General features: G+C 39.6%; 1 protein-coding gene across 1 annotated transcript; it reads right to left on the reverse strand.

Annotated features, from left to right (window-relative positions):
- Positions 1–25,867: 25,867 nt before the first annotated feature.
- LOC140014155 (uncharacterized) lies at positions 25,868–57,333 on the reverse strand. The gene is made up of 4 exons (XM_072064566.1): positions 56,719–57,333; positions 55,393–56,610; positions 26,269–27,346; positions 25,868–26,169 (listed from the first exon to the last, which is right to left on the reverse strand). Exons 1-4 carry the CDS (start codon positions 57,331–57,333, stop codon positions 25,868–25,870), a joined length of 3,213 nt encoding a protein of 1,070 aa, XP_071920667.1.
- Positions 57,334–72,089: the final 14,756 nt, after the last annotated feature.

The following is a 72,089-nucleotide window of genomic DNA, read 5'->3' on the forward strand; positions in this document are numbered from 1 at the left end:
TGTAATAAGACTAGAAAATATTCCTTGGAAATAAAATCCAATTAAATAATTTATTAAGCCATAAATTAAGCATAAAATAATAGTTTTTACGAGTCCTCACATCCTCTCCCCCTTAAGAAAATTTCGTCCTCGAAATTTACCTTGGTTGATGAACAAGTCTGGGTACTTCTCTCTGATTGTCTCTTCAACTTCTTATGTTGCCTCCTCTACTCCATGGTTCTTCCATAGAACTTTCACTAGTGGTATCTGCTTGTTCCTCAATTCCTTCACTTTTCGATCCAGAAGTTTTACCGGTCTCTCCTCATAGGTCAGGGTTTCATCGATCTCAATATTCTCCGGTTGTAAAACATGAGAGGGGTCTGGATGATATTTCTTAAGCATGGACACATGAAACACGTTATGAATACGAGATAAGCTCGGTGGTAATTCCAGCTTATAGGCTACATTCCCAACTCGTTGAATAATCTTATATGGCCCTACAAACCTTGGTTGTAGTTTCTTCCCTTTTCTGGACATCAAGCTTGCTTTTAAGGGCGTAATCTTGAGAAATACCATATCTCCAACAGTGAACTCCAAATCCTTTCTCTGATTGTCGGCATAACCTTTTTGTCTATTCTGAGCTGTTTGAATTCTTTGCCGTATCTATCTTACTTTTTCATTAGTCTTCTCAATCCAAGATACAGTTGTCGGGTCTAAAATTTTCCGTTCACCTACTTCATCCCAACAAATTGGAGATATACACTTCCGACCATAAAGTGCTTTGTATGGAGCCATTTGAATAGAAGAGTGAAAACTATTATTGTAGGCAAATTCCACTAAAGTCAAAAACTTACTCCAATTCTCTCCAAAATCCAGTACACATGTCCTCAAGAGTCTGAATTGTTCTTTCAGATTGTCCATCAGTCTGGGGATGATAGGTGGTACTAAAGTTTAACTTAGTCCCCAACACTTCTTGCATCTTTTGCCAAAATCTCGAAACAAATCTTGGATCCCTATCTGACACAATACTCACAGGTATACCATGTAGTCTGATGATCTCATCCAAGTACAACCTGGCCAACTTCTCCAATGGATACTTCATGTTAATCGGTAGAAAATGAGCTGATTTAGTCAATCTATCCACTATCACCCAAATGGCATCATGGCCTCTCTGTGTCCTTGGTAAGCCTGATACAAAATCCATGGTGATATTTTTCCATTTCCACTCAGGTATTTCTAGAGGTTACAAAAGTCCTGAGGGTTTTTGATGTTCGGCTTTAACCTGTTGACAAACCAAGCATGTCTGGACAAATTGGGCAATTTCCTTTTTCATATTTTTCCACCAATATAGACTTTTCAAGTCTTGGTACATTTTATTCCCTCCTGGATGTACTGTAAACTTTGATCGGTGTGCCTCTTCTAGAATTTCCTTTCTAAGCCCTTCATCCTTTGGCATAACCACCCGATTTCGAAATCTCAATATCCCATCTGATCCCAAAGTGAAATCGGTCTGGTCTGCCATCTTAACTTTCTCCACCAACTTTTGCACTTCAGGGTCCTTTTCCTGAGATTCCTTAATACGTTCCAATAAAGTGGAGGTTATCACAATGTTCCCCAAAATTACTTTCCTTGGTTTTAATCGAGGATTCCAATAGCTAACTTCCTCCAACAGCTGAAATTCCTTAACCATCAATCCAGCCATCTGTACCTGACGGCTCAAAGCATCGGCCACTACATTGGCCTTTCCAGGGTGGTACTTAATCGTACAATCATAATCTTCCAGAAATTCTATCCATCTACGTTGCCTCAAATTCAGCTCCTTCTGCGAAAATAAGTATTTAAGGCTTTTGTGATCTGTAAAAACCTCAAATGTCACTCCATACAAATAGTGTCTCCATTTCTTCAAAGCAAAGACCACAGCCGCTAACTCCAAATCATGGGTTGGATAATTTCCTTCATGCGGTTTCAATTTTCTAGAGGCATAAGCTATCACTTTATCATTTTGCATCAAAACACATCCCAAACCTTCCTTAGAAGCATCGGTGTAAACTATAAAACTATCCCGTCCATTAGGTAGAGTTAGAACAGGCGCTCTAGTTAACCGTCTTTTCAACTCCTGAAAACTTCCTTCACACTTAGGACTCCAAATAAATTTTCCATTTTTCTTGGTCAACTCAGTCATAGGTCCAGCAATTTTCGAAAAATCCTGGATGAATCTCCGGTAATACCCTGCCAATCCTATAAAACTCCGAACTTCCGTTGGGTTTTCCGGTCGTTTCCATTTTGAAACAGCTTCCACCTTAGCTGGATCCACTTTAATCGCATCCTTAGAAATTATATGCCCTAGGAAAGTCACTTCTTTTAGCCAGAATTCACACTTGCTAAACTTAGCATATAACTGATGTTCCCTCAAGATTTGTAAAACAATCCTGAAATGCTTCTCATGATCCTTCGTATTCTTAGAATACACCAAAATATCATCAATGAAGATCACCACAAATTGATCCAAGTAAGGCTTAAAAACCCTATGCATTAAATCCATGAAAGCGGCCGGTGCATTGGTTAACCCAAAAGGCATCACTGCAAACTCAAAGTGCCCATACCTCGAGTTAAAAGCAGTCTTAGGTATGTCCTTCTCCAAAATCCTCAATTGATAGTAATCTTGCCTTAGATCCAACTTTGAAAACACTACCGCCCCTTGCAGTTGGTCAAACAGTTCATCAATGTGGGGTAGTGGGTATTTATTCTTAACCGTAACATCATTTAAACCTCGATAATCTATACATAACCTCAAACTCCCATCTTTCTTCTTTACAAACAAAACTGGGGCTCCCCACGGGGAATCACTCTCCCGTATAAAACCCCGTTCCAACAAATCCTGTAATTGTAAATTCAACTCCTTTAATTCAGCTGGAGCCATCCTATACGGTGTCCTTGATATAGGTGCGGTTCCCGGAGTTACATCAATTTTAAAAGCTATTTCCCGTTCCGGGGGTACAGACTCCAATTCTTCAGGAAAAACATCAGAAAATTCTTTCACTACCGGTGTGTCCTCCAGATTCACCTTATCGCTAGGGGTATTAATAAGAAAAGCCAAATATCCTTCAGCTCCCTTATTTAACAATTTTCTAGCCCGAATTCCCGAAATAAGTGCAGACGAGGCTAACTTACCCCTCACATCCAATTTCAGGGTTGCTTCCCCTGGAATACACAATTCTACAATTTTCGTCCTACAATTCAGTTGGGCATTATAACGGGCTAACCAATCCATCCCTAGGATCACATCATATCCTTTAATCGCTAGGCCTGCCAGCAATTTTCTTTCCTTCACGCAGATTTCACTATTCTTATACACCAGATTAGCAATTAGACTTTTGTCCCCAGTGGGTGTTTTAACCTCCAAGTCATATGGTAACTTAATTGGCTTCAAGTCTATTCCACTCATGAAATCAGGGTTTACAAAAGAGTGTGTTGCACCCGGATCAATTAAAACCCTAGCTAGGCGGTGAAAGATTGGAATTGTACCTTCAACCACCTCGGTCGCCTCTGGAACTTGTGGATAGTCCAATGCGTAGACCCTAGCCGGTACTTTCGGTCGACTTCCTCCGGCACTGGTCTGCTTAGAGGTTGATTTTTCAGGCCTCTGCAGGCTTCCCCCTGTCTTCGACGATTTCGGACAATTTGCGATTTGATGCTCAGTGCTCCCACACAGTAAGCATTTTCCCAACTTCCTCCAGCAATCGTTCTCAGAGTGGTTGGATTTACCACAATACCCACATGTAACTTGAGGGGTCACAGTCGATCCAACAGATGGTGCCCCCCTAACTTGAGTCGTCCCGCTACGACCTCCCCTAGACAGAGCTCCCCTAGAAGCTCCAGCAGTTCTCGTTCCTCCTTCCCCTCTTCCCTTTTTAGAAGGGTGTACAAACTTACTGGTCTGCCCAGTAGTGCGACTAGGGAAATTCCTTTTTCTGTTGTGAAAATCCCTCACTTGAGATCTTGCATTCTCAACCCTTTGCGCTTTCTCTAAAGCCTCAGTAAAAGTAGAGATTTGGGCTGCAGCGAAGCCCTCCTGAAGTTCCACATTAAGCCCCTGTACAATCCTTCTAATCCTCCTCCGTTCATTGGCTACTAACTCAGGAGCGTATTTGGAAAGTTTAGTGAACTTCCCTTCATACTCTGCTACAGTAAGGGTTCCTTGTTTCAACTTAATAAATTCGTCCTCCCTTTTCTCTTGGATTAAGGGCGGAAGAAACTTCTCATTAAACTCCCTTGTGAAATTCTCCCAAGTCCAAGGGGTTCGAGCCCTTTCCCATTTTCCTTTTATCAAATCCCACCAAGCACGGGCAATTCCCTCAAATTGGAAAGCAGCAAAGTTCACTCGCCTATCCTCAGTGTAGTCTAGAGCGGCGAATATATTAGTCATCCTTTCTAACCAATTTTCTGCTATTTCGGGGTCAGGTTCACCCATAAACTTGGGCGGGTTAAACTTTAAGAATCTTTCCAGGGCTCTATCCTCCCCTCTATCCTGGCCCCCAGGTTGGTTAAATGGTCCAGGACCCTGTCTCTCCGCTAGACGTTCTAGGATATCAATCATCCTATTGATGGCAGTAGCCACTTGGTTACCCTCAACATTTCCCTGTCCCTGGGTCGGTCCAGTTGCCGATCCCTGGTCATCCCCCTGAGGTTGGGCCTGTCTAGACGCTCGCCCACGACCTCGACCACTTCTTAGTCCTTCCATTAGCCTAAATGTGCCTAGTGCAAGAAATAGATTAACTTAAGCAGAAAAGAAGAAATATATCAAAATTAGAACCAACCAAGAAAGCATTGGAATTAACAATAATTTACATTCATAAACACGTCAAGTTCGTACAATTAGCAAGTTAGGGACAATTCACAAAATATAGCACACAGGTGCTCAAAAGTATACTTTTAGTCACAGAAGACTAAAGTAAGTACAAGTGCCCAAAAGTAGGCCACACAAGCATGCAAAATACAATGGCCTCAGCACTCGCGTCACCCTAACTAGTCCTAACTGTACTGGTCAAAAGTCAAAAGGGGTCAACAACTAAGATCCTAGTCCGCAGCGGGGCTATCAGGAGGAACCTCCTCCTCGGGATCCTCCTCCTCATCGTCAGGAATCACCTCAGTAGCGTCCTCAACCAAACTAGTAGCATCAACCAGGATCTCGAAAGCCCGAGTACGGACATCCCGTCCTAACCTAATGAGTCGAGCCCTAGTATCCCGAAGCTCCTCATTAACCACTGCAGATGTGGCTACCTCACCCTCCAGCACCTCCTCAAGCTCGGCAATCCGCTCACCCTGAGTGCCAACCATCTGCCTAAGCTCGTCTATCTCAGCCTGTAAATCACGGTTGGCATCCACCAACTGACGACGCTCGTCGTCCAGAGCAAGCACTATATGGTTCGGGTAGGCGAAAGTCAACCTACACGAACATCGAGGGTATCTATCATAAGGTGAGTAGCGTGCTCGAGCTCCTCCCGCTAGAGCTCTGTAGAAGATAGTCCTAAAAGGCTCGTAATGACCATTCGCATGGCCATTCCCATTAGCTGCCTGGGCTCCGTTTCCATCAGCCATCCCTGTAAAATAAGAATAATAATACTTTTCAGGTTAGAAACTTAAATCACTACTCAGTTCCAATATCCTGCAATGCATGCCTAACTTAATTGTTGGTTCATCCCATTCGTCACTTGAGGTAGGACTAACTTAGTTGCTAGCTCGCCTCAAGTATCGCTTAGGGTAGGATTAAGTCATCCCCTATCGAGTCTTAAAGGTAGAGTATCTAATATGTCTCCCATATAGACCTCTAACCTAGTGCTCTGATACCAACTGTGGCGCCCCACATCTCCCTAAGGCGGACCAAAGGGTATCCGCGGATGCCTGCCCAGCTCTCGCCAGGACTCAAGCAATTTCATTCAATTTAAATCCGAACTAAACACATCGAAGAGAACAACATGAATACAAATCATGCGGAAGCGTTCGAGCATAAAATCATCCATTACTCCACCCATAGATAGGGCGTTCAAGATACAACTTAAATCCAAAATATACGTCAGGCCCAAAAGTTACACTTTAATTCCAAAAGTACAATCCCAACAAAGGACATAGCCACTAACAATAGAAAACCTTAAAACAAAAGTACAGCGAAGGTTTTCTCCAAACTTCTCCAAGATTCGGTCCTGTTAAGGAAAACAAAACTATAGGGTGAGCAAAACGCTCGTGAGGCCAAGAACACACATGCAAGCACTTTGTCAAATAACAATCCCAAAATTTAATAAATAAACCATGTTGTTTCAATAATCGACCATTCAAGCAGGAAAAGTAATCTGAAACAATTCAAGGATATAGTAGCTCTCAGGAGCTAAGTTCCACTTGCTCTGCCGATGTCATGCGTATATCTTCCCGCGTTGACCCTCCTGTCAACCGGGTCGGTATTTCCATTTCCGTAGATCACCACTTACTTCCCTCCGTCCACCGTACACCTCAAGGGCCCACAAGTCTATTATAAGGCGATACTCCACGAGTATGCCAAGCAGGACCTCTCATTAGGTCGAGCTTATATATATTTCATGGCTCGCCCCAGTCCCCGACCAAGCCCTTTGCCGGCTCGAGTCCAAGGTCGGCCTATGAGTTTGGGCGTCCCCCATTTATTTAAAAGTCGAGGAGGTTCACTCCATCGACGTATGTATTCATAACATACCATTGCATTTCAGTCATTCATTCAATACATTACAATCATCCAATACATTTCAATAATTCATTTGAAATTAGAACAAGTGCGATAAAGTACGCACCCGCCCTTATTTTCTTAAAATTCCAACAATTACCACAAATAAACATGTATCAAAATTCACACACTTGACACTCACCGAGCAATTCAATAAAAATTATTTTCTGGGAGTTCAAGCGTCCACTGTGAGATCCTCTTCAATGTCTCCTTGTGCGCCTGGCAATTAATAGTGGATAATCACACAATTAACCCACTTATCAAGAAGATTGTACACTAGTACAATCTAAGGATTATTTCGCAAAAGGAACCTCAATTACACGTAAATCGAGGTTCAACTTGCCTTTTATTATGTACAATATTATTTGAGTTTTTATCATGAAAATCGAGGGCAAAACGTTTAAGAATATCAAAAGGATAAAGAGTTCTTGAAAAACTCTATTTCTTTGAAATTGGAAAATTTTCAGTTTTATTATGAATCTTTGAAAAATCGTAACTCGCTCGGCATAAGTCGAGAATTGGAAAACTTTATACTGTTGGAAACCTATTAGAAAGTACTATAAGTTCCTAGAAGACACTTTTCCATGAATCGAAGTGAAAAGTGTTCAAAAATGAGCTTGAAGATGCAGGGTTGGTTTACAAGGCAGAATTAAGTTGGATTTTGGCCAACTTTGAAAATTAGGCACGATTCACACGTTGCAAACCATCCTCTGAAATTTGTCACTCAAGTAGTGTTGCAAGTGAGGTGTATAACAAAACAAGCGGATCAAGAATCGGAGTTTCGAGTACCGAGATACGGTAGCCCGAAGTTAGGGAAGTTCAAGACTGGAGAAGAATTTCCAGATTTGAACCTCCGACACGAGGAATTTAATTGGGTATCGAAACGAACTTGGATTGGTACCAAAATTGGCAGTATTTCACTCCCATATGAAAGGTACCGCTCTATCAAATTTCAGGGAAAAATACCTTCGGAAAGATAGTTAATTAGTCAACCAAAGTTCGGGAAAAATTGTAAGGCAATCTGCCTTTAAACTTTCATTACCCATTTCAAAACGTTTAATCAAGCAAACTATCCAATCATGGTTCATTTGTGAAATAAAGGCCTAAGAAGCCTCCATAATGCCTTTGGTAAGTGTTTAGTATCAAGAACATCAATTAACAAGTTCACTCCAAGATCTTGTTCCAAACCAGTCCAAACATTAGGGTTTTTCCAAAACAGGGCAGTCCTTTTGTCTTGGTCACAATTCAGTCAATTTAACTCGGAATCGAGCATGGCTTACGCCGTTGGAAAATACATTCATACGGCTAAAATATCACAGAGGAAATTGTTTCCAAATTCGGCACCCATCTGGTTCAAAATCGGGCATCAAGTTGCTGCCTGAACACTTCATTCCAGATGAACAGAGCAACAGGACAGTGAACTTAAAACATTTGGTTCGGCTTGCTCACAAAGAATCAGAGCGTGCATTATATACCGAATTAAATCCAGGAATGTCTAGTTTCCAACGCCACCAACGGCACATGATTTCGACATCCGAGGACAGGGTTATATCCGAATTACTACCACTGGTCAGAGTCATACGCGAACAGTTTTCCAGATTTGCTAGTTTCTTAAAAAAATTCATTAGCTCAATCAAACCTCAATATTTTCCAATGAAATTTTTCACACATCTAATACGTCCTATAGACATCCAATTCAAGCCGTTAGACCATTAAAAATTGGCCTCAAAATGGCCGAACATGGCAGGGGCAAAATCGGAAGTTTTTGCTTCTTACACCCAATGAAGTTTCTACTAATTACCCACCACTAATGCATCATTTTAACCACTAAACCAACAATATAACCACCATCAATCATCAAATCAGAAACAACAACCCAAGTGTGGGAATTTAAAGAGCCCACAATCACATTTTTACACCATACACAAGCTAACCAAATGCATGCATGAACTTAACAAGGTAAGATAGCTTCCAAACTTCAAGTTTCCAAGAGTGGATCATCACTTACTTTGGTTGGGTGTTCAAGCAGAATTTTCGGCCCTCTATTGCTCCAGAAAAACCGTGATTTCCAGCCCTTGTTTGCAGCTCAAAAGGCTCCTCAAGTATCAAGCTAAGTGTGGTGCAAGTTTGGTTGAATTTGGAGATGATTTGGGGTGGTTTTGAGTGAGATTTGTGAGCTGAAAATTTGAAGTAATGGAGTTAGAGAGAGGAGGGTGTTGGCTGGCTGTCTTGAGAGGAAGAGAGAGAGTGATCAGACTTTTCTTAAGCTTCCAAGGGAAGATACTAACTTGTGGCCACAAATCACCCATTAGTCAACTCTCATTAGGGCTCGTTTGGCACGTTTTTGGCTCGATTTTTTCTCGCGCGTTTGGTTCACTAGTGAACTAAACCTCTAATGCATATATATTCATGTAAATATTCTTCACTCTTAATTGTCCCGAAATAAGGGTCTAAAGTCCCTCAAATGAAGTCGCGCGTGTGAAAACGCGTACCGTCAAATTTAACGTTATAACGCGAAACTTTCGAGAAATTCTTATAACGATTGCACTATTAACTATCACTTGAGTTTTTATTCATAAGATTACCTATTTTAGGACCTTAATACAAGTCTCCAATATTCCAAACTTATTGTGCTACTACGCGGATAAAATCTCCAAGTACTATTCACTATTTTTACCAAACGCGCTCCGGGAAATTAATTTTCGAAACGAATCATTTTAAAAATATAACGAAGTTATATTACCATGTATTTAGGTCTAATAGGACTAGAAAATATTCCTTGGAAATGAAATCCAATTAAATAATTTATTAAGCCATAAATTAAGCATAAAATAATAGTTTTTACGTGTCCTCACAGTCATCCCCTTTGAGCTATCAGAACAATAATTTTCGTTTGGTAGCCCCTGAGGATTGCAAATCCTACACTGGGGCAAATTCATTTTGAAAAAGAGATGATCAGAAAGAAATGGCAAACCCCACACTGGGGCAAATTTATGTTGAAAGAAAGATGAAAAGGAAAATAGAACCCACATTGGGGCAAATTTAGTTTTTGAAGAAAAATGTAAAAGTAAAAAAATGCAATGAAAAGCACAAAGAGAAGAATTCAATCAAACTGGGGCAAATTTTCCTTAGTTTTGTTCAAAATTTGGAGATGATCTCAAAATGATGCAATTTCAGGTTATTTCACACCTCTCATCAAATTTGCTTTCGAGCCTCAACTTTTCTTGAAAACACCCCACCTGACCCCATTACAAAAGCCCAAAGTCCTGGCTTTCGTCACTTGTTGTATTTCTATTGGGAAGTTTGCTAATCAACTGCTAAGTGATGTCCATGGTGCCTTCGCTTAAGTCTATAAGGGAAGCGCATTTTACTGATGTCAGCATTTTTTCAACTTACACTCCTGAGGCGATCATGGTTGAGCTCTTTCATTGCTTCCTTAGGTGAAAACCCGAAAGGGCACCTCAAAAGAAAGAAAAAAAACAGAGAAAAAGAAAAGAAAAAAAGGAAAAACAAAACAAAAACAAAAAGGGTGGGGGCAACCTTGGTGAAAACCCGAAAGGGCGCCAAGGTAAGGTTTTGCAGTAAGCAAGCACGACGAGGAACGGCTGGCGACCTGGTTCATGTGAATTTCTCCTCATTTTTGTCATACTTCTGCCAATACTGAATCCCAGAACAAGGATACCCAGAGATTCGAATATGACATCCGTTGGCCAAAGCTGTGTCATTTTGTAAAACATTCTTTTACAAATACATTCTTAGGAAACTCATTTTTTCCAAATTACTTGCATTCATGGCATTTTTGTAGAATTTAAGCACAAATGGTTAGGTGTGCATTCTTGTGCATATTCATTTTTACATGACATGTGAATTTTCTTGCATACCTCATTCTTTATCATTGAATTGCGGTGAATGACAATCCCCGTGGTTTATTGCAAAAAGTATGCTTGGATTCAGTCATCTTTTGGGAACAGTTGAAATTCAGCCAAGCCAGCTATACAGACTTCACAATATGGCAAAGCACATACCTGGTCAGTTTGAAAATCGGAAAAACCTCAGGGTGAGAAATTCAACTCAATTGGCTGCCGCAGCAAAAGTTGATAAAGGCGTCGAAAGACTCATGTTTACACGATTCTCGAAGGAAAACGGATCAAATGGTGGTGGCAATTCCTTTGTTTTTTCTCTTTCACAGGAAAAATTGCATGCACAGATGAAAGTAATCACACCTCGCACTGGAATTGGTGTCGGGAAGAGTCCTCCGGTGAACAAAGGCAGATTTGAAAATGTTGCAAGCAAATTTGATTAAAAGGTGCAACAACATGGCGATACAGAATCAACTATGGGCTCAATTTGCAAAAATTCATCACACTGGGGGCAAAATTAATTTTTTGGAAAGATTCTCAAAAGTCAAAAAGAAAAGCAAAAAGAAAAGAAAAATCATCAATCAAAAATCAAAAATCAAATCAAGTTTCATCACGGCAGGCTCGGGTTTAATCCCACTGTCCGATTGTCAAAGCATTTCATTTTTCAGCTACTGGAGCATGGGTTTGTCCCGCCAGTAAGCATTTCATTTTTTATCGCTACTGGAGCGTGGGTTTGTCCCGCCAGTAAGCGTTTCATTTTACATCGCTACTGGAGCGTGGGTTTGTCCCGCCAGTAAGCATTTCATTTACATCGCTACTGGAGCGAGGGTTAGTCCCGCCAGTAAGCATTTCATTTACATCGCTACTGGAGCGAGGGTTAGTCCCGCCAGTAAGCGTTTCATTTATGTCACGTTGGAGCTGGGTTTTATCCCGCCAACCTCGGCAGAACTGGGTTCTATCCCGCTGACCGCTTATATCGCGTTGGAGCTGGGTTTTATCCCGCTAACCTCGGCAGAATTGGGTTCTATCCCGCTGACCGCTTATATCGCGTTGGAGCTGGGTTTTATCCCGCCAATCTCGGCAGAACTGGGTTCTATCCCGTTGACCGCTTATATCACGTTGGAGCTGGGTTTTATCCCGCCAACCTCGGTAGAGCTGGGTTCTATCCCACTGACCAATTCATTACACTAGGGCAAATTTTTGGATAATTTTCCAGGCAAGTCTTATACAGTTCTTTCGTACATACCAGCATTTCATTTACATTTCGTTTACTTAGCCACTAGCCGTGGGTCAATCCCACTAGTGAGTATTTCTTTTTTTTTCTGCCGCTAGCCGTGGGTCAGTCCCACTAGCGAGCATTTCCTTCTATTCTGCCACTAGCCGTGGGTCAGTCCCACTAGTGAGCACTCCATGATTTTAAAAATTTTGTTCGGGCCAGTCCCATAATTTTCATTTTGTTCGGGCCAGTCCCACGATTTTAAACCTTGTTCGGGTCAGTCCCGCTTTTAAATTTCATGTTCGGGTCAGTCCCGATTTTTATTTTCCTGTCTCGGGTCAGTCCCGATTTTAAATTTCTCGTCCGAATCAGTCTCATCAAAAGAGGTCAGTTCTCGTTTCAAAAGCGTTCGTCGTTCGAGTCATTCACAGCAGAATAACGCAGGTAAGTATTTGGTGTCTACTTCTTTGTCTCAAGTTTTTTCAAAACTCAGACAAAGAGGGATAAACTGTAAACACCAAATTTTTTTAGCATAATTTACTATTTATTTCTTAGTTTTTATTTGTCGTGTTAAGTTTTATTCACTTTTTTAGTTTTTATTTTTAAGTTTCTAACATAAAATTTGAAAAAAGAAGAAAATTGCTCACAAAATATCTTTATTTCTTTTAAATTCAATCTTTTAGCATTTTATTTATTTTTGTTTTAATTAATCTTAAAAAAAAAAAAAAGGAATACGCGGTATGCAAGCTACGTTTTGTCGCAGCTTGCAAGGGAGGATCGGGCAGCCCCTTGGATGCAAATACAGAAGAAGTTGCTAAGGGTTTAAGGTTGGAAGTTCCTGGTATAAAAAGAAAGAGATGCAAGAGAGAGAAGGGGGGAGGATTGACGGCTAAAAAAAAAAACTGAGTTTTGAGAGAGTTGAGACCGAGAGAGAGCAGGGAGGGAAAAAGAAAAGAAAGGGCAAGGTGGTGGCTGGAGGAAACAGATATTGAAAGAGAGATTTCGGAAAGAGTAGCGGCTGAACTGAGAAAATTCTGAGGAAGTGACGGCTAGAAACCAGGAAGAAAGGAGAAAAAGGCTAGGCAAGGCTGTGAGCTTGAGAGAGGAAAAGAAAGGAAGATTGCTGGAGGAGGTTGCGGACTGCTGAAGAAAGGCAAAACCAGAAGGGTTTCAACCGTAAGAACGAAAAGGGATTTAGGATTGGAAGGAAGCAATCGCGTCATCATCGTAGCTTTCTCCACTGACGTTTTGGCCGACTCATCCGAATTTTCTTTTCCCCACCCTCGATTGAGGTATTGTATTCTCCTTTTAAGGTTGAAAGCTTTCATCTTTAGTCGTTTGTTTGCATTTCTTGTTTGTTACTGGTTCTATTTTTTTGCTTCAAAATGACTGGTTGGGCATCGACAAATATGGAGTTTGAGTAATGAGTCGGTATCCTGCATGTGTGTGTCTTTGGCCGGGAAAATTTGCAGAAAGCTTCAAACTTTGGTTGGCAGTTTGTTTTAGATTAAGTTTTTTTGAGGTAGAAATCTAGGTTTTTTTGTTTGAGTTTATAGTTTCTGATCATGTGAAGAATAAGAACAAAGCTAGAAAAATAGCATGCATTTCCTGCGATTCGGATTTCGGACTTTCCATTCGTCGAATTGCCCTGTTGTCTTATGGATTGGTATGTCTTTCTTTTGTGCTGTTTCTTTTGGTAGTAATACATGTGAGTTGCATGTTTTTGTTGGGATGGGGACGGACACAATATATTGGCATGTGAGCAATGGATTTGGCATCCATGAAGAGTTTTTGAATAAACTTTAGCAGGTCGTAAGTTCATCCGTGTGTTTCCTTTTGCTGTTTTCCTTGCCTGTAACAACCCAGTCCACCAAGAGGCTTTCATTACCTACTTGATGAGATAAATTGGACAAAAGGTGTTGGGTTTGCATGTTTGGGGGAGCTGAAATGCTTGAATCATATGCGGATGCTTAATGAAAAAGTGAATTCCAGGTTGCTAAGCCACTGTCACACGAATGTTTTGTCCAGATTTTTTTGTACCAATTTCTGCTATGTTTTCTTGTTTGTTTGGATGACAGAGTCGAGAGTGTTTGTTGTTTAGTTTAAAAACTATGATCTTGGTTGAAAATTGTTGAGCAAGTTGTGTTCAGATTTTCGTTTTGGTCACCAAGAGCTTAAGAGCAAAGAGTTGCGGAAGCAACCTTGGCTGGAATTTACAGAATGCATGAGTTTCGTCGTGACCTTTTGCACCAGTTTCTTTTCTATGTTTCTTGTTTGTTTGGATGTCAAAGTCATGTCTTGTTTGTTTAGTTCAAAGTTTGGATGTTAGATCAAGAAAACTTCGGTTAAAGTATGCGTTTGAAGTCTGATTTTGGTAAAAATGCAGCAGTTTTGCTTGGTTTTAGAGTTGCCGTTTGAAAAATTTTTACTGCAGTTTCTTTCCCTTCTTTTGTTATTGATCAAAACCAGATTTGCCATCTTAATCCCGCAAACAAAATTTCATGTTTTGATTTGGGTCAATAATTTCTGGTTTGATGAACTTGTTTGTATGATGAAATGGATGTAGTTGTTGCTGGAAATTGCCGCAAGCTTGAGAAAAGGCAACAGGTTTTTGTAGTTGTAGAAAATTTTGTTTCTTACGTAGCTGCATGCATGATCAAGGAGGAAAAATTATACTTTGTTCCCTCTAGTCTCTAGTAATGCTTCAAAGGCCCATTTATGTGTTTTGTTCTTATAATTAGGTCCTAAAACAATTGCACCTTAACCTCCATGTCTACCTTAGTTCTACTATGGCCCAATTACTTGAATTATTTGATCAATCTTGCCGCTCTATAATCTTAATTGCTGTTGGTATGTTTTGGTTTGACTCTTGGATAGATTTGTAAGGAGTTTTAGGATGAGTTCAAAGGGTTTCAAGAACTTTATCTAGATTTATGGGGTAATTTGACTTTTATGTGGAATTTGGATGTTTTGATGATTTAATCAATAGTTGGGGCCTTATTTCATGAATATGGGGTGTTTAGGCATCTAAAGGCTTCTAACAGTTCAATTCCATATTTATGTGATTGTTTGTGATTATTTGACCTTTGCTTTGTTTTGGACCCTTGAAGTTTTTAAATGTTTCAATTGGGCTTGAATGATTTGGTTAAGGATTACTTTTGGGTCCCTAATAGATGCCATTTTTTGGGAATTGGATGTGTCATTCCGTTTCCTTCGTTTTCATGCATTATTTGGCTTCATTTAAGTTGCCCTTGAGGAAGGATTCGATACTTTGGTGGATTCAAATTGTCTTGTTTACATCTTACCACTAAATTGGTGCATTAATTCTTTATTTGATGGTTTTAGCCCAAGTTATCCCTTTCTTTGGTGACTATAGCCCAAGTTAAGTCTTGTTCACTTTACTAACATCACAAACGGGGAAGGTATAATTTCTTTTATCCCTTTTTGTCTCTCCTATGTGATCCAACGTGCTAAGTGAGAATTGCATGTCTAATTTGCTTTCCTTGCCTTTCTTTAGTTCCTTTATTTCATTTACTCTTGCTTTTATTAAGTTATTCTTTTAATGGGGTATGTGTACACCTCTTGGCTTGTAATAGATAGGGCCTGGAGAGCACTTGATGAAGACCTATTGAAGACATGTGCCTAGCTAGCAAATGTAATAGGTTCATTAACTTGATTGCTTGCTTTTGTTGCTATGTGTTATTTGCTTTATTAGGCTTTTGCATCTAGTCGAGCATGCTAAGTGTTATGTGCTATGTGTTTATGAGTGCCTGGCATGTCTACTTGCTTTCTATAGTCGAAGATGAATGTGATGGATGAATGTACGTCACCACACTAGTCCAATGCTAGTTGTGGCTCATTATTCCGTTAGGAATTCATAGAAAGGGCTAGTCCAACGCTAGACCCTTAGGGATTTCCCTTTCGTTAGTGCATACCTGCATGTTCACTACATTCCATGCATTTTTCTTAGTTTTTTTATCATTTGGCATGCTCCTCCAATCCTTTTCCCCTCATTTTAGGCTTTTTGCATCCTCATGCTAGTTATAGGGTACATTTGCTTGAGAGTCCCCTTTCGATAAGGGAAACGAGCGAGTTTGGCTACAAAATAGCCTTAGTACGCTAGTTCTTCCTTCTAATCCAAGGAAAAATCAAAGTCGTAAAGTTAGGAGTCCTTCCCGTGCCCGATGTGACGCCCCGAAAAGAATGAGTTTGAAAACCCGGAAATTTTCTAATTTTCTAGGGTATATTTTATTTAATATCCCGCCTTTTCTATATTTTCTTTATTGGAAAAAATTCCCCAGATAAAGTTTATGAGCAAAGATAGTTTTAAAATGATTTTTCTAGTATCGGTTAGTTTTTGAGAAATTAAGAGTGTATTTTGAACGTGGGACCCGCAAGTGCGGTAAATGCATTATATTTTTGACAACTTGTTGGATTTTTGTATTAAGTGATATTATTTTACAAGGTGTTAAGATATTTGTATTGGAGTGACAAAAAGATAAGTTTTGAACCAAAAGGTGACAAGTGTCACCTTGTGATTTAATCTTGGATTTTGACCATTTAACTTTACCTTTACCTTTACCAAATAAATACCAAAAAATTGCCAAAAATCATCCTATTTCTATGCTTCATGGCCGGCTCTCTCTCAAAGGAAAAGAAGAAAAATCTCTCAACTTTCTAGCTTCTCATCTCACTCAATCTTCAATTCCAACCGATTAAACTTGAAAATTTTCCATAAAACCTCTTAGTTTGGTGGAGTTGAGCTTGGTTGTGAAGTTGTTTGGAAAGCTAAGGTGACTAGTTGCTCTATCTCTTGTATTGCTAAGGTGAGTTGTGAAGGACCCCTCTCCTTCCTCTAATGATGTTCAATTCATGATTGGTGGTGGTATAAGATGCACTTTGATGGATTATATCTTGATTTTGGTTGAATTGGTGAAGTTTTATAATTATTGGGGATTTTTCTGTTTTCATATGGATATGATTATGTGGCTATCTATGATGATTGGAAATGGTATATAATGATTCTAGAAGGTGGAAAAAATGGACAATTGCAATCAATTTCTGTTTTGGAAGAAATTTCAGAAAATTAGGTTTTGTGAAGGAACATTCTGCCCGAATTTTTAGCTCCTAGATAGAGGCCGAATTGGGCTTGGATTAAAACATGAAAGTTGTAGGGAATGACATTTTAGAGGTACCTATAAAATTTCAGGTCAATCGGAGTAGTGTAGAATGAGAAAAGTCGAAATTATTATTGCTGTCCTGGTTTTACCCGAATATAAGAATTGCGCCTGTAATTGGTTGTTTTGGCTGGCATTGCTTCCGAATTGGTTGTTGAGGTCTTCTGATGAATTGTAGCCGTGTTTCTTAGCTTTCAGTTGGTTTTAGAATTTCTGGATTTGGACTTGGAGAGCCTGAGTTATGATGTTTCCGCTAGAATGCGTTTTGGTGAATCTGTTTTTGTGATTCTGGTGTAGTATCTTGCATTTTTGACCTGGTTACACTCGAAACTGGGTTGAGTGACCTTCTACAATATTGTAGCCCTGTCTCTTAGCTTCGAAACGGTGGGTCTTGAACCTTCATCCGAAAGTCGTAGTGCCTTTGGTGCCACTACCGCAAATGGATGTCAAAAGCTATTTTTCTGGTTTTGAACTTAACTTTCATTTCCGAACTTTTCCCTAGCTTGACTTGTACTAGTACTACTTGGAGCTTGCTGAATGACTATTGGATAAACTTGTTGTTGTGTGTGTACCTTTGGGACTGGCTGAGGAAATAATGAAGCCATGATGGCTGGAAAAGTAAGCAAATTTAGGGGAAGTGCTGTCCGAACTTTTAAAGGACTTGTTTGCATTGAGTTTGTGATCTAAGACTTGGATTTGAGCAAGGCAATGATATATGATGGATGGTTTCTGAGCCATGGAGGTGAGTGACCTCAAACTATTTCTGAAGTTATTTATGAACCGTTTCCTGCATTATTTACTTTTGAGCTGTTTCCAAAGTTACTTTTGTACCGTTTTCTTGCATTATTTACCTTTAAACTGTTTCCAAAGTTACTTTTGAACTGTTTTCTTGCATATCATGCGTGCTTGCATGTGAGTGTTCCTTATTTGCTATATTTTCTTGACTTCATGACTTGTATTATTGATTGATAACGGGTTAAGTGCTTTGAATGATTTCCAAAACGAGCTTTCTAGGCGAGTGTGTACTTTATCGCACTCGACCTAAATAATTGTGCAATTTTCAAGGATTTAATTATTGAAATGCTAGTTGCGCATGAATGTAAGCCGTTTGGCTGAATTGGCCACTGCCCTTTGTTACCGATCGACTCGAGCCAGAAGCGGACTCGGTCAGGCGATATGGTGACCTGGGTGAATTTGGTATACTCGAGTATTACCTTGTAGTCTGGCTACGTCCGGATGGGTGGAGTCCGGCCAATTGTCGGATGGGTGGAGTCCGGTCAACGTCCGGAAAAGGGGATGAACGAACAAAAGGATGAACGAGGGATTCCACTTACAAAAAATGTATTTTCAAACGATTGGAGGAATAAGGGGAAATGTCAGGGGAACGAACGAACAAACGAATAGCTCCATGTGAGCCCGTATCCTTTTAATGAATGTTACTATCGCTTTCCATTGTAAATGTTCCTTGAATTATTGATACTCCATTTTAATGTATTGTAAATGTTGTAATTGTTTCTGGACTTATCATTTGATATATGACATCATTGAAATGAACTATTGTGAAACCGATTTGATTACTGATTTTAATGGTTACTCGTTGAGCTTCTAACTCACCCCAAAAATATTTTATTCCCCTCCACAGGGCTCGTGGCGAAGGAAGGCTTGTTGTGATTTTATTGTTGTGGAATTCCTCTTGTATAAGAATTGGGATCATGGATCAAAGTGGCGTAGTGGAAGCGTGGACGCTTCGCTTTTGATATGTAAATGTTGGAACATTTGATGTAATATTTGAGATTTATATTGTAATCTGTTTGAGGAATGTAGTGAATGACTGAGTCCCGGCGAGAGCTGGGCAGGCGGTCCGCCGAACCTTGGGGTACGCCCTAGGAGGAGGTGGGGCTGTCACACCCGACCTGATGCATTCCCTTAGGGTCATACACTTGCATTCTTTTATATCACCTCCTCACTCTTTTAGCCACATTTTCTCACTACTTAGATTTTTCTCAATCCATTTTCTCACCACCTTTTTCCTATCCCTCATTTATTTTTCTACCTCACAAGTGGCACTCAAATTGCACTTATACGTATCTAATATCCTATTTTCATTCATTTGCACACACAAACACCTTTATTTTTCTCACACTTGCACACTTGCACTTGAGTCCTCACTTGCATTAATCACGACTTCCATGAGAGCTTTCCTTATTGGCCACCACAATTCATGTGGTTGGGACCTAAAAGCCTCATGAGAAACATTTTAGGTTTAGGATTGCATTTTTCTTTTCTTTTCGCATCCATTAGTCATATCCAACATGCGATACATACCTTGGGTAGAAAAATTAGGAAAAGTGGGGCTAAGTCACGCAACTAGCTTTGGCTAGGGTGAGGGAGTGCCTTAGGCTTTGCCTTTGCCTTCTATCTTATCAAATGTGATCCCCGATCCCTTTTTCTGGTTACGTAAACCTATGAGTTCTTAAAAAGGGGTTTGTTTACTTTGCTTTTTCAAAAAACAAAATTATTTTTGGGTGACTTGGTACACCCTAACTCCATTTTTCATGCAAAAAACCCTTTTTGAACTCTATTTGGCCAAATCGTCGCATCTTCAAGTCCCACGGCCTTTTATTTTCATTTTTCACAAACGTTCACATACACACTACTTTCACACACACCATCAAAAAGTGGGACGCGACATCAGCCATCGGATTGGTTTCAACTTCTAAATTGCTTTTGGCTTTGTCGATGAAAGCCAGGTGTAACAGTACTAACATGATCGAAGGGAGCTAAAAAAACCAAAGAAAATATCTGGAAAAATGTAGTTGTAAACCTGCTACTTTGTTTTCTGCTAATACGAGATTAAGGAGAAGCAGCGAGCGTGCCGAGCACGCGCGCGTGACTTTTTTTTTCTTTTTCTGAAATTTAGTAAGAAGACAAAAATAAATTATAAAATAAAATAAACTAGAACAAAATAAAATAAAATAAAATAAAAACCCTAGAATTGAAACAAATAAGGCTAAAATTAAATTAATTAAACAAATAAAGTTAAAAAATAAAAAATTTGGTGTCTACACTCGCAGCTGCCACCAGATTTCTTTTTGTTTCCCAATTTCCTCACCAGCTCAACCCCGAAGCCCCTTCTCGGTTGATGGCCAACCCCTCTGTTTTTTCCCTCTTTTTTTCCCACCTTCTAGCCTCTAGCTCACTGTCTCTTCACGAAGCTTTTCTGCCAAAACAAAACCTCGCCGCCTCTCCTCTGTTTTTTCCTTTTTCCTCCTTTTTGTTGATTTTTCATCCGCCGCCCTTTCTTTGTTTTGCTCAGTCCGCCACCTTTTGTTCCCTTTTTCTTGGGCTTGTGGCTGTTTGCCTTTTAAAGGCACCCCCAAAAAACTAACCTAAGATGAAAGGCTAAGATTTCAAACTCCAAAATAGGCTTATGTGTCTTGTTCTTGTCCCTTTGATTTTTCCAATGAATTAAATAATAATAAAGCAATTTTCTTAACAAAAATGAAAATAAGATGAAACAAAAAAAAATAACAATAACAAAATAAACAAAAATCACCAAAATAAAACCAAAATAAAATAAAAATAAATAAATAAAAATAATAATAATAATAATAAATGAAAAGCTAAAATTTTGGTGTCTACAAAGACAAAGCCACACATACTAACCGGACATTTACGAGACTAGGCTATGACGACACTCATTGATCCATTCTCCTTGATCATCTCAATGTCAAGTCGAATACTAGAATCTTTCACGCCTTGACGTTTACCATCCAAATTTATCTCAAGTTCAATCGAGATACAGACCCTTATTCGAGTGCTCTCCACTTTTGGTACAGGGGTATATGAATCCGAAACTAGGAGAATTCACATCTCATGCCGTATGCTCCCAAGTGCAAATCATCCAAGTTAAGATTCCTACCTGAGATACATATCAATATTTCTCAAGTATCATGATAAAGGTTTTACGCCTATAACCTTTATGATTCACAACTTACGCTTGTGACAGCCCCACCTCTCCCTAGGGCGAACCCTAGGGTATCAGCGGACTGCCTGCCCAACTCTCGCCGGGATTCAGTCGATCAAAGAACTAGCAACTCCAAATAACTGGGAAAATAACTTCAAATTAAATTGTACAATCCTAATAACACATAACTATCAATCAACTTTCCAAACTTAATACGGCAAGCTAAGAGTCACACTTACCATTCCATACTGCGAATTACATGACATAAGTCAACTTATAGATTCAAGCTTACAAAAGTAAAAGTAAAGTCATCTTAACAAAAGTTACAAGTTCAAGCAAAACAAAGCTAAGAAAGCTCTTGACCGTTAGTCCATCCCCGATCTGTTAAGGAAAACAAAGGAAGTGGGGTGAGCCAAAGCTCAGTGAGGTTCCAAGTAAAGCAAGTAAACACATAGCCAAATTAAGGCACAGAATAATTCAAATAAATACCGTATGATACAATAACAATTAACCACAATTCAATTCAAGGATACGGGTGGCTTTCAAAAGCCAAAATCCCCTTGAGCTTGATCATAAATGTCTTCGTTGACACTCCGTCAACACTTGTATACACAGAATATTAAGTCCGTAGAACACCACTTTCACCTGCCTCCGTCCACCAATCAACCCCCCACCGGGCCCGCACTTCATAAACAGTAGTTAGGTAATACTCGAGTATACCGGTTTCAGTGAACAGTAAATAGTCCTCAAGGTTTATCGGCCTTCTCGACCAAGCCCTGGCCGGCTCGATAGAACCGACTCACCTATGAGGTTGAGTACCCAAACAGTAGTAGTAGTTGATGGGATATCACCCAAACAACTCAAGAACAATCACATATAGAGGATTCACATTTCACAATAGCAGTATACAGAGCCTCAATGGAAAGTAAGGGAGGACGAGTGCGATAAAGTACACACTCGCCTCTAATTTTATCAAATCAGGGTTTGGCTCAAACAGTCGTAAATCAAGTATTCAAATATTTCACATAAGCAGGTAGCAGGTAGTGGAACACTCACCTGTCAATCAAAAGAAGCAATCGATGTCAAACGTCTTAGTTACGGTCACCTTCGTTTCCCAAACCTAGGGCAACGAGCGAAATCGTTAACAATTAGATTCATGCCCCACTAGGTTAGGCTTAATAAGAGATCAAGTGAGTAGTCTAAGCTACTTAATCCATCATGCAAACAAGGTCCAAACTATGGTAAAAGTTCATGAGAAAACAGGTTTAGTAGGTGCATGAAAGTTTGGCAAAAGAAAAGTTCCAATTATGCTTAAGGATTTCTTCTCGGGTTGCACAGTCATGCCCTGGCAGTCTTAGGAAAACGGTCATAACTCACTATAGAAAAGTCGAAATTAGGTGCCGTCAGTGGCGTTGGAAACTAGACTCGAAGGGCTTTCCAACGGTACCAAGATCACACTGTGGTTCGTCTCCTATCAACAACAGTAATTCAGACAAGGTGGCTGTTTTTCCAACCCTGGATCAATATTAATCCTATACCAAACTACTCTAGTTCTAGGGCTAACTTCATTAGTTTTGATTCAAATTCACCCAATTCACTCCTCAAGTGATCATATATAAGGATTCAAGTCACTTAGAATCAATGGAGTTTACAATATAACATACAACATGATTTAAGGTAGCCATAATGATCCCATAACCACAAGAATCCTAAAACAGTCTACTAATGGTTCAAAATCACCACTTTACTTGCTTCAACTCCATTCCAACTTGCTCATAGGCTTAACCAATAGTTAACCTAGTTTATTAGGCTTGATGAGGACAAAATTTAACAGCAAAATTGAGGGAAAATCCCTCCTACAAGAACCGGCCAGCCTAGACAAAGCAACCAGCCCACACTTTTCAACATTTGTTCAATCTTCATCCTTACATGTTTTCTACTCAATCATCATATCAAGTGGTAGTTCTAGCCCAAAAGAGGTTTAAAACATAATAATACCTCATAAACAAACATGAATAAGAATCAAACATTTCATCAAACACTTGGTATACATACTAAGAAACCTAGCTACTACTTGTTTACTTCAAGAAACTAACTCAACATCTCAACCAAACAACTTATATCTTTGCTATTAACAATTCAAGTGCATGTTCTATCATCAAAACCAAGATGTAAAGAACATATACCTCTCTTGTGGTGAGCTTGAACCACCAAAATCAATCCACCAAAGTAAGTCTCCAAGCTTCAATAAAGCACTTAAAGTTAGAGAAACTCTCTTACTGTGACAGCCCCACTTTCCCCTAAGGCGAACCAAAGGGGTGAGCGGACTGCCTGCCCAATTAATGAATATATCAACGTAGAACGAACTGGGGCCTCACAATTTGAGGCCCCAGTTCGTTCTACGTTGATATATTCATTAATTGGGCAGGCAGTCCGCTCACCCCTTTGGTTCGCCTTAGGGGAAAGTGGGGCTGTCACAAGTGGTATCAGAGCTTAGGCTTCAGATCTCTGTAGTGTATCCTAGGCTTGAAGTTTAGGATGCCGGACTGTGGGATTTGATTTGATATGAAAGTTAAGTAATTGAGGATAAAATATATAGCTGCTTCGCGTGGTCTCTGCGCAGAGTGAGCCTGGACTAAGTGGTGAATAAATATGAAGGACTAAGTGCTCGTTCGAGCATAAGCTGTGAATTGCAAATTTTATGGGCCTTTAATCTTTTCCGTGGTATTTGAGGATCATAAGTAGGTTCGTCAGGTAGGAATTTCGATTGTAGATAGTTTACTCTTGGGACTGCAGCTTAAGATGTGAATTATCTTATTTCGGATTCTTGTGCCTGAGTACTCCAGAGTTGAGGCGCTGCTAAGTACTTGAGATTTGCATTTTGGGGAACATGAACAAGCTTTGTCTGGCTAGAGTGAGTACAAGAGATCAACGGGCACTTTGGGAAGGGGAGTAAGAAACCGGACGAGGGTGGTTTTCACTGAGTGTGGGACGACAAGTCGCGTTTCTTTCATTTGCCCTTGTATTGTCCCTACATGTCATTTACTTGTGGTATGTTAATACCTGCATCTATGGTACTTGTTGCACTTGACTTTGTCTAACTTGAAATGTCTCTTGGTGTATATGGTGCATTATATTGCGTACATTTTGGTGTGACTTGTATATATATGTACACCTTTTGATCTTTTGATTATTTCGAGTTTTTCAACCCTTAGCTCGTTGATTGCAATTTCGAGGACGAAATTGTCCTAAGTGGGGGAGATTGTGAGGCCCCAGTTCGTTCTACGTTGATATATTCATTAATTGGGCAGGCAGTCCGCTCACCCCTTTGGTTCGCCTTAGGGGAAAGTGGGGCTGTCACACTTACTAACTCAAATCTTTCTCTTTTGATTGTTGTTCTTGATTTGCTATGGTAAGAAAACAAGATTATGTAGCTCACTCTCTCTCTCTTTTGAAGCCAAGAAATTCGGCCAACACTAAGAAAAAAAGGCCTTGGCTAGTTTAAATAATCTTCAAATCTTGGTTCCAACAAGATACTTGGCTAGGATTTTGCCACATGTCCACTTACTTGTCCAATTCTCTCTTAATCTTTGACTAATGGTGTCTTAACCTTTCCAAATGCACCAATCATTCTTTAACACCTCTAACTAATCTTTCCAAATGCACCAATAATATTTTAACACCTCTAACTAACCTTTCCAAATGCACCAATAATATTTTAACACCTCTAACTAACCTTTCCAAGTGCACCAATAATACTTTAACACTCCTAACTAATCTTTCCAAGTGCACCAATCATATTTTAGCACCTATAATCCTACATGTAAGATTTCTACCACTAATATAAAGACACTTGGTAAAATGTAAATGGTGTATATTTAAAATTAACTCTAAAAAAAATGCTTTACTACAAGTAAAAGGAATGAAGTGTAATGCATGAAAATTATTGTAACACCTAGAAAAACTAATGTAATGGTATATAATATGTGATTTAAATCCTAGAATAAGGCAATTAATTTGGGGAATTTGTACTTTAAAAATGAGGGTTCTCACACTCTCTCCCCCTTAAAGAATTTCGTCCTCGAAATTCTCACCTTGATCACTGAATAGCTTAGGGTATTTGGCGCGAATGTTCTCTTCCACTTCCCAAGTAGCTTCCTCCACCTCATGGTTTCTCCATAAGACCTTTACCAAGGGTATTTGCTTAGTTCTCAATTCCTTCACTTTTCGATCTAAGATTTGCACTGGTCTTTCCTCGTAGGTCAAAGATTCATCAATGTCAATTTCCTCTGGCTTCAGTATATGAGTGGGATCTGGGTAATACTTTTTCAACATGGACACGTGAAATACATCATGAATCCTGGATAGACTTGTTGGTAACTCCAATCGATATGCCACGTTTCCAACTCGTTGAAGGATTTTGAATGGTCCTACATATCTTGGATGAAGCTTCTTTCCTTTTCCTGCCGTGAGACTTCGAAGTGGCGTAACCTTCAAGAATACCTTGTCCCCAACCTCAAACTCCAAGTCCTTTCGTCGATTATCAGCGTAACTTTTTTGTCGACTTTGCGCTGTCTGAAGCCTCTGACGTATCACTTTCACTTTCTCATACGCATCCTCGATCCATGGTACTGCAACTGGGTCTAAAACTCTTCTCTCTCCTACTTCATCCCAAAATATTGGTGATCGGCACTTTCTTCCATAGAGAGCTTCATACGGTGCCATTTGTATTGAAGAATGGTAACTATTATTGTATGCAAATTCAACCAGAGCCATGTATTGTCCCCAACTTCCACCAAAATCTAGAATACAGGTCCTCAACATATCTTCAAGTGTTTGAATGGTCCTCCCCGATTGTCCATCAGTTTGGGGATGATAGGTAGTACTAAAATTCAGCTTGGTCCCTAAAGTTCCTTGTAATTATTGCCAAAAACGAGACACAAATCGTGGGTCTCTATCAGACACAATGCTCACAGGGATTCCATGTAACCTCACAATCTCATCCATGTATAATTGGGCCAATTTCTCCATAGAATATTTCATATTTACGGGTAAGAAATGAGCAGACTTGGTCAACCTGTCTACTATTACCCAAACGGCGTCGTGACCTTTTTGGGTTCGGGGTAATCCTGATACAAAATCCATAGTAATATGTTCCCATTTCCACTCAGGGATCTCCAGAGGTTGCAGAAGACCTGAAGGCTTTTGATGCTCAGCTTTCACTTGTTGGCACACCAAACATTTTTGGACAAACTGAGCAATTTCTTTCTTCATCTTATCCCACCAATACAACCTTTTCAAATCTTGGTACATTTTATTACTTCCAGGATGTACTGTATACTTGGACCGATGTGCCTCTTCCAAAATATCCCTTTTTATCACCTCATCTTGTGGTACCACTATTCGATCTTGAAATTTCAAGATACCTTCAGAGCTTATGTTAAAGTCTTGTAACTCCTTTTTTTGTACTTCTCCTATCCACTTTTGCACCATCCGGTCATTCCTTTGAGCTTCTTTAATGCGGTCCAACAATTCAGATCTTACTGTAATATTGCAGAAAATTACCCTCTGTCGGTCTAATCGCGGGTTCCATTCACTCACTTCCTCCAGCAAATTCCATTCCTTAGCCATCAATCCAGCTATTTGCACTTGTCGGCTTAAAGCGTCCGCTACAACATTAGCCTTGCCTGGGTGATAGTTAATTGTACAGTCATAATCCTCAAGAAATTCTACCCACCGACGCTGTCTCAAGTTTAACTCCTTCTGAGAGAATAGGTATTTCAAACTCTTATGGTCGGTATACACCTCAAAAGTCACTCCATACAAGTAATGCCTCCACTTCTTTAATGCAAAAACTACAGCAGCCAATTCTAAATCATGAGTGGGGTAATTTCGCTCGTGGGGTTTTAATTTCCTAGAGGCATAGGCAATTACACTCCCATTTTGCATTAGAACACATCCCAAACCTTCCCTTGAGACATCCGTATATACAGTAAAACTATCTCTCCCATTTGGTAAAGCTAAAACAGGTGCCGAAGTTAACCGTTTCTTCAACTCCCAAAAACTAGATTCACACTTAGAATTCCAGACAAATTGACCATGCTTCTTGGTCAAGTCGGTTAAAGGACCGGCTAACTTGGAGAAGTCTTTGATAAACCGACGGTAATACCCGGCTAAACCTAGAAAACTACGGACCTCAGTCGGGGTTTCCGGGTGCTTCCACTCAGCTACAGCTTCCACCTTTACTGGATCCACAGAAATTCCATCTTTAGATATTATATGTCCTAGAAAAGAAACTTGCTCCAACCAAAACTCGCATTTGCTAAACTTGGCAAATAACTGATGTTCCTTTAAAGTCTGCAAAACTATCCTCAAATGCCGTTCATGTTCCTCTCGAGTCTTGGAATACACCAAAATATCATCGATAAATACTACAACAAATTGATCCAAGTAGGGTTTAAAGACTCGATGCATTAAATCCATAAATGCAGCAGGGGCATTTGTTAAACCAAAGGGCATCACTGCGAACTCAAAATGACCATATCTGGAATTAAAGGCAGTCTTCGGTATATCCTCTTGCCTAATTCGTAACTGGTAGTAACCTTGCCTCAAGTCCAACTTAGAGAAAACTACTGCTCCTTGTAGTTGGTCAAACAATTCTTCAATGTGTGGCAAGGGATATTTATTTTTCACCGTAACATCGTTTAGGCCACGATAGTCAATGCACAGTCTTAAACTACCATCCTTTTTCTTAACAAATAACACTGGTGTTATTCTTGGTTTTGATGATCACAAAGTAATTTGAAATGTTTATACTAACCAGGAAAGTGAACACTTTGATCAGGTCTCCTGACTACGTTGCTTTGGATGTGGCAAACAAAATTGGAATAATATGAATGAATTTAGTCATTGTTTTGTTCCGATCAAAGATACTGTCCATTAAGTATGACAATGTTGCTATTCTTGGTATTTTGAAATGTATCTAACCTTCTTCGATTATAAGTATTTTTACATATCAAAGAATCAGGTACGAATAGGTCATGAAATGCAATTCAATCAAAAGAAGAAGCAAAAACAGGACACTCACATCGGACGGCCGAAAGGAATCTGTCGGACGTCCGAAAGGATAAAGAGCATCAAGAAGGAAGCTCTGTCGGACGCTCGTGAGGAAGCATCGGACGTCCGGAAGGATCGGACGCTTGCCATCGGACGCTCATCAACCGCATCGGACGTCCGAAAAATTCCAAGATAACTTGCTAGCTCTCGGCGCACGATCGGACGCTGTGCTGTCGGACGACAAAAACTCATCGGACGTCCGAACTTCAACTTGGCTATCATCGGACGATTGGTTCGGACGATGATTCGATCGTCGGACGTCCGATAGCCCCAACGGCTATTTGACTCTTCAGCTGCCTTCTATCCGTTGGAAGCATTGATGAAGCCCATTTCTGGTTCTCTTTAAAATCAAATTGGTCAGAACCAAGCAGGGACTTTTGCACACTTTGTTTACAAGATCTCAAGAGATATTTTAGCTAGAAAATAGTCTCCAAAGCTAGATTTGTTTTAAAGTGGTGTGAATTTCTGGTGAGCATTTCTTTTGTGGTTGAAAGGATCTTTAGTGTAGCTTTGTTGAGGGTTTTCTGAGTGATTGTAAAACTTCCTAACTTGACTAAGTGAGGCTTAGGGTAAGGAGGAAGTGCCCCCTCCATTGTACATCTAGTTGATCTTCTTTCATCAAAGAGAAGCTGCTCTTCCTTGTATTTGGTCTTCAAGCTTGAGGTTAGCTTGGTAGACACTTGGTTTGATTCCCTATCTTACTTTTCTGTTTAATAAAATTCTCATTGCTTATCTATTCTTATTTTTTTTCTGATCTATATTGCTCTTGTCTTCTAATCTACTTGGTTGATCATTACTAGAAAAGAAGGTAAATTTTTATTAAAGAAAAAGTGCATTATTTGGTTAAGATTTTAATCAACCCAATTCACCCCCCCCCTTGGTTGTCTTTGGGACTTACAATTGGTATCAGAGCTTGGTCTCCTTGAGATTAAGCTCTAACGGCTTGGAGTAAAGATGACAACCAGTCATGCTATGTTTGTTGAGGGGCAATCTGTTACTAGGCCTCCCATGTTCAGTGGCTCTAACTATGTTAGCTGGAAAGAACGGATGATTATCTTTTTGCAATCTATTGATATTTAACTATGGTTTATTGTGAGTGAAGGACCGCATGAAGCTAACTCTCTTGATGCAGATACAGGGTTGCTTTGGCCAAAAACAAAAGCTGAAATGAATGCTCAAGATAGGACTAATCTCACATTGAATGCCAAGGCCATGAATGTTATTTATAGTGCCCTAGATTCAAATGAATCAATCAGAGTAAAAGGCTGCAAATCGGCTAAAGAAATGTGGGATAAACTAAGAGAAATCCATGAGGGTGGTGACAATGTGAAAGAACAGAAAAAAGCCATCTTGGTCACGAAATATGAATCATTTAAAATTGAACCTCTTGAGGATATTGACAAAATGTATTGCAGGTTCACTGACTTGATCAAAGATCTCGAGGCGTTGGGCAAAGAGTACACCTTGGGAGAGAAGAACAGGAAAATTCTCAATGCTTTGGGCAAAGAATGGGAAAATAAAGTGACTGCAATAGAGGAGGCTAAGGATTTAAGTTCTGTGCCTATTGAATCTATCATTAACTCACTAACCTCTTATGAGTTGAAACTGAAATCTAAAGTACAGGAGGAAGAGGATGCTAGAGCAAAGAGAAACATTGCTCTAAAGACTACTCAAGGTGAAGATGATACAGCTCACTTGGATGATGAAGACTCAGATGGTGATGATAATGATCTTGCTCTCATCACCAGAGGCTTCAAGAGAATCTTGAATAAAAGAAAGTTTAGAAGGGGAGGACCTAGCAATCAATTCCAGAATCAGCCATCTATCACAAAGTACAAAGGAAAACAAGATTTCAACAAGAAACAGTTGGACAAATGCTTCGAATGTGGACAGCCTGGACACTATGCAAACGAATGCCCCATAAAGAAGATGAAAGATGGAAAAGCTGATCGGAAGCCAAGATTCAACAACTTTCAGATTACTTGGAATGAATGCAACTCCGAAGGGGAAGTTGAAGAAGAGGAAGAATCAGCTCAAATGGCCTTCATGGCTATTGGAAATAATGAGGTAACTTCCCCACACTCTCAATCTGAAAGTGATAATGATGAAGATGATGATTTTGAATCTTTTGTTGAAAAACTGCATAATGCCTTGAAGGAATCTTATGATAAAAACAAGCAGTTAAAACAGAAAATGGCTTTTCTCATTCAAGAAAATGCAAGTCTTTTTCAACAAAATAAACAACTAAAGACCGACAATGAAAGTCTAGTAAGAGCCGGATGTAATGTTCAAGATGAGCTTGATAGAAAGACAAATATTTGTGAAATGCTGAAGGAAAGACAGGGTGATTTGAAAGAAAAAATGGACAACTTGGATGAGACTTTGAAAGCAAGAAAGCAGGAGTTTAGCAAAAGGAACATGTTATTTACCCATCCTACTACTTTTCAAAGAACATTGGCACACAACAAAATTGCACATGGTTTCACAACATATAGAAGAGGTGGATTGAGATATATCAAACCAGTACATGTTAAGGACTCTTCCATTATGTGTGGTTTTTGTTGTCAAAGAGGGCATTTGAAAGGTAATTGCTATGTGAAAAGAAATCTGAACAAAGGGATGAAGTGCATGTGGTTAGTTAGATACAATGCTAACTATTATGGACCCAAAAATTAAAAAGGGTACCAAACACCTTTTCTTTTCAGGAAAAATGCTCAAACAAGTCCAAATGGTTCATAGATAGCGGTTGCTCAAGGCACATGACCGGTGATCCTTCCTTGTTCATAAAGCTGAAATCAAAATCAAGTGGAAAGGTAACATTTGGTGATGATGTGAAAGCTAAGACAATTGGAATAGGTGATGTTGGTAAGGATGGTGAAACTTTTGTTCATAATGTGCTCTTGGTTGATAACTTAGGTTATAACTTGCTTAGTGTTAGTCAATTGTGTGATAAAGACTTGTATGTGTTGTTTAAAAAGCATGAATGCATTGTACTTGATTCCAAATATAATGTTGTGTTCAAAGGGAAGAGGTTTAATGACATATATATTGTGATTCTTGATAAAGTTGACTCTTCTAACTTAAAATGTCTTAAAGCTTCAAATGAAGATCCTTGGTTATGGCATAGAAGACTTTGTCATTTTAATATGGATTTACTAAAGAAATTTCGAAAAAGGAGTTGGTTAGAGGCTTGCCAAAAATCAGTTTTGATAAGGACAAAATATGTGATGCATGTCAATTTGGGAAGCAAACAAAAATTTCTTTTAAACCAAAAATGTGTGTATCTACTTCAAAACCTTTGGAACTCTTGCATCTTGATTTATTTGGTCCCACTCAAATCACTAGCTTGGGAGGTAAGAAATATTGTTTTGTAATTGTTGATGATTATTCTAGATACACTTGGGTGATATTTCTTGCTCATAAAGATGATGCCTTCAAAAATTTTACTTCAATGTTTGCTAAAGTGCAAAATCTGCTTGGATTAAAAATTGTTAGTGTAACGGCCCCACCTCCCCCTAGGGCGTACCAGAGGGTTCGGCGGGTCGCCTGCCCAGCTCTCGCCGGGACTCAGTCGCTCACTACAGTCCTCAAATGAATTACAAGAATAAACCTCAAAATTACATCAAATTCTCCAATGATTACATATTACAAATGCAGCGGAAACTGATTCCAATCGTGGAACGTATACTTACATCCATATCAATTTCAAATATTTATACAAGACCAACTCGTACATAAAATAGATCCAAACTTAAACTGTACACGATATAAGCCATCCAGTCACGTGAATAAGCACTCCAAGCTTTTCTTCGCCTTGAGCCCTGTGGGGGGGGAAGTAAAACATTTTTGGGGTGAGCTAGAAGCTCAGCGAGTAACCATTAAAATCAGTAATCAATTCAGTTTCACAGTCGTTCATTTCAGTGATGTCATGATTTCAAGATCAACTGTACATTTATTGCTCTCGTGAGCCAGCGAAATCGTTGTACTGAAACACCCAACGCTCCAAACAAACATTAAACAGTAAACAGTCAGTGGGGGAGCCATTTGCTCCAGATGAACAGTACACAGAGGTGGAGACGTTGGTGTTCAGCACACGAATTCCAAGCACTCATTTAAGCCAAAATATGTCATGGGCCACATGCAAGCACTCATGATATGCAATCAAGTAAATAGTGCAAGAAACGGTTCATAAGAACTTTGGAAACAGTTTAGGGTCACTCACCTCCACGGCTCAGAAACCATCCATCATGTATCATTGCCTTGCTCAAAACCAAGTCTTAGATCACAAACTTAACGCAAACAAGTCCCTTCAAAGTTCGGACAGCACTTCCCCTGAATTTGCTAACTTTTCCAGCCATCATGGCTTCATTATTACTTCAGCCAGTCCCAAAGTCACACAAATAAGTTCATCTAATATCCATTCAGCAAGCTCCAAGTAGTACAAAGACAAGTCAAGCTAGGGAAAATTCCGAAAATGAAGGTTAAGCTCAAAACCAGAAAAACAGTTTTGACGTCATTTTGCGGTAATGGTACCAAGGGCGCTACGATTGTCGGATGGGGGTGTAAGATACACCGTTTCGAAGCTAAGAACCAGGGCTACAACAATGTAGAAGGTCACTCAGTCCAGATCCTAGCACAACTAGGTCAAATATGCAAAATACAAATCCAGAATTACCAAAACAGGTTTGCAAAACCAATAAAACTGTAATCGGTATAACTCAGTCTATACAAGTCCAAATGCCGAAATTCCAAAGGCATATGTTAGCTAAGACATCCAGCTACATTTCATCAGAAGACACCAACTTCAAAATCCCAACCAATTCCAGTCAAAATAGCCAAATACAAACGCAGTTTTCGCATTCTGGCCAAAGCAGAACAGCTACAGTAATTTCGACATAACTCACACTACACTAATCCAAATGACCTGAAATTTTACAGGCACCTCAAACACATCAATACCTAAAACTTTCATGTTTTGAGCAAAGTCCAATTCGGCCTCTAACCCTATGATCTAAAACCGGACAGAATTGGGGTTCATGAACCCTAACTTTCCATTTTTCCATCCAAATCCAAAATTGATTGCATTTATCAACAATTCACACTCACTAGAGTCATTTTCCACCATTACAATTCATCATACAAGTCCCCAACATCAAGATCATATTAAACCAGAAAATTCCTTAAAAATAGAAAAACTTCACCAAATCATTTCAAACCAAGATAAAAACCAGAAATTTCAGCACTTTAATCACTACTAAGCATAACTTAAGCATCATTAGGTGTAGGAGAAAGTTTGAGCATCACTTACCAAGAAAACAAGAGAGAGGAAGTAGTAGGACACCTTAGCTCTTCCAAAAAACTTCACTAAAGCACTCACTATCACTAAAAGGAAAGATTGTATGGAGTAAAATGGATGTAAGCTAATGTTTTTGGGTGATTTGCACCAAGTAGAAGCTTGAAAGTTGATGGAGTTCTCTTCCTTTTGGAGCTTGAGAGGGCCAGCTATGGTGAAGAAAGAATGAGGAAATTTTAATGAATTTTGAAGATATTTAACCTTTGGTCAAAAAAGTCAAAAATGTGAATAGTAAACCATAAAGTCCAACCAACCACCAAGTGACACGTGGCACTCCATTAATGCATGTCAATCCTTTTCTTTTCCTCTCACATCAATCATATCACACACTCTACTTATCTCGTAACACCCGATAAAGTTTACACAGTATCCAAAACTTAACCTTATTGGCCGAATTTTTCCAAACTTTTCGCACTAATGGGTCCCACGTCCAATATATATTCTTAATTTTCCAAAAACTCTCCAAGGCTAGAAAAATCATCTAAAAACTATAATTACTCATAAAAATTCCTCAGGAAAATTTCCTAAGCCAGGAAATGCAGAAAACATGCTATTAAAGGAAATAAAACCCTCGGAAAAGATTAGGGTTTTCTACGGGTTCTCACACTCATTTTTTTTCGGGGCGTCACAGTTAGGATTAGAAGTGATAATGGGACGGAATTCAAGTATTGTGGTTTTCCAGAATTTTGTGATCATAATGGTATAACACATGAGTTTTCTATTGCAAGGACTCCACAGCAAAATGGTGTTGTAGAAAGGAAAAACAGGACTCTCCAAGAGGCTGCTAGAACTATGTTGAATGAATGTAGGTTACCTAAATATCTTTGGGCTGAAGCGGTAAACACCGCATGTTATGTGATGAACAGAATCCTCTTGAGACCTATTTTGAAGAAAACTCCTTATGAACTGATTTTTGATAAGAAACCTACCGTTGGTTATTTCAAAGTATTTGGTTGTAAATGTTTTATTTTGAATCTAAAGGAACATCTTGGTAAGTTTGACAAAAAATCTGATGAAGGAATATTTTTGGGGTATTGTGAGAATAAAAGAGGATATAGAGTTTTTAATAGAAGGACACTTGTGATTGAAGAAGCTATACATATAACATTTGATGAACCCAATGATGATAATTCCAAAAGTTTGTGTGAGGATGATGATGTAGGTGTTCGAGAAGGAATGGAAAAGCTATCAATTGGAAATGAAGGAAGTTCTAAACCAGCAGCAACTGAAATGGAAAATGAAGTTCATAATGATCAAGAAGAGGAAGATGAAGACAAAAATGATGATCCACTCAAAGATCTTCCCAAGGCTTGGAAATTCAGCCAAAATCATCCAAAAGAGCTTATAATTGGTGATCCATCCGAGAAGGTAAACACTCGTTCCTCATCTAGAAAATTGATTGATAATTTTGCTTTAGTTTCTCTTTTTGAACCTAAAAACATCAATGATGCTTTAAAGGATGAAAACTGGATTTTGGCTATGCAAGAGGAACTTAATCAATTTGAGAGAAATGAAGTTTGAACACTTGTTGATAGACCTCAAAATCAACCTATCATTGGCACAAAGTGGATTTTTAGAAATAAGTTGGATGATAAAGGTGTTGTTGTAAAAAATAAAGCCAGATTAGTTGGTAAAGGATATGCACAAGAAGAAGGAATTGATTTTGATGAAACATTTGCTCCCGTAGCAAGATTAGAATCTATTAGAATGCTTCTTGCTTTTGCATGTTTTAAAGGCTTCAAATTGTTTCAAATGGATGTTAAGAGTGCTTTTTTAAATGGTTTTATTGATCAAGAAGTATATGTGGATCAACCCCCCGGTTTTGAAAATACAAAATTTCCAAGTCATGTGTTTAAACTATCTAAAGCTTTGTATGGTCTAAAACAGGCTCCAAGAGCTTGGTATGAAAGACTAAGTGGGTTTTTGATTGAAAATGGTTTCAAAAGGGGTGTTGTGGACACCACACTTTTTACTAAGCAAGTGTTGAATGACCTTCTTATTGTGCAAATATATGTTGATGATATTATTTTTGGTGCTACTAATGAGTATCTATGCAAGGATTTTTCCACCAATATGCAAAATGAATTTGAAATGAGTATGATGGGAGAATTAAATTTCTTCCTTGGACTTCAAATACATCAAGCTCTTGAGGGAATTTTTATAAATCAAGCAAAATATACCAAGGAATTGCTGAAAAGGTTTGGCATGGAGGACTCAAAACAAGTTGGAACTCCAATGTGCACTTCTACAAAGCTTGACAAAGATGAAGATGGTAATCATGTGGATGAAAAGCATTATAGAGGTATGATCGGAAGCCTACTCTATTTAACCGCAAGTAGACCTGATATTATGTTTGCTGTTTGCTTGTGTGCTAGATTTCAATCTTGTCCAAAAGAATCACATTTGAATGCTGTGAAAAGAATTTTTAGGTATTTGAAAGGTACATTACACTATGGTCTTTGGTATGCTAGATCTAATGAGTTTGCACTATATGGTTATTCGGATGCTGATTTTGGAGGTTGTCGTGTGGATAGAAAGAGTACTAGTGGAACTTGTCATTTTCTTGGAAATTGTTTAGTCTCTTGGTTTAGCAAGAAACAATGTGCAATCTCTTTGTCTACAACCGAAGCGGAATATATTGCCGCTAGTGCATGTTGTGCTCAACTTTTATGGATGAAGCACACTTTGAATGATTTTGGATTGATGTATGACTGCATGCCTGTATTCTGTGATAATACTAGTGCTATAAATTTGACCAAAAATCCTATTCATCATTCTAGGACAAAGCACATAGATATAAAGCATCACTTTATTCGTGATCTTGTTCAAAAAGGTGAAATATGTGTAAATTATGTTTGCTCTAAAGATCAATTTGCTGATATTTTCACAAAAGCTTTGCCATTAGATCAGTTCATTCATCTAAGATCAAAATTAGGAATAATCGAAAAATCATCTTAATTTTTTTTTGGGGGTCTTCGGACGTCCGAAAGAAGATAAACGGACGTCCGATGATGTTCTTCAGCCATTTTCCAGATTGCGCCTGTTCGGACGCAACTGTCGGACGCACAACTTCGTTCGGGCGTCCGACAGTGCAACGGCTCATTTTTTAAAACTACTTTCTTCCTCATTTGCTTCAGACTCCTTCCATCTTATTTTCTCTCGGACGAAAACCCTCTCATCTCTCACTCTCAAATTCACATCATTCTGAGACCCTCATTTCAAAATTGACTCAACCAAAACAGTTCCTGATCAATTGCGAGTCACTTTTCCTGATCATTTCACAGAATCATCTATCACTTCGCACATCCCCAAATTTTCCTCAAAATCCTATCTTTTCATAACCGCTCTGTCAAATCTTCTACAAGGTTTTTTGTTCCAAAATTTTTGTGCGATTCACTTCCCTACTGCTGTGTGCATCATTTGCATCCTTCATCACACACATTTCACACAATGGTGAATCTAAGGGGAGGAAAAGTTACTGCCGGACGCAAGCATCCACTCAGGGATGAGGATGAGGATCTTCCTACTGTCAAACGGACATCCAAACGCTTCAAAAGAGGAGCTATCAAGGGTCAAATGTCACGGCCTACTCCACAACCCACTTCTCAACCAGAATCTGGACAGGGGACCTCTTCTCAACCGCCTCCTAAATCAGTCCCTCTCCCTCCATTCTTTGATGATGCTGCGAAAGACAAATACGCCTGGATATCCCAGAAGGGTGTCATCCCTCAAAGAACTGTAAACCCTTCTGAATTTCGCTCCATAGGTTTAGATTCCATTCTGAGTCTATTTGCTTTCCAGAAATGGTCACATCTCATTTCCATGCCCAATGTCTACTATCCTGATATGTTGCATCAATTTTTTGCCAACCTTAGGAAAGGAACTGACCAAACTGAGATCATGTCTAGGGTAAATGGGGTAGACATACTCTTTGATTCTGATACTGTGAATTCCATTTTAAATACTACCATTGAACGTTTATGCAAAGATAAGGTTGCTAATTTCTTTTCCTATGAAGAGCTCCCTACTGCTGCAAATCATTTTGATGGGACAAAAATGTTAACCTATTTCAAAAGAAGTTTTTCCTCACCTGCTGATGCTAAGTTGAATGATCTGGCCCCTGTGAATTTAATTGCTTTTACTATCATTTCAAACCTGCTTGTGCCCACTGATGGGTACAGAACTGATGCAAACAAAATGGAGTTGTATCTCTTTTATTGTTTTCGAGAAAAAATTCGGATTGACTTTGGTTTTGTCATGTGCAAGTTTTTACTTCGATATGCTACTGACTCTCGAAGAAAACTATCCTATGGAAAGTTTCTTCAAAAGATTTTTGAGTTTTACAAAGTTCCAATTCTAGGTGTTTGTCCCAAAGAAGCATCTTCTTATGCCTTTACCAAAGCATATTTTGAAAGAAAAAATCTTGTTTTTAAAGATAATCTGTGGGCATATAAGGGGGCATCATCTAGTGAACAGAGGTCTAAGACTGTACATGATCCTTCACCCATTTCACTCACTCCCATTCACCCTAGGAAGTCTACCACTAAAGCATCTTCCTCTTCCAGTAATGAAGTAATTGAGCTTCTTAATGAACTCAAACAGCATGTTCTTCTTCTAGAACATGGCCTAATGCTCACCATGTCTTCTGAGCAACAAACTGCCTTTCTTGACAAAAAGAACCTTCTTTTTCCTCCACCTGTGGTTGAGGAAGTCTCACATGTCAAAGAACCTCGAACCACTGATCCAGGTTCATCAGTTCTAGATCCGAATCCATCAACTCCTGTGACTCCTCATGGCCCTTCCACATCAGACAAAGGCAAGGCATCAATTGAAGAAGCTGCTGAAGATGATGAAGAAACAGATGAGGAAGACCTCTCTCAATATCAGCTCTCTCGGAGGACACCTGGATCCACATAGTTCATCACTTAGGACATTTGCATTGTGTTTGTCTTGTTTATGTGTTTGTGGTATTTAACAATGAATATGAAATGTAATGGATATTCTAAGTTTCTTTTGGTGTGTTTTGATGTAATGGATATTCTAAGTTTCCTTTGATGTGTTTAAGTACTGATGGATGTTTGTTTGTCTATTCTGATTGTGTGAATACAATGAATTTGGTTTGCATTGGTGTAATGAATGTGTTTGTGAATGACTCTGGTTTGCATTTATGAATGTGATTGATTACCCTTTTGTGATGACAAAAAGGGGGAGATGGCCGGATTTATAGATTGATATTGATGATTGATGATGTTGGATTGATATTGGATTGATTGGATTGGCTGATGGATTGAATTAGTAAAATGTTGGTTGAAATTTTTGTATAATTGGATAATTGTGTAATTCGGTTGGGCAGCCAAGTGAGGGGGAGTTTTTCAAAATTGTTTATGATTCACTAAGTAAGGGGGAGTTCTTGTCAATTGTGAAAGGGGAAGATTTTATTCCAATCATCAAATCTCATTTCAAACCTTTGTTTTGTCATCATCAAAAAGGGGGAGAATGTTATTCTTGGTTTTGATGATCACAAAGTAATTTGAAATGTTTATACTAACCAGGAAAGTGAACACTTTGATTGACCAAGAAAGTGAACACTTTGATCAGGTCTCCTGACTACGTTGCTTTAGATGTGGCAAACAAGATTGGAATAATATGAATGAATTTAGTCATTGTTTTGTTCCGATCAAAGATACTGTCCATTAAGTATGACAATGTGACGGCCCCACTTCCCCCTAGGGCGTACCCCAGGGTTCAGCGGGCCGCCTGCCCAGCTCTCGCCGGGACTCAGTCGTTCGCTACAGTCCTCAATTAAAAATTGAAATAAATCACAAGAATAAATAGGGCATTGATCCAAACTTAAAGCGGAACTTATATACATTGCCAACCCAAAAGAGAATATAAACATCAAATATACAAGGGTTCTCAATCCTTCATACGTCCAGCCCGTGCCAAGCACTAGGCGAGAACCACTACAAAAGAAACAAAAGAAACAAAACTAGATTGGCTAGTCTATCTCAAGCTCACGTCCTCGCTCGCCTTCCCCTGTAAGGAAAACAAAACTAAAGGAATGAGCTAAAAGCCCAGTGAGGTTCCAAACAGATAATCAAACAATCAAACAATCAATTCAATACATTAAACATGGAGTCTCAATAATTCAAGAAACATTTACAATGGAAAGCAATAGTAACATTCATTAAAAGGATACGGCTCACAAGGAGCAATTCGTTCATTCGTTCATTCGTTCTCTTGACATTTCCCCTTATTCCTCCAATCATTTGAAAATGCATTTTTCGTTTATCAATAAACTCTCGTTCGTTCGTTCGTTCATTCATTCACCCCCGTCCTGGCCGTTGGCCAGTCTCCACCAACCTACACGGTAATACTCGAGTATACCAAACGTTCACCCAAGTCCCTAATCGCCCGACCGAATCCGCTTCTGGCTCGAGACGACCGGTAACAAGGGGCAATGGCCAGTTCAGCCCAAAAGGCTTACATTCATGTGCAAGTAACATTTCAATCATTAAATCCTTGAAAATTGCACAGTTATTTAGGTCGAGTGCGATAAAGTACACACTCGCCTAGAAAGCTCATTTTGGAAATCATTAAAAGCAATTAACACATTAGCAAATGATAACAACAAGCCATAAAGTCAAATAAGGAACACTCACCTAGATATGCAAAATAACATGCAAAATCCTTCCGAATATTACCCTTAGTCACCAATGAAACCTAAGGTTGAACAAGAGAACATATTACAGTTTATCGAGCAAAACATTTAAGGGAAACAAAGAAACCCGACTAATTAGGAGTAAAACGTGTAAAGATGACTTTCAAGTAAGAAGAGGGTTGTTTGAACCCAAGGATGAAAAATCATGTTTTGAAAATGGAAAACCGGTCATGGTATTGGCCAAACAAGAGTATACAAGTTCCAATAGAAACCTAGCCCTCGAGCGAAAATTTGGGCAGCACGCCCTTTGTGTTTACCTAATTTTCCAGCCATTTTGGCTTCATTATTTTTCCTCAACCACAACCCAACATCACACATAAGCAATTCAAGTCAAGAGCCGTTCCATAGGCTCACAATATCATAAGAATAAGAATTACAACAATCACAAGTGCAGAAATTCAACTTAGTACAAGACAGATTTGACGTACGAATGCGGAAATAACATATCCGAAGCTACGCTTATCGGATTGAGACAAATCCTATGCCATTTCGAAACTAAGACATAGAGCTACAACATTCATGAAGGTCACTTAGTCCAGTTCCTAATGTAACTTAGTCAAATTCTCAAATTACTAAACCAGAAACCAATTCGTCGGCTGTTTAAACGCAGAACACTGTAATGGACATAACTTAGAGTACAGAAGTCCGAATCAGGTGTTCTTAGAGGAATTTGAAAGCTAATTCAGAATAATACAACTTTCATGTTTTGGAAAAAAGCTAAATCAGAATGGATTCTAGTCAAAAAACGTGATAAACTGGACTTAACTGATCACACGGACTGCTTGGGAAATACTTAAAACAGTAAGGGTATTTCAGACTTTTCATGACCTACGTTGCTCCGATTGAGCTGAAATTTTACAGGCACCTATAAAATACCATTATCTACAACTTTCCTTCTTTGACCCAAGGCCAATTCGGCCTCTAACATGCAGTTACCAAACCGGACAGAATGGAAGCTAGAATTTCCAGAAATCTGAAATTTGTAGTTTCTAGTGCAACTTTCCCCAATTTCTCACTTCTCACACTACCAAAACATCTTATACAACATTAATTGTAACATACAAGCATCATACAACAAGTTGGGCAGAATTTCCCAAACCCTAGTTCATCATATAAAGAGGGAAAAAACTTCCAAACATGCTAGCATCCATGATTCCACTACTACTCAAGTTACTAGACTTAATTTAACCAAGATTGAAAGAAAAATTTAGAGAGATATCATCTTCCTTACCTTAATATGAGTTCTCCAAGTGTAGCCCAAGCCTTCTCTTTCCAAAATTTCACCACCAAACACTAGCTAATCACTCAAGGAGAAGTTTAATCGGTTTAGTTCTTTTGATTTCTCACTTTGTAGCTTGAATCAAGAAGAAATGAAGAAAGTTCACTCTTGTTCTTCTCCTCTCTCTCTCTCAGCTCCCTTGGCAGAAATATGAAGAGGTATGAAGCTAAGTTGTCTTATATTAAAGCCAAAAGGATTAGAACTAATGGTGTCCACAAATTGCCCAACACTTGGCCTAATCTTGGCCACTAATTTTTCTCTTTCTTTCCCTTGCTTATGAGCCACAAATTTCGGTCAAGCTTGCTGCCAAGAGAGAAGATATTTTGCTCAAGTTCAATAAATTTGTTTGGTAAGAAAAAATGGTGGTCAAGTGGTGCGTTCAAACGGTAGTGCGCGGGACCCGCCGGTTCGCGCCGTTTTTCTTAAAAACTCACGTACTAGGGTTTTTACTTCCCATTCACTAACCTTATATCATTGCTACCAATCACATATTATTTCTCACTTAAAAGTCACTTTTAATCCTCAAATTTAATCCTTACTCTGTACCGAAAATTCATCCGGCGAAAAATCGCGAAAACCCTAATTTTGCTCCAAACTTTAAACCGAAACGTAAAACCCTATTTTCTAGGTTTATCTACACTTAATGTGAAATATTTGGGTAGTGGCCTTTGGTAAATACTAATTTTCAAATAAAAGGGTATTTTTGAGGAAAAAATACAAGGAATTTGCGAGTCCTCACAGACAATGTGTGACGCCCCACATCTCCCTAAGGCGGACCAAAGGGTATCCGCGGACGCCTGCCCAGCTCACGCCAGGACTCAAGCAATTCCATTCAATTTCAAACCGAACTAATCTCTTCGATGAGAACAATATGAATACAATAATGCGGAAGCGTTCAAGCTTGAGAAGTCACTTAATGTATAACCAGTACATCGGTAAATCATGCAACGACTTAAATTCAAAGTACACATCAGGGCCCAAATCTTTCAAGTTTACAATTTCCAAAAGTACAACCCAAACCAGGGCCTAGTCAAAATATATAACAGGAGTCTTAACAAAATTACAACGGATGGTTTCTCCATATTTCTCCAAGAGTCGGTCCTGTTAAGGAAAACAAAACTATAGGGTGAGCTAACGCTCGTGAGGCCAAGAACACACATGCAAGCACTTAGTCAAATACAAACCCAAATTTAATAAATAAAACCATGTCTTTTCAATAATCAATTATTCAAACAGGAAAAGTAATCAGAAACAATTCAAGGATATAGTAGCTCTCAGGAGCTAAGTTCCACTCGATCTGCCGTTGTCATTCGTATACCTTCCCGCATTGACCCTCCTGTCAACCGGGTCGGTATTTCCATTTCCGTAGATCACCACTTACTTCCCTCCGTCCACCGTACACCTCAAGGGCCCACAAGTCTATTATTGGGCGATACTCTACAAGTATGCCAAGCAAGACCTCTTATTAGGTCGAGCTTATAATCTCATGGCTCGTTCGAATCCCCGACCAAGCCCATTGCTGGCTCGAGTCTAAGGACGGCCTATGAGTTTGGGCGTCCCCCATTCATTTGAAAGTCGAGGAGGTTCACTCCAACGACACAAGCATTCATGACATAACATTTCATTTCATTCATTCATTCAAGACATTCCATTCATTCATTTAAAATTAGAACGAGTGCGATAAAGTACACACCCGCCCTTAATTTTTAAACTTTCAACAAATACCACAATTAAACAAGTATCAAAATTCACACACTTGACACTCACCGAGCTATTCAACAAGAATTATTTTCCGGAAGTTCAAGTGTCCACGGTGAGATCCTCTTGAAGGTCTCCTTGTGTGCCTGGCAAATTAGTAGTGGATAATCACACAATTAACCCACTTATCAAGAAAGATTGTACACTAGTACAATCTAAGAATTATTTTGCAAAAAGGAACCTCAATTACACGTAAATCGAGGTTCAACTTGCCTTTTATTAGGTATAATATTATTTGAGTTTTTTATCATGAAAATCGTAAGCAAAACGTTTAAGAATATAAAAGAATAAAGAGTTTTTTGAAAAACTCTATTTTCTTGGAATTGGAAAATTTTCCAGTTTTATGATAAATTTTTGAAAAATCGTAACTCGCTCGGTATAAGTCGAAAATTGGAAAACTTTATACCGTTGGAAACCTCTTAGAGAGTACTATAAGTTTCTAGAAGACACTTTTCCATGAATCAAAGTGAAAAGTGGTCGAAAATGAGCTTGAAGATGCAGGGTCGGTTTTCATGGCAGAACGAAGTTGGTTTTTGGCCAACTTTGAAAATTCGGCACGATTCGTACGTTGCAAACCGGCCTCTGAAATTTTCAGCTCAATTAGTGTTGCAAGTGAAGTGTATGAAAAAACAAGCGGATCAAGAATCGGAGTTTCGAGCACCGAGATACGGTAGCCCGAAGTTGAGCAAATTCAAGACTGGAGAAGAATTTCCAGATTTGAACCCCCAACTTTGGAATTTTAATTAGGTATCGAAACGAACTTGAATTGGCACCAAAATTGGCAGTGTTTCAACACTATATGGAAGGTATCTCTTTATCGAATTTCGGGGAAAAATACCTTCGGTAAGGTAGTTAATGAGCCAACCGAAGTTCAAGAAAATCCTAAGGCAAACTGCCTTTGACTTGCATTTCCCAATTTGCAATCGTCTAACCAAGAAAGTTATCCAACCATGGTTCATTTGTGAAATAAGGGTCTAAGATACACCCATAATATCTTTGGTAAGTGTTTAATACTAAAACATCAACTAACAAGTTCATTCCAAGATTTGGTTCCAAACCAGTCCCAACATTAGGGTTTTCCAAAACAGAGCAGTTCACTTGATTCAGTCACAACTCAGTCATTATAGCTCGAAATCGAGCATGGCTTATGCCGTTGGAAAATACATTCATAGAGTTAAAATATTACAGAAGAAATCATTTCCAAATTCGGCACCCATCTGGTTCAAATTTGGGCATCAAGTTGCTGCCTGAACACTTCATTCCAGATGAACAGAGCAACAGGACAGCGAACTTAAAACATTTGGTTCGGCTTGCTCACAAGGAATCAGAACGTGCATTATATACCAAATTAAAGCTAGGAATGTCTAGTTTCAAACGCCACCGACGGCACATGATTTCGACATCCGAGGACAGAGTTATGGCCAAATTACTACTGCTGGTCAGAGCATACGCGAATCAGTTTTCCAGATTTGCTGGTTTCGAACAAAAATTCATTTGCTCCATCAAACCCCAATATTTTCCAATGAAATTTTCACACATCAAATACATCCTATAAACATCCAATCCAAGCCATTAAACCATTAAAATTTGGCCTGGAAATGGCCGAACATAGCAGGGGCAAAATCGGAAAGTTTAGCTTCTTACACCCAATGAAGTTTCCACTAATTACCCATCACTAATGCATCATTATAATCACTAAACCAACAATATAATCACCATTAATCATCACATCAGCAACAACAACCCAAGTGTGGGAATTCCAAGAGCCCACAATCACATTTTTACACCATAAACAAGTAACTAAGTGCATGCATGAGCTTAATCTTGCTATATAACCTCCAAAAGACAAGAATTCATGGGTTGATCATTACCTCTTCCTTAGGTGTGCAAGACCAGAAAATTTCGGCCCTCTTGAAGCTCCAAGAAACCGTGAAGATGCAGCCTTTTGTTAGCTAAATGTAGTCTCCAAGTGGTTTGCTAAGAGATCTCCAAGTTTGGTGTGATTTGGGTGGATTTTGGTGCATGGATTGAAGATGAAAAATGAAGACAATGGAGAGCTCTTCTCCTTCTTGTTGTTCGGCCAAGTGAGGTGAAGAGAGAGAGAGAGTGCTGATGCAATTGGCTTCCAAAGGAAGATTCTTTGTGTGGTGCAAAATGCACCTCAAAGTCAACTCGAAATAGTGTAATTTAGGGTGCGTTTGGACTTGATTTCTCGCGCGTTTGGTTCACTAGTGCACTAAACCTCTAATGCACTCATGTTAATATAGATATTATTCACTCTTAATTGTCTCGAAACAAGGGTCTAAAGTTCCTCAAATAAAGTCGCGCGTGTGAAAACGCGTACCGCCCATTTTACCGCTATAACGCGAAACTTTCGAAAAATTCTTATAACGATTGCACTACTAACTATCACTTGAATATTTATGCTTAAAATTGCCTATTTTAGGACCATGGTACAAGTCTCCAATATTCCAAGCTTATTGTGCTAATACGCGGATAAAATCTCCAAGTACTATTCACTATTTTTACTAAACGCGCTCTAGGAAATTAATTTTCGAAACGAATCATTTTAAAAATATAACGAAGTTATATTACCATGTATTTAGGTCTAATAAGACTAGAAAATATTCCTTGGAAATAAAATCCAATTAAATAATTTATTAAGCCATAAATTAGGCATAAAATAATAGTTTTTGCGAGTCCTCACATCCTCTCCCCCTTAAGAAAATTTCGTCCTCGAAATTTACCTTGGTCGATGAACAAGTCTGGATACTTCTCCTTGATTGTCTCTTCAACTTCCCATGTTGCTCCTTCTACTCCATGGTTCTTCCATAAAACTTTCACTAGTGGTATCTGCTTGTTCCTCAATTCCTTTACCTTTCGATCCAGAAGTTTTACCGGTCTCTCCTCATAGGTCAGGGTTTCATCAATCTCAATATTCCCCGGTTGTAAAACATGAGAGGGGTCTGGATGATACTTCTTAAGCATGGACACATGAAACACGTTATGAATACGAGATAAACTCGGTGGTAATTCCAGCTTATAGGCTACATTCCCAACTCGCTGAATAATCTTATAAGGCCCTACAAACCTTGGTTGTAGTTTCTTCCCTTTTCCGGACATCAAACTTGCTTTTAAAGGCGTAATCTTGAGAAATACCATATCTCCAACAGTGAACTCCAAATCCTTCCTCCGATTGTCGGCATAACTCTTTTGTCTACTCTGAGCGGTTTGAATTCTTTGCCGTATCAATTTCACCTTCTCATTAGCCTCCTCAATCCAAGATACAATAGTCGTGTCTAAGATTTTCCGTTCACCTACTTCATCCCAACAAATTGGGGATCTACACTTCCGACCATAAAGTGCTTCGTATGGAGCCATTTGAATAGAAGAGTGGAAACTATTGTTATAGGCAAATTCCACTAAAGTTAAAAACTTACTCCAACTCTCTCCAAAGTCCAGTACACAAGTCCTCAACATGTCCTCAAGAGTTTGAATTGTTCTTTCAGATTGTCCATCAGTCTGGGGATGATAGGTGGTACTAAAGTTCAACTTAGTCCCCAACACTTCTTGCATCTTTTGCCAAAACCTCGAAACAAATCTTGGATCCCTATCTGACACAATACTCACAGGTATACCATGTAGTCTGATGATCTCATCCACGTACAATCTGGCCAACTTCTCCAATGGATATTTCATATTAATCGGCAGAAAATGAGCCGATTTAGTCAATCTATCTACTATCACCCAAATGGCATCATGGCCTCTCTGTGTCCTTGGTAAGCCTGATACAAAATCCATGGTAATATTTTCCCATTTCCACTCAGGTATTTCTAGAGGTTGCAAAAGCCCAGATGGTTTCTGATGTTCGGCTTTAACCTGTTGACAAACCAAGCATGTCTGGACAAATTGGGCAATTTCCTTCTTCATATTTTTCCACCAATATAGACCTTTCAAGTCTTGGTACATTTTGTTCCCTCAAGATTTGTAAAACAATTCTCAAATGTTTCTCGTGATCTTTCACATTCTTAGAATACACTAAAATGTCATCAATGAAAATCACCACAAATTGATCCAAGTAAGGCTTAAAAACCCTATGCATTAAATCCATGAAAGCGGCAGGTGCATTGGTTAACCCAAAAGGCATTACTGCAAACTCGAAGTGCCCATACCTCGAGTTAAAAGCAGTCTTAGGTATGTCCTTTTCCAAAATCCTCAATTGATAGTAACCTTGCCTTAGATCCAACTTTGAAAACACTACCGCCCCTTGCAATTGATCAAACAGTTCATCGATGTGGGGTAGTGGGTATTTATTCTTAATCGTAACATCATTTAAACCTCGATAATCTATACATAACCTCAAACTCCCATCTTTCTTCTTTACAAACAAAACTGGGGCTCCCCACGGAGAATCACTCTCTCGTATAAAACCTCGTTCCAACAAATCCTGTAATTGTAACTTCAACTCCTTCAACTCAGCTGGAGCCATCCTGTATGGTGTCCTTGATATAGGTGCTGTTCCCGGAGTTAAATCAATTTTAAAAGCTATTTCCCGTTCCGGAGGTAGAAACTCCAATTCTTCAGGAAAAACATCAGAAAATTCTTTTACTACCGGTGTGTCCTCCAGATTCACCTTATCGCTAGGAGTATTAATAAGAAAAGCCAAATACCCTTGAGCTCCTTTACCTAACAACTTTCTAGCCCGAATTCCCGAAATAAGTGCAGACGAGGCTAACTTACCCCTCACATCCAATTTCAAGGTTGCTTCCCCTGGAATACACAATTCTACCATTTTCGTCCTACAATTCAGTTGAGCATTATAACGGGCTAACCAATCCATCCCTAGGATCACATCATATCCTTTAATCGCTAAGCCTATCAAATCGGCCAGCAATTTTCTTTCCCTCACGCAAATTTCACTATTCTTATACACCATATTAGCAATTAGACTTTTGTCCCCAGTGGGTGTTTTAACCTCCAAGTCATATGGTAACTTAATTGGCTTCAAGTCTATTCCACTCATGAAATCAGGGTTTACAAAAGAGTGCGTTGCACCCGGATCAATTAAAACCCTAGCTAGGCGGTGAAAGATTGGAATTGTACCTTCGACCACTTCGGTCGCATCTGGAGCTTGTGGATAGTCCAATGCGTAGACCCTAGCCGGTACTTTCGGTCGACTCCCTCCGGCACTGGTCTGCTTAGAGGTTGATTTTTCAGGTCTCTGCAGGCTTCCCCCTGTCTTTGACGATTTCGGACAACTTGCAATCTGATGCTCAGTGCTCCCACACAGTAAGCATTTTCCCAGCTTTCTCCAGCAGTCATTCTCAGAGTGGTTGGGTTTACCACAATACCCACAATTAACTTGAGGGGTCACAGTCGATCCAACAGATGGTGCTCCCCTAGCTTGAGTCGTCCCGCTACGACCTCCCCTAGATAGAGCTCCCCTAGAAGCTCCAGCAGTTCTCGTTCCCCCTTCCCCTCTTCCCTTTTTAGAAGGGTGAACAAACTTACTGGTCTGCCCAGTAGTGCGACTAGGGAAATTCCTCTTTCTATTGTGGAAATCCCTCACTTGAGATCTTGCATTCTCAACCCTTTGCGCTTTCTCTAAAGCCTCAGTAAAAGTAGAGATTTGGGCTGCAGCCAGGCCCTCCTGAAGTTCCACATTAAGTCCCTGTATGAACCTTCTAATCCTTCTCCGTTCATCGGCTACTAACTCAGGAGCGTATTTGGAAAGTTTAGCGAACTTCCCTTCATACTCTGCGACAGTAAGGGTTCCTTGTTTCAACTTAATAAATTCGTCCTCCCTTTTCTCTTGGATCAAGGGCGGAAGAAACTTTTCATTAAACTCCCTTGTGAAATTCTCCCAAGTCCAAGGGGTTTGAGCTCTTTCCCATTTTCCTTTTATCAAATCCCACCAAGCACGGGCTACTCCCTCAAATTGAAAGGCAGCAAAGTTCACTCGCCTATCCTCAGTATAGTCTAGAGCGGCGAATATGTTGGTCATCCTTTCTAACCAATTCTCCGCTACTTCGGGGTCAGGTTCACCCATAAACTTAGGCGGATTAAACTTTAGGAATCTTTCCAGGGCTCTATCCTCTCCTCTATCCTGGCCCCCAGGTTGGTTAAATGGTCCAGGACCCTGTCTCTCCGCTAGACGTTCTAGGATATCAGTCATCCTATTGATGGCAGTAGCCACTTGGTTACCCTCAACGTTTTCCTGTCCCTGGGTCGGTCCAGTTGCCGATCCCTGGTCATCCCCCTGAGGTTGGGCCTGTCTAGACGCTCGTCCACGGCCTCGACCACTCCTTAATCCCTCCATTAGTCTAAACGTGCCTAGTGCAAGAAATAAATTAATTTAAGCAGAAAACAAGAATTTTATCAAATTTAGAACTAACCAAGAAAGCATTGAAATTAACAATAATTTACATTTATAGGCAGGTCAAGTTCGTACAATTAGCAAGTTTAGGGACAATTCACAAAATATAGCACACAGGTGCTCAGAAGTATACTTCTAGTCACAGAAGACTAAAGTAAGAACAAGTGCCCAAAAGTAGGCCACACAAGCATGCAAAATACAATGGCCTCAGCACTCGCGTCACCCTAACTAGTCCTAACTGTACCCATCAAAAGTCAAAAGAGGTCAACGACCAAGATCCTAGTCCATAGCAGGGCTATCAGGAGGAACCTCCTCCTCGGGATCCTCCTCCTCATCCTCAGGAATCACTGCAGTAGCGTCCTCAACCAGACTAGTAGCATCAACCAGCATCTCGGAAGCCCGAGTACGGACATCTCGTGCTAACCTAGTGAGTCGAGCCCTAGTATCCCGAAGCTCCTGGTTAACCACTGCAGACGTGGCTACCTCACCCTCTAGCACCTCCTCAAGCTCAGCAATCCGCTCACCCTGAGCGCCAACCATCTGCCTAAGCTCATCTACCTCAGCCTGTAAATCACGGTTGGCATCCACCAACTGACGACGCTCGTCGTCCAAAGCAAGCACCACATAGTCCGGGTAGGCAAAAGTCAACCTACACGAACATCGAGGGTATCTATCATGCGGTGAGTAGCGTACACGAGCTCCTCCTGCTATAGGTCGGTAGTAGATAGTCCTAAGGGGCACGTAATGACCATTCGCATGGCCATTCCCATTAGCTGCCGGGGCTCCGTTTCCATCAGCCATCCCTGCAAAATAATAACAATAATAATACCTTTCGGGTTAGAAACTTAAATCACTACCTAATTCCAATATCCTGCAATGCATGCCTAACTTAATCGTTGGTTCATCCCAATCGTCACTTGAGGTAGGACTAACTTAGTTGCTAGCTCGCCTCAAGTATCACTTAGGGTAGGATTAAGTCATCCCATATCGAGTCTTAAAGGTAGAGTATCCAATATGTCTCCCATATAGACCTCTAACCTAGTGCTCTGATACCAACTGTGACGCCCCACATCTCCCTAAGGCGGACCAAAGGGTATCCGCGGACGCCTGCCCAGCTCACGCCAGGACTCAAGCAATTCCATTCAATTTCAAACCGAACTAATCTCTTCGATGAGAACAATATGAATACAATAATGCGGAAGCGTTCAAGCTTGAGAAGTCACTTAATGTATAACCAGTACATCGGTAAATCATGCAACGACTTAAATTCAAAGTACACATCAGGGCCCAAATCTTTCAAGTTTACAATTTCCAAAAGTACAACCCAAACCAGGGCCTAGTCAAAATATATAACAGGAGTCTTAACAAAATTACAACGGATGGTTTCTCCATATTTCTCCAAGAGTCGGTCCTGTTAAGGAAAACAAAACTATAGGGTGAGCTAACGCTTGTGAGGCCAAGAACACACATGCAAGCACTTAGTCAAATACAAACCCAAATTTAATAAATAAAACCATGTCTTTTCAATAATCAATTATTCAAACAGGAAAAGTAATCAGAAACAATTCAAGGATATAGTAGCTCTCAGGAGCTAAGTTCCACTCGATCTGCCGTTGTCATTCGTATACCTTCCCGCATTGACCCTCCTGTCAACCGGGTCGGTATTTCCATTTCCGTAGATCACCACTTACTTCCCTCCGTCCACCGTACACCTCAAGGGCCCACAAGTCTATTATTGGGCGATACTCTACAAGTATGCCAAGCAAGACCTCTTATTAGGTCGAGCTTATAATCTCATGGCTCGTTCGAATCCCCGACCAAGCCCATTGCTGGCTCGAGTCTAAGGACGGCCTATGAGTTTGGGCGTCCCCCATTCATTTGAAAGTCGAGGAGGTTCACTCCAACGACACAAGCATTCATGACATAACATTTCATTTCATTCATTCATTCAAAACATTCCATTCATTCATTTGAAATTAGAACGAGTGCGATAAAGTACACACCCGCCCTTAATTTTTAAACTTTCAACAAATACCACAATTAAACAAGTATCAAAATTCACACACTTGACACTCACCGAGCTATTCAACAAGAATTATTTTCCGGAAGTTCAAGTGTCCACGGTGAGATCCTCTTGAAGGTCTCCTTGTGTGCCTGGCAAATTAGTAGTGGATAATCACACAATTAACCCACTTATCAAGAAAGATTGTACACTAGTACAATCTAAGAATTATTTTGCAAAAAGGAACCTCAATTACACGTAAATCGAGGTTCAACTTGCCTTTTATTAGGTATAATATTATTTGAGTTTTTTATCATGAAAATCGTAAGCAAAACGTTTAAGAATATAAAAGAATAAAGAGTTTTTTGAAAAACTCTATTTTCTTGGAATTGGAAAATTTTCCAGTTTTATGATAAATCTTTGAAAAATCGTAACTCGCTCGGTATAAGTCGAAAATTGGAAAACTTTATACCGTTGGAAACCTCTTAGAGAGTACTATAAGTTTCTAGAAGACACTTTTCCATGAATCAAAGTGAAAAGTGGTCGAAAATGAGCTTGAAGATGCAGGGTCGGTTTTCATGGCAGAACGAAGTTGGTTTTTGGCCAACTTTGAAAATTCGGCACGATTCGTACGTTGCAAACCGGCCTCTGAAATTTTCAGCTCAATTAGTGTTGCAAGTGAAGTGTATGAAAAAACAAGCGGATCAAGAATCGGAGTTTCGAGCACCGAGATACGGTAGCCCGAAGTTGAGCAAATTCAAGACTGGAGAAGAATTTCCAGATTTGAACCCCCAACTTTGGAATTTTAATTAGGTATCGAAACGAACTTGAATTGGCACCAAAATTGGCAGTGTTTCAATACTATATGGAAGGTATCTCTTTATCGAATTTCGGGGAAAAATACCTTCGGTAAGGTAGTTAATGAGCCAACCGAAGTTCAAGAAAATCCTAAGGCAAACTGCCTTTGACTTGCATTTCCCAATTTGCAATCGTCTAACCAAGAAAGTTATCCAACCATGGTTCATTTGTGAAATAAGGGTCTAAGATACACCCATAATATCTTTGGTAAGTGTTTAATACTAAAACATCAACTAACAAGTTCATTCCAAGATTTGGTTCCAAACCAGTCCCAACATTAGGGTTTTCCAAAACAGAGCAGTTCACTTGATTCAGTCACAACTCAGTCATTATAGCTCAAAATCGAGCATGGCTTACGCCGTTGGAAAATACATTCATAGAGTTAAAATATCACAGAAGAAATCATTTCCAAATTCGGCACCCATCTGGTTCAAATTTGGGCATCAAGTTGCTGCCTGAACACTTCATTCCAGATGAACAGAGCAACAGGACAGCGAACTTAAAACATTTGGTTCGGCTTGCTCACAAGGAATCAGAACGTGCATTATATACCAAATTAAAGCTAGGAATGTCTAGTTTCAAACACCACCGACGGCACATGATTTCGACATCCGAGGACAGAGTTATGGCCAAATTACTACTGCTGGTCAGAGCATACGCGAATCAGTTTTCCAGATTTGCTGGTTTCGAACAAAAATTCATTTGCTCCATCAAACCCCAATATTTTCCAATGAAATTTTCACACATCAAATACATCCTATAAACATCCAATCCAAGCCATTAAACCATTAAAATTTGGCCTGGAAATGGCCGAACATAGCAGGGGCAAAATCGGAAAGTTTAGCTTCTTACACCCAATGAAGTTTCCACTAATTACCCATCACTAATGCATCATTATAATCACTAAACCAACAATATAATCACCATTAATCATCACATCAGCAACAACAACCCAAGTGTGGGAATTCCAAGAGCCCACAATCACATTTTTACACCATAAACAAGTAACTAAGTGCATGCATGAGCTTAATCTTGCTATATAACCTCCAAAAGACAAGAATTCATGGGTTGATCATTACCTCTTCCTTAGGTGTGCAAGACCAGAAAATTTCGGCCCTCTTGAAGCTCCAAGAAACCGTGAAGATGCAGCCTTTTGTTAGCTAAATGTAGTCTCCAAGTGGTTTGCTAAGAGATCTCCAAGTTTGGTGTGATTTGGGTGGATTTTGGTGCATGGATTGAAGATGAAAAATGAAGACAATGGAGAGCTCTTCTCCTTCTTGTTGTTCGACCAAGTGAGGTGAAGAGAGAGAGAGAGTGCTGATGCAATTGGCTTCCAAAGGAAGATTCTTTGTGTGGTGCAAAATGCACCTCAAAGTCAACTCGAAATAGTGTAATTTAGGGTGCGTTTGGACTTGATTTCTCGCGCGTTTGGTTCACTAGTGCACTAAACCTCTAATGCACTCATGTTAATATAGATATTATTCACTCTTAATTGTCTCGAAACAAGGGTCTAAAGTTCCTCAAATAAAGTCGCGCGTGTGAAAACGCGTACCGCCCATTTTACCGCTATAACGCGAAACTTTCGAAAAATTCTTATAACGATTGCACTACTAACTATCACTTGAATATTTATGCTTAAAATTACCTATTTTAGGACCATGGTACAAGTCTCCAATATTCCATGCTTATTGTGCTAATACGCGGATAAAATCTCCAAGTACTATTCACTATTTTTACTAAACGCGCTCTAGGAAATTAATTTTCGAAACGAATCATTTTAAAAATATAACGAAGTTATATTACCATGTATTTAGGTCTAATAAGACTAGAAAATATTCCTTGGAAATAAAATCCAATTAAATAATTTATTAAGCCATAAATTAGGCATAAAATAATAGTTTTTGCGAGTCCTCACACAATGTTGCTATTCTTGGTATTTTGAAATGTATCTAACCTTCTTCGATTATAAGTGTTTTTAGATATCAAAGAATCAGGTACGAATAGGTCATGAAATGCAATTCAATCAAAAGAAGAAGCAAAAACAGGACACTCACGTCGGACGGCCGAAAGGAATCTGTCGGACGTCCGAAAGGATAAAGAGCATCAAGAAGGAAGCTCTGTCGGACGCTCGTGAGGAAGCATCGGACGTCCGGAAGGATCGGACGCTTGCCATCGGACGCTCATCAACCGCATCGGACGTCCGAAAAATTCCAAGATAACTTGCTAGCTCTCGGCCCACGATCGGACGCTGTGCTGTCGGACGACAAAAACTCATCGGACGTCCGAACTTCAACTTGGCTATCATCGGACGACTGGTTCGGACGATGATTCGATCGTCGGACGTCCGACAGCCCCAACGGCTAATTGACTCTTCAGCTGCCTTCTATCCGTTGGAAGCATTGATGAAGCCCATTTCTGGTTCCCTTTAAAATCAAATTGGTCAGAACCAAGCAGGGACTTTTGCACACTTTGTTTACAAGATCTCAAGAGATATTTTAGCTAGAAAATAGTCTCCAAAGCTAGATTTGTTTTAAAGTGGTGTGAATTTCTGGTGAGCATTTCTTTTGTGGTTGAAAGGATCTTTAGTGTAGCTTTGTTGAGGGTTTTCTGAGTGATTGTAAAACTTCCTAGCTTGACTAAGTGAGGCTTAGGGCAAGGAGGAAGTGCTCCCTCCATTGTACATCTAGTTGATCTTCTTTCATCAAAGAGAAGCTGCTCTTCCTTGTATTTGGTCTTCAAGCTTGAGGTTAGCTTGGTAGACACTTGGTTTGATTCCCTATCTTACTTTTCTGTTTAATAAAATTCTCATTGCTTATCTATTCTTGTTTTTTTTCTGATCTATATTGCTCTTGTCTTCTAATCTACTTGGTTGATCATTACTAGAAAAGAAGGTAAATTTTTATTAAAGAAAAAAGTGCATTATTTGGTTAAGATTTTAATCAACCCAATTCACCCCCCCTCTTGGTTGTCTTTGGGACTTACAACTGGTGCTCCCCACGGTGACTCACTTTCTCGAACAAACCCTCGCTCTAACAGATCTTGCAACTGCAGTTTCAACTCCTTAAGTTCGGCGGGGGCCATTCGGTATGGCGTTTTTGCAATGGGAGCAGTTCCAGGTACTAAATCGATCTTAAATTCTATTTCCCTTTCTGGTGGCATCGATTTCAACTCATCGGGAAAGACATCAGGAAATTCATTCACTACTAAAACATCCTCCAGCTTCACTTTATCTCCAGGAGTATTAATTAAGAAGGCTAAGTAGCCTTGCGCCCCCTTACTTAACAACTTTCTGGCTCGGATTCCCGAAACAAGTGCAGACGAGGCTAACCTACCTCTCACATCCAACCTTAAAGTTGCCTCTCCGGGTATCGAGAATTCCACCACCTTTGTTTTACAGTTCAATTGGGCGTTATAACGGGCCAACAAATCCATGCCTATAATTACATCGTACCCCTTAAGGTCTAAACTTATTAAGTCACCCACTAACTTCCGTTCTCCTACCCAAATCTCGCAATTTCTATAGACCATATTGGTAATTAGGCTTTGATCCCCAGTAGGTGTTTTCACTTCTAAATCATACGGCAACTTAACAGGATTCACAGCAATACCACACATAAAGGCAGGATTCACAAAAGAATGGGTTGCCCCAGGGTCAATCAAAAGTTTAGCTAAGCGGTGGAATATAGGGATCGTACCTTCCACTACTTCCGAGGAATCCGGAACTCGCCGGTGGTCCAAAGCAAAAACCCTAGCAGAGGTTTTGGGTCGACTAGTACTGGCTGTAGGTTGCTTAGGGTTTGACTTTTCCGACTGGGTACCCCCGTTCCCGTCACGATTCTTAACAGGGCAAGTGGCAATCTGGTGTTCAGAACTTCCACAAACAAGGCACTTTTTCAACTTTTTCCAGCAATTGTCTTCGGTATGATTTGGCTTACCACAATATCCACAGCTTACACGTGTGGTGGGTGCGGGAACTCCTAGGGAGATAGTTTTCTGTTGTCCCTGTCCCCTTCCACCTTGAGCTCCTCTAGATGAAGCTCCACCTCTTGGTGTCCCCGCAATTCGGGCTCCACTCGTACCCTTTCCAAACTTCGGAGGTGGCACATTCTGATCACTTCGGCCAGGAGTACTGGTAGATGCACCACGCTTCTTAGCCTGAAAGGTCCGAACTTGAGATCGGGCCTGCTCCACACGTTGAGCCTTTTCAAGCGCATCTTTAAAGGTGTCAATTTAAGCGGCAGCCAAATCCTTTTGGATTTCTACATTCAAACCTTGTATAAACCGCCTTATACGCTTTTGCTCACTTACCACCAATTCTGGGGCAAACTTGGAAAGTCGGGTGAACTGCGTTTCATACTCTGCCACACTTGAAGTGCCTTGGCGCAGTTTAATGAACTCATCCTCTCTTTTCTCCTGAATTAAGGGTGGAAGGAATTTCTCATTGAATTCCCTCGTGAAGTTTAACCAGGTACGTGGGGTTTGCTCCCTTTCCCACTTGGCCCTTACCACGTTCCACCAGGAACGGGCCGCGCCTTCCAGCTGGAAAATGGCGAAGGTAACTTGCCTCTCTTCAGAGTAATGCAACGCGGCGAATATATCCTCCATTCGCTCGAACCAATTTTCGGTAACTTCAGGTTCAGGTCCTCCAAGAAATTTTGGAGGAGCAAACTTTTGAAACCGCTCCAGGGCCCTATCCTCGCCTACTTCGGGGTCCCTTTGTTGGTTACCAGGTACTTGACCCTGCTGGTCAACCAAGCGGGCCAACAAATCAGTCATTCGATTAATAGCGGTTGCTACTTGGTCCCCTCCATCACCTCGGGGTCCCTGGTTTTGATTTGCCACCGAACCTTGTTCCTCCCCTTGATCCTGGATTTGCCTGGGTTCTCGTCCACGGCCCCGAGTACGCCTTTGTCTAGTCTCCATTATTACTCAGTGGCCTAGTGCCCAAGTACGATAACTAACCGGGTAAGCAATATGATATATGATAGATGCTCATATGAAAAGTCAAGTAAGAAATGAAAATCGAAAACACGACAAGCAAGTGAAATGCACTGTAGTTAAAATTAATGATGGAATAAAGTCAAAGGTCAAAAGTCAATAGTCAACAGTCAATAGTCAAAGATCAAGATCAACAGTCAAGGTATTATACATTAAAAGGCTCATAGTAGTCATTTACAAGATAACGAGACCACAATAGAAAGTACGAGCCCTCAAAAGTACAGATATAGTCATATCAAGCAAAACCTAACACGAGTAGTCAAAAGGAGCTATACAACCACTAGGTCACCACATCCCCTAACCTGTCTATGTACAATGTCAAAATCATCCACTATCCTAGCCTAATGGTGAAGACCTAGTCAACGGCGGGACTAGCTGACCCCCCAGCCTCAGTAGGTTCATCTCCTGAACCAATATCCATATAAGAAGCCTCATCGCTTGCTTCTCCTAAAAGGTCGTCACAGACATTCAGGATGGACTCCGCCCTAGTCCTAACCTTCATTGTCCTAGTCACCATGCGTTCTTGAGTTTCCTCCAACTGTGCGCAAAGGTCATCAATCCTCTCTTGGCCCTCAACATTATCATACTCGAGCTCTTTAATCTGCTCGGCTTGCATCTTATTGGCTTCCTTTAGTTGCTTCACTTCGGCTTCAAGCCTAGCATTATCCCTGGCAAGCTCCTTACGCTCTTTTACTACCGCCAATACCACTTCATTAGGGTAGCCATAAATATGACGGCACTCGCAACGCCTATAGCGGTTTGACGGGCTCCAATAAACTCTAGATCCTCCAGGCCGGATTTGATACTTAATCACGGGAAGGGCTCCTTGGGGCTTCTCACCAACAGGACTATTACTATGGCCGCTAGGTCCGTCCATCCTACATAAAAGTGTAGATAAACTTTAGTACTTTTAAGGGAATTAATAAAATAGAATCCTTAAGTCGGAAATTTCTAATTTGCCCAGGCTAATTCAAACCTAGGCTCTGATACCAACTGTGACAGCCTCACCTCTCCCTAGGGCGAACCCTAGGGTATCAGCGGACTGCCTGCCCAGCTCTCGCCGGGACTCAGTCGATCAAAGAACTAGCAACTCCAAATAACTGGGAAAATAACTTCAAATTAAATTGTACAATCCTAATAACACATAACTATCAATCAACTTTCCAAACTTAATACGGCAAGCTAAGAGTCACACTTACCATTCCATACTACGAATTACATGACATAAGTCAACTTATAGATTCAAGCTTACAAAAGTAAAAGTAAAGTCATCTTAACAAAAGTTACAAGTTCAAGCAAAACAAAGCTAAGAAAGCTCTTGACCGTTAGTCCATCCCCGATCTGTTAAGGAAAACAAAGGGAGTGGGGTGAGCCAAAGCTCAGTGAGGTTCCAAGTAAAGCAAGTAAACACATAGCCAAATTAAGGCATAGAATAATTCAAATAAATACCGTATGATACAATAACAATTAACCACAATTCAATTCAAGGATACGGGTGGCTTTCAAAAGCCAAAATCCCCTTGAGCTTGATCATAAATGTCTTCATTGACACTCCGTCAACACTTGTATACACAGAATATTAAGTCCGTAGAACACCACTTTCACCTGCCTCCGTCCACCAATCAACCCCCCACCGGGCCCGCACTTCATAAACAGTAGTTAGGTAATACTCGAGTATACCGGTTTCAGTGAACAGTAAATAGTCCTCAAGGTTTATCGGCCTTCTCGACCAAGCCCTGGCCGGCTCGATAGAACCGACTCACCTATGAGGTTGGGTACCCAAACAGTAGTAGTAGTTGATGGGATATCACCCAAACAACTCAAGAACAATCACATATAGAGGATTCACATTTCACAATAGCAGTATACAGAGCCTCAATGGAAAGTAAGGGAGGACGAGTGCGATAAAGTACACACTCGCCTCTAATTTTATCAAATCAGGGTTTGGCTCAAACAGTCGTAAATCAAGTATTCAAATATTTCACATAAGCAGGTAGCAGGTAGTGGAACACTCACCTGTCAATCAAAAGAAGCAATCGATGTCAAACGTCTTAGTTACGGTCACCTTCGTTTCCCAAACCTAGGGCAACGAGCGAAATCGTTAACAATTAGATTCATGCCCCACTAGGTTAGGCTTAATAAGATACCAAGTGAGTGGTCTAAGCTACTTAATCCGTCATGCAAACAAGGTCCAAACTATGGTAAAAGTTCATGAGAAAACAGGTTTAGTAGGTGCATGAAAGTTTGGCAAAAGAAAAGTTCCAATTATGCTTAAGGATTTCTTCTCGGGTTGCACAGTCATGCCCTGGCAGTCTTAGGAAAACGGTCATAACTCACTGTAGAAAAGTCGAAATTAGGTGCCGTCAGTGGCGTTTGAAACTAGACTCGAAGGGCTTTCCAATGGTACCAATATCACACTGTGGTTCGTCTCCTATCAACAACAGTAATTCAGACAAGGTGGCTGTTTTTCCAACCCTGGATCAATATTAATCCTATACCAAACTACTCTAGTTCTAGGGCTAACTTCATTAGTTTTGATTCAAATTCACCCAATTCACTCCTCAAGTGATCATATATAAGGATTCAAGTCACTTAGAATCAATGGAGTTTACAATATAACATACAACATGATTTAAGGTAGCCATAATGATCCCATAACCACAAGAATCCTAAAACAGTCTACTAATGGTTCAAAATCACCACTTTACTTGCTTCAACTCCATTCCAACTTGCTCATAGGCTTAACCAATAGTTAACCTAGTTTATTAGGCTTGATGAGGACAAAATTTAACAGCAAAATTGAGGGAAAATCCCTCCTACAAGAACCGGCCAGCCTAGACAAAGCAACCAGCCCACACTTTTCAACATTTGTTCAATCTTCATCCTTACATGTTTTCTACTCAATCATCATATCAAGTGGTAGTTCTAGCCCAAAAGAGGTTTAAAACATAATAATACCTCATAAACAAACATGAATAAGAATCAAACATTTCATCAAACACTTGGTATACATACTAAGAAACCTAGCTACTACTTGTTTACTTCAAGAAACTAACTCAACATCTCAACCAAACAACTTATATCTTTGCTATTAACAATTCAAGTGCATGTTCTATCATCAAAACCAAGATGTAAAGAACATATACCTCTCTTGTGGTGAGCTTGAACCACCAAAATCAATCCACCAAAGTAAGTCTCCAAGCTTCAATAAAGCACTTAAAGTTAGAGAAACTCTCTTACTAACTCAAATCTTTCTCTTTTGATTGTTGTTCTTGATTTGCTATGGTAAGAAAACAAGATTATGTAGCTCACTCTCTCTCTCTTTTGAAGCCAAGAAATTCGGCCAACACTAAGAAAAAAAGGCCTTGGCTAGTTTAAATAATCTTCAAATCTTGGTTCCAACAAGATACTTGGCTAGGATTTTGCCACATGTCCACTTACTTGTCCAATTCTCTCTTAATCTTTGACTAATGGTGTCTTAACCTTTCCAAATGCACCAATCATTCTTTAACACCTCTAACTAACCTTTCCAAATGCACCAATAATATTTTAACACCTCTAACTAACCTTTCCAAGTGCACCAATAATACTTTAACACTCCTAACTAATCTTTCCAAGTGCACCAATCATATTTTAGCACCTATAATCCTACATGTAAGATTTCTACCACTAATATAAAGACACTTGGTAAAATGTAAGTGGTGTATATTTAAAATTAACTCTAAAAAAAATGCTTTACTACAAGTAAAAGGAATGATGTGTAATGCATGAAAATTATTGTAACACCTAGAAAAACTAATGTAATGGTATATAATATGTGATTTAAATCCTAGAATAAGGCAATTAATTTGGGGAATTTGTACTTTAAAAATGAGGGTTCTCACAACGCTCATGAAGAGCACTAAGTCCTTTATACTTATTCATATAATTGGGACCATATCACTACTTAGTCTAATCTCACCCCGCGCAGAGACCACGCGAAGCAAATCTGATATCATCTGTGACGACCCCACCTCCCCCTAGGACATATCCAAGGGTTTAGCAGACCGTCTACCCAACTCTTGCCAGGACTCACTCACTCACTTCAAACAAAATATGTTATAACCTCAAGAACAAATGAAATAACAGCTCTCAAACTTGGAACATACAAATACATTCATTTCTATCTCAAACGTTCGTACAATTCCAAATATAACAAAAAATATGAATTCCAGAAACATTCAACCCTAACCGAGCACTAGCATGAGTACAATCGTAAAAGTTCTAAAACTAGACTATGCTAGCCTGTATCAGTCTCACGCCCTAGATCGTTTTCCCTGTAAGGAAAACAAATTTAACGGAATAGAGTGAGCTAAAGCTCAGTGAGGTTCCAAATAGCAAGTTGACCATTATTTAAAAGTACAAGTATCAAAGTAGCAAAGTAGCGAGCATAACAAGTTCATGAAAGTGAGCAATAACACTTCAAGTAGCAAATCTCAAAATGATCTAGGGTAAGTTTTTTAAAAAGAAACAATAAAGTGATAAATAGTAATCATTTCAAAGTATAAGGATACGGATGGCTCTCAGGAGCCAAGTTCCCGTTGCTTCACCAGAGCTTGATCAAGTAGTGGTTGACACTCCGTCAACTTTTAAGTAAAGCCACTAGTACCGTAAAGCACCACTTAGCTACAATCTCTGTCTACCATCCAAACCCCCTACCGGACCCAAAATCCGCAATAAATACGGGTGGTAATACTCGAGTATACCGATTATGCGAGGAGATATCACTCCACTCGACAAAACAAGAGACCTAGGGTTCATTACCCAATTGACAAAACCCTTGCCGGCTTGACTCGTGTAACTAGCCACAGGGTTTCTGGAATTCCAGAGGCACATCATACATAAGTATATCAAGTCAATTGCAACAATAAACAAATATATATCACAATAGGGCAAGTGCGATAAAATACATCCTTGCTCGACCAAATCGATTAAATATGAAATATTTAAATCAAGTATCATGTTCAATCATGTACTTGGATGCACTCACCAAAGATTTAGTGCTTGTCAAACTCAAGTTCAGGTACAACTCCTTGATTAGAGTCCAAATCTGCGATAAAATATGATTTAAGAATTTAAACTCCACTACGGTTCGAAACATAGGAGTTTCGCTTCAAGAAAATCAATTAAATGAAATTTGTTTAAGTAGTACTCATATGACTTCTCAAACTCTCGAAAATTCATGCTCGTTTTTTTAGTTTCGAGAAAGAAGTGATTCATACTTTGGAAGCCACACTTGGTATGAAAAATCGAGAAAATCATATGTTTAAGGGTCGCTACTTTCACTTTTTAAAGGGTACGAGTTTCGGAAAAATGTTCAGCTTATGTACCTCTTACTAAAGAAAACTCGAATACCGTAAACAATCGAAATTCGCCTCAACCTCGAGTCGTTGCTCAAGTCTCAAGTTCACTCGCCTAACTCTTGAGTGAAAATTTGAGCTGCATGCGCTTTGTATCTAGCAATTTTTCTGCCACTTATGGCTTCATTTTTTTCCTCAACTCAGCCCAAATTCATCACATAAGAAAGTGTAACAAAATTCCTCTTAAACTAGGCTCAATATCATACAAATATAAGTCAATTCTAGGAATGCAATCATCAAGACCAAAACTGGAAACATGTATTAAAGAAGAATGTCTAAGTAGTAGGTTTGTCATTTTTCGGCGTTTTGGTCACAACAGAAGTTACGCTTATCAGATTGGGCAAATTTTATAGCGTTTCGAAAGTAAGACAGAGAACTACATTTCCTATGAAGACATCGACACCCAGTTCTTACATTTTCAAGGTCAAAATTTGAAATCTCAGGGAAAACAGAAAGCTGCCTGTGAAACAGGGCATTTGGGCAGTCAGGGTAGTTTAGTCATTTCACAATCTACAGTCCTACGATTGAGCTGAAATTTTATAGGAAGATAGCTAACTCAATTCTCTACAACTTTCATGTTTTGAATAAGAACTGATTTTGTGACGCCCCGAAAATTAGGGTTTTTATTTGATGGATCTTTTGTTGGACGAGTGGAGTAAAACAGGTTTTCAGCTTGGAAAAGAAGAAAAAATTTTGGGAAACATGAAGGGGGCCAAATCCGGCCGGAAATCCGGCCAGTTTCTAGCCGGATAGCTGGCCGGATTGCCTGGCCATTTTGAAAAAAATTGAGTTTGCTTCGGCCTCGAATCCGGCCAAGAATCCGGCCGGAAATCCGGCCAGATTCTGGCCGGATTGTGACGTGTCACAGCCGGTCAGCTTTGACCGGCTGCCTTTTTCTTCCTTCTTATCTCACTTTTGCACCTAAAACATCTCATTTTCTTTCCCTGGTTCAGCCGAGCTTCATAAGAGAGAAAACTCTTCAATTTTCTAGTTTTGATTTCTACCAAAATCTTGTGATTTCACCAATGATTTTGGACAATAATTCACACGTGGGCTTGCTATGGTGGCTTAGAGCTTTTGATGGATGGGTTTTGGAGGGGAGGCTCTATGTTGATAGTTTTCTTGAATTTGAGGTAAGTGGCATAAACAAGTTTCCTTTTGGTCTAATATTGGTTAATTAATGATTTGTGGTGATTAAATATGTTATATTGTGAAGTATTTCATGGGTTGAAGGAATTGATGGTGAATTGTTGATTTATTGGGTATTTTCCTGATTTTATATGAAAGTTATGATTAGGATTGGATGATGGATTGGAATGGTGTTAATTGAAGCTTTTATGCGTTAATTGTGATCAATTGCGGAAAATTTACGCTTGTGGTGTGAATTCCGGTTTCTAGGGTTTCGATTTGGGGGAAAATTCTAATAGTTGGCTTATAAGTATCTAATTGGCTTGCTTGAGGGGCATTGTGGCCCTAATTGAGTATATTTACTAGACTATAAATTGTATGTACAATTGGAGTTGAATTGATATATATTTGGTATTGAATGGTAGGTTGGAAATGTGTTAAATTAAGGGGAAATGCTGTCCCATTTTTGGAGGGTATATGATTGATTTGAAGTTGTGTGATCTTGATTAAATTTATGGAAATTCTTGTGATTTGGATATTGGGAGGATTAAGTTTCATATTATTGACGGTTCTAAACTTTGTTTAAGTTAATTCATCCTTGTTTTGGCATGTACATGACTAGTATAGGCTAGTCTCATGTCAAGTGAGGATTTCTAGCCCTTAATTGTGGTTAGTGATGGTTATTTGCAAAGATTGGCTTGGAAGTGTAATTTCAGCTTTTGTTGTATTCTTTCTGCCCTGTTTTCGTACTGTACATTTGACCATGTTAAAGACTGATTCGGCTCTTGCTCAAAACATGAAACTTGTAGATATATGAGTTAGCTAGTTACCTACAAAATTTCAGAGTGATTGGAGTACTGTAGCTTGTGAATTGACTGAAATACCCTTGACTGTTCATAGACCCTATTTTGCGGACAGTTTTCTGCCCTCTTCGAGATTTCGATATTTGATCCTGAAAATGTGTGATTTGGCCTTGGAAATCTTCATAAGAAATGTTGACATATGTTTTAGCTTCGTAACGCCATAAGATTTGTTTTGATCGGATAGGTATAGCTTTACTTGTGATTAAAATGCCAAAAGGCAATAGAAGCTTGTTAATGTTAGAATTTTCCTTTGCTTGACTTGATATTTGGTTTTAGGATTTCAACTTGATCAAGATAATGAGGTTTGCCGAATAAGCTTCGTGAGCCGTGCTTGGTGAGTGTATCATTAAATGGTTCAATGTACTTGTTATATGACTTGAATAGGTCGAGGGTGTACTTTACCGCTCTTGACCACTTGCTTGCACTATTGTTACTGTTGGACTGTGAAATTTCATGAATATGTGATTTGATATTTGTTAGGGCAATGCCCTATTATTTCTGTGAAAACTGAGCTCATTCCCTTGGACCGTTATTTGAGTCGAGCCGGCAAGGGCTTGGGTGATTCGTTAACGAGCCTTCGGGTCTCTGATAGGCGAGTGGAGTGTTATCTCCTCGACCTTGTGGTATACTCGAGTATTACCTTTTGAAACTATGAGGTGTGCGGGCCCAAATAGGGGGTGAATGGTGGAAGGAATTGGTGCGAAGTGGTGTCTACGGTTTTTGGTTATCCTCAATGGTTGACGGAGTGTCAACGAGTACGATCAAGTATGGACCTCGGAAACGGCCCTTGAGGGCCGAATGTATCCTTTTATAAATGGATGTTTGAATGAAGGCACTTATGCATATATGTTATTTGGCCATATCATGTACTTGTGCATTTGGTACCTCACGAGCGCAAGCTCACCCCCGTTGTTTTGTTTTCCTTACAGGGACACTGCTGGACTCAAGTTTTGAAATGAGTTGAGCTAGTTATGTAGCTAGTTTTGAGTTGCTCCTCGAAAACTTGAAATTTTGATGTAAATGAATTCAAGTACTTTTGAAGTGTACAATTGAACCTTTCTCATGTATATATATGTCCTTGTCAAGTCTTGGATAAACTGCATTATGTGTTTGATGTGTTTATGCGAGTACCGGTTTCGAACAAAGGAAGAGCTGTATTACGTTATCTGTGTACCTGGATGGCTTGTAATTTGTCTAGTTTAGATTTGGAATCGCTTGTGTAATTGTTGGGCTAGGGGAATTGGAATGGATGGAATTACACCTTGTACGGTTTGAATTTGGATCGCCTCTTGTGTAATAGCTTGTGGATATGGTTTGTAATGAATGATTGGACTTGAATGGACGTACGTGTACACTCCGCAGCGTTTGTGATATGTAGTTCTTGGAGAATTTGATATATATATTTGAGATTTATATTGTAATTTTTGGGAGAACTGTAGTGATTGACGGAGTCCTGGCGAGAGCTGGGCAGGCGGCCCGTTGACCCCTCTGGTTCGCCTTAGGGGAAAATGGGTTCGTTACAATTGGTATCAGAGCTTAGGCTTCCGATCTCTGTAGTGTATCCTAAGTTTGAAATTTAGGATGCCTGACTGTGGGATTGATTTGAATATTGTGTGAACAAGGATCTATTGTATCTTAGAGGTTAAAGAAATTGATTATTTGGGAGTTTCTTGCTTGGGATTTATATTGAAGGAAAATATGGGATGAGAGTTTTGTAGTGAAAGATTGGACGAATTTGAATTGCAATTATACTTGTAAGTGTGGAAAGAATTGAGATAATCATTAGTACTGGCTATGGGGAAATAAGAGACCGAGGTTTGCTGGCCAAACTCCACGTATGATGATTTTGAACCAAGATAAAAGAGTATCAAATGAATAAAATGCATTTTCTGCCTGTATATTTCCTAGTTTTATTTGCAAGCGATGATTGGAAATACGATATATATGCTTTAAAAATGTGTAATTTTCCGATTTTGGTAAAAAGGTGAATTTTACTTGAATTTCGAATTCGAAAATTTGTGAATAACTGATGAGCTTATTTGACTTGGTTTCTATTTAACATGTAAGTTAGCAAGCTGTGCTTACTTCTTGGATTTGAACTTGGAACTTGAGACTCTGCTATAGAACCTAAGATTGGTTATTCTTGGAGATGATGGTGCTCTTACTAGTAGCTGGTTTATTGAAGATTTTGAACTTCGAATGGATAACCTTTGGTTTCAGCTTGTGTTATGGAAGTATTGGATCTAATTTCGTAAAGGCATGTGATCCGATTGAACTTGGTGCCACTTGGTGACATTGGCACTAATTCTGGAAGTAGTATATGTAAAATATGACTTTGATTTTCGCTGAATACCATACGATCTGAGTCGTGAAGTTCTTAGTTGGAATTCTTGTATTAGAGTACTTGACATTTTCTTGAGGAAATGCTCATGAATCTTGGTTGGAACATAGTTTAATGTATGACGATGTGAATGGAAATTATAAGTGAGTTTGAGATAAGTTGTGATGGCATAGGTTAGAGCACAGAAGATTTTGTATTGTACTCACGACTAAACCGAATAAGGAGAGTGAGATAATGACTTGGACTTGTTCAATAAGTGTGTGGCTCGGGTTTTGATAGATTTCGGTAGTGGCTAGAATTGTTGAGAAATTTTTAGTTTTGTATCTCTCTTCTAGTATTCCTGTTGGATTAAAGTTGCACCACTTGAGTGGTAAGTGTTGGAATTTGCTATACTTGAACTACTTGGGATTGACCTCGAACTACCTAAGATTGGTCTTCAGCTGCCTGAGATCGACTAGACTGAACTTCCTTGAGACTTGACCTCGTTAGGCGAGTGTGTTTATACGTATCCTTGATGGACCTAACTTCACTGAATATATGGTATTAGACCTGTAGGTGGACTTGAATTTCATGACTGCTTAAGAATGTGAATAGTTGGACAGAGGTTAGGCCAGTGTGTTTTACCAGTACTCATGATCCTTGAACTTGAACTTGCACTTGAACCTGAACTTGTACTCTTATTTGTGACCGTGCTCCCTGAACCTGCAATAATTGACCCTGCTTTTGAACTTCCTCGTACTCATGCACTATGAACCTGAAGTAATTGGCGCTGCTTTGACCCTACTCTTGAACTTATTCGTACTCATATGGTTGTAGACCGGCTACTACTCTTTTGTAGCGGGTGAACTGAACCTCTCTGGTGAGGCATTGCCTGTTGTGTTGTCCAGCACCGCCATTCTTCAGGCGAGGCATGCCTGTTGTGTGGTCCAGCACCACCAGGGATGGAATTTTGAATTGAGGCTCTCTGGCGAAGTTTAGCCGTGGTGCTAACCTGTTGTGTTGTCCGGCACCACCGGGGCCAACTTACTGAATTGAAATTCTTTGGTGAAGCATAGCCGTTGTGCTAGCTTGTTGTGTTGTCCAGCACCAACAGGGATGAGTTTTTGATTTGCAGATTCGCTATACCCTGAATTTCTTCCAGATATCTGGGACTTTACGTCCGATTTCAAGCCTTTTGCCTGCTTTATCTGGCTACGCGATAACTCCTTATCGGATCATGACTATTTGATAAGTTGGATTGGCGTGTATTTAGTACTTGAAATTGATAAGTGATTATTTGATAAGTCGTGCTTTACTGGATCATGATTTACGACAAGTGAGATTGGAGTGATTCCTAGTATTCGACCGACTTTGGGAAGACTAATTGGACCTGGTGAATGCAAGTTGGATTAGATGGAATTCTAACGCTTGAATGGTTTTTGAACGATATCTTGACCAGATGTATATGAGGTAGAATGTCGAGGACGACATTGTTTGAAGGAGGGGAGATTGTGACGCCCCGAAAATTAGGGTTTTTATTTGATGGATCTTTTGTTGGACGAGTGGAGTAAAACAGGTTTTCAGCTTGGAAAAGAAGAAAAAATTTTGGGAAACATGAAGGGGGCCAAATCCGGCCGGATAGCTGGCCGGATTGCCTGGCCATTTTGAAAAAAATTGAGTTTGCTTCGGCCTCGAATCCGGCCAAGAATCCGGCCGGAAATCCGGCCAGATTCTGGCTGGATTGTGACGTGTCACAGCCGGTCAGCTTTGACCGGCTGCCTTTTTCTTCCTTCTTATCTCACTTTTGCACCTAAAATATCTCATTTTCTTTCCCTGGTTCAGCCGAGCTTCATAAGAGAGAAAACTCTTCAATTTTCTAGTTTTGATTTCTACCAAAATCTTGTGATTTCACCAATGATTTTGGACAATAATTCACACGTGGGCTTGCTATGGTGGCTTAGAGCTTTTGATGGATGGGTTTTGGAGGGGAGGCTCTATGTTGATAGTTTTCTTGAATTTGAGGTAAGTGGCATAAACAAGTTTCCTTTTGGTCTAATATTGGTTAATTAATGATTTGTGGTGATTAAATATGTTATATTGTGAAGTATTTCATGGGTTGAAGGAATTGATGGTGAATTGTTGATTTATTGGGTATTTTCCTGATTTTATATGAAAGTTATGATTAGGATTGGATTGATGGATTGGAATGGTGTTAATTGAAGCTTTTATGCGTTAATTGTGATCAATTACGGAAAATTTACGCTTGTGGTGTGAATTCCGGTTTCTAGGGTTTCGATTTGGGGGAAAATTCTAATAGTTGGCTTATAAGTATCTAATTGGCTTGCTTGAGGGGCATTGTGGCCCTAATTGAGTATATTTACTAGACTATAAATTGTATGTACAATTGGAGTTGAATTGATATATATTTGGTATTGAATGGTAGGTTGGAAATGTGTTAAATTAAGGGGAAATGCTGTCCCATTTTTGGAGGGTATATGATTGATTTGAAGTTGTGTGATCTTGATTAAATTTATGGAAATTCTTGTGATTTGGATATTGGGAGGATTAAGTTTCATATTATTGACGGTTCTAAACTTTGTTTAAGTTAATTCATCCTTGTTTTGGCATGTACATGACTAGTATAGGCTAGTCTCATGTTAAGTGAGGATTTCTAGCCCTTAATTGTGGTTAGTGATGGTTATTTGCAAAGATTGGCTTGGAAGTGTAATTTCAGCTTTTGTTGTATTATTTCTGCCCTGTTTTTGTACTGTACATTTGACCATGTTAAAGACTGATTCGGCTCTTGCTCAAAACATGAAACTTGTACATATATGAGTTAGCTAGTTACCTGCAAAATTTCAGAGTGATTGGAGTACTGTAGCTTGTGAATTGACTGAAATACCCTTGACTGTTCATAGACCCTATTTTGCGGACAGTTTTCTGCCCTCTTCGAGATTTCGATATTTGATCCTGAAAATGTGTGATTTGGCCTTGGAAATCTTCATAAGAAATGTTGACATATGTTTTAGCTTCGTAACGCCATAAGATTTGTTTTGATCGGATAGGTATAGCTTTACTTGTGATTAAAATGCCAAAAGGCAATAGAAGCTTGTTAATGTTAGAATTTTCCTTTGCTTGACTTGATATTTGGTTTTAGGATTTCAACTTGATCAAGATAATGAGGTTTGCCGAATAAGCTTCGTGAGCCGTGCTTGGTGAGTGTATCATTAAATGGTTCAATGTACTTGTTATATGACTTGAATAGGTCGAGGGTGTACTTTACCGCTCTTGACCACTTGCTTGCACTATTGTTACTGTTGGACTGTGAAATTTCATGAATATGTGATTTGATATTTGTTAGGGCAATGCCCTATTATTTCTGTGAAAACTGAGCTCATTCCCTTGGACCGTTATTTGAGTCGAGCCGGCAAGGGCTTGGGCGATTCGTTAACGAGCCTTCGGGTCTCTGATAGGCGAGTGGAGTGTTATCTCCTCGACCTTGTGGTATACTCGAGTATTACCTTTTGAAACTATGAGGTGTGCGGGCCCGAATAGGGGGTGAATGGTGGAAGGAATTGGTGCGAAGTGGTGTCTACGGTTTTTGGTTATCCTCAATGGTTGACGGAGTGTCAACGAGTACGATCAAGTATGGACCTCGGAAACGGCCCTTGAGGGCCGAATGTATCCTTTTATAAATGGATGTTTGAATGAAGGCACTTATGCATATATGTTATTTGGCCATATCATGTACTTGTGCATTTGGTACCTCACGAGCGCAAGCTCACCCCCGTTGTTTTGTTTTCCTTACAGGGACACTGCTGGACTCAAGTTTTGAAATGAGTTGAGCTAGTTATGTAGCTAGTTTTGAGTTGCTCCTCGAAAACTTGAAATTTTGATGTAAATGAATTCAAGTACTTTTGAAGTGTACAATTGAACCTTTCTCATGTATATATATGTCCTTGTCAAGTCTTGGATAAACTGCATTATGTGTGTGATGTGTTTATGCGAGTACCGGTTTCGAACAAAGGAAGAGTTGTATTACGTTATCTGTGTACCTGGATGGCTTGTAATTTGTCTAGTTTAGATTTGGAATCGCTTGTGTAATTGTTGGGCTAGGGGAATTGGAATGGATGGAATTACACCTTGTACGGTTTGAATTTGGATCGCCTCTTGTGTAATAGCTTGTGGATATGGTTTGTAATGAATGATTGGACTTGAATGGACGTACGTGTACACTCCGCAGCGTTTGTGATATGTAGTTCTTGGAGAATTTGATATATATATTTGAGATTTATATTGTAATTTTTGGGAGAACTGTAGTGATTGACGGAGTCCTGGCGAGAGCTGGGCAGGCGGCCCGTTGACCCCTCTGGTTCGCCTTAGGGGAAAATGGGTTCGTTACAGATTTGGCCATTATCATGGACTAATATGCAGGTCAGATTGGTTCCAAAAACAGGACATAATTTCTACCAATGCTGGAACTCTTACTCTAAAAAGTTACACTCAATCTCAAAATCACTTCACAAGTTCCATTTCCAACCTCAATAACATCATTTAATAGTTAAAAAATACTAATAAAATCTAAAAAGATGCAAACCCTAGTTAAACAAGCCACTGCTCCATCAAAACTAAACAAGTAACCATAGCAAACCAAGAATATAAGCTTCTATCCCAAATTTAACAAGATAAAGCAAGAGAAAAGAAAAGCCAAACCTTATACCTTCCAAAAGGTACTTGCAAGTGAAAACCAAACCACTCTCTTCCAAAAATTTCACCACACCAAGCTTTCCAAACACCAAAAGGTAAGTTTAATCGGTTTAGTTTTTGAGATTTCAACTCAACAAGGAAGAATCAAGGTTGGAGTTGAAGTTGTTTTTCTCTCTTTTTCCCTCTCTTATTTTCAGCCAACATGAAGTAAAAATGAGGGAAATTGGGCCAAAAAGAAAGATAAGAAGGTAAGAAATTTGTTTA

The sequence above is a fragment of the Coffea arabica genome, chromosome 9c, assembly GCF_036785885.1.
Source record: "Coffea arabica cultivar ET-39 chromosome 9c, Coffea Arabica ET-39 HiFi, whole genome shotgun sequence".
Lineage (NCBI taxonomy): Eukaryota > Viridiplantae > Streptophyta > Magnoliopsida > Gentianales > Rubiaceae > Coffea > Coffea arabica.

What these genes read in the sequence shown, in the direction of transcription:
- LOC140014155 (XM_072064566.1), bottom strand. Translation starts at nt 57,333, where the DNA reads ATGGAGACTAGACAAAGGCGTACTCGGGGCCGTGGACGAGAACCCAGG. An exon ending in AGTTTGCCCCAGAATTGGTG is followed by an intron (nt 56,611 to 56,718) that starts GTAAGTGAGCAA and finishes GCGCTTGAAAAG; the next exon opens with GCTCAACGTGTGGAGCAGGC. An exon ending in CACCGTGGGGAGCACCAGTT is followed by an intron (nt 27,347 to 55,392) that starts GTAAGTCCCAAA and finishes GTGTATTCCAAG; the next exon opens with ACTCGAGAGGAACATGAACG.